Source organism: Nicotiana sylvestris, chromosome 2 (assembly GCF_000393655.2).
Source record: "Nicotiana sylvestris chromosome 2, ASM39365v2, whole genome shotgun sequence".
Taxonomy (NCBI): domain Eukaryota; kingdom Viridiplantae; phylum Streptophyta; class Magnoliopsida; order Solanales; family Solanaceae; genus Nicotiana; species Nicotiana sylvestris.
This window is the reverse complement of record NC_091058.1, coordinates 6,699,177-6,771,265: the sequence shown is the minus strand read 5'-3', so window position 1 is coordinate 6,771,265 and position 72,089 is coordinate 6,699,177. Positions and strand designations below refer to the sequence as shown.

The 72,089-nt window shown below is 38.8% G+C and overlaps 2 protein-coding genes across 13 annotated transcripts; one reads left to right on the top strand and one right to left on the bottom strand.

Annotated features, from left to right (window-relative positions):
* The first annotated feature begins 43,878 nt into the window (after positions 1–43,878).
* Positions 43,879–49,807, top strand: LOC104217674 (sister chromatid cohesion 1 protein 3-like). 12 transcript variants are annotated; one of them, XR_011404947.1, is made up of 8 exons: positions 46,244–46,520; positions 46,606–46,712; positions 46,804–46,940; positions 47,028–47,395; positions 47,753–47,792; positions 47,967–48,051; positions 48,897–49,021; positions 49,609–49,807. XR_011404947.1 is itself a non-coding variant. In XM_070167363.1 (7 exons), the coding sequence occupies exons 2-7, from the start codon at positions 46,672–46,674 to the stop codon at positions 48,143–48,145; spliced, it is 690 nt and encodes a 229-aa protein (XP_070023464.1). In that variant the 5' UTR covers positions 46,244–46,520; positions 46,598–46,671; the 3' UTR covers positions 48,146–48,982. The 12 variants fall into 12 exon arrangements, 3 of the variants coding, with proteins under 3 accessions (XP_070023464.1, XP_070023465.1, XP_009766284.1); XR_011404948.1 differs by having other exon boundaries at positions 46,598–46,712; positions 47,976–48,051; XR_011404946.1 differs by having other exon boundaries at positions 46,598–46,712.
* Positions 49,808–60,176: 10,369 nt separating this feature from the next.
* LOC104233506 (cyclin-dependent protein kinase inhibitor SMR6-like) lies at positions 60,177–60,876 on the bottom strand. Its single transcript, XM_009786910.2, has one exon. The coding sequence runs from the start codon at positions 60,714–60,716 to the stop codon at positions 60,396–60,398; it is 321 nt and encodes a 106-aa protein (XP_009785212.1). The 5' UTR covers positions 60,717–60,876; the 3' UTR covers positions 60,177–60,395.
* Positions 60,877–72,089: the final 11,213 nt, after the last annotated feature.

Below are 72,089 nucleotides of genomic sequence, written 5' to 3'. Positions count from 1 at the left end.
TTGTTTTAGTCCACCCATAGGAGATGCATTTCCTCCTAAGTTTGTTTTAGTCCACCCATAGGAGATGCATTTCCTCCTAAGTTTGTTTTAGTTTCACCCATAGGAGATGCATTTCCTCCTAAGTTTGTTTTAGTCCACCCATAGGAGATGCATTTCCTCCTAAGTTTGTTTTAGTTTCACCCATAGGAGATGCATTTCCTCCTAAGTTTGTTTTAGTCCACCCATAGGAGATGCATTTCCTCCTAAGTTTGTTTTAGTTCCACCCATAGGAGATGCATTTCCTCCTAAGTTTGTTTTGGTCCACCCATAGGAGATGCATTTCCTCCTAAGTTTGTTTTAGTTTCACCCTTAGGAGATGCATTTCCTCCTAAGTTTGTTTTTTACCCATAGGAGATGTATTTCCTCCTAAAGTTTATTTTTACCAATAGGAGACGCACATCCTAAGTTAAGTTTCACCAATAGGAGACGCACATCCTAAGATAAGTTTCACCATTAGGAGACGCACTTCCTAAGTCAATTTCACCAATAGGAGACGCACATCCTAAGTAAGTTCCACCAAGAGGAGACGCACATCCTAAGTTAGTTTCACCAAGAGGAGACGCACTTCCTAAGAAAAATTTCACCAATAGGAGACGCACGTCCTAAGGAGACGCACTTCCTAAAAATAGTTTCACCAAGAGGAGACGCACATCCTAAGTTAGTTTCACCAACAGGAGACGCACATCCTAAGTTAGTTTCACCAACAGGAGACGCACATCCTAAGTTAAGTTTCACCAAGAGGAGACGCACTTCCTAAGTAAGTTTCACCAAGAGGAGACGCACATCCTAAGTCAGTTTCACCAATAGGAGACGCACATCCTAAGAATAGTTTCATCAATAGGAGACGCACTTCCTAAGAATAGTTTCACCAATAGGAGACGCACTTCCTAAGCTAAGTTTCACCAATAGGAGACGCACTTCCTAAGCTAAGTTTCACCAATAGGAGACGCACATCCTAAGGAGACGCACTTCCTAAGAATAGTTTCACCAAGAGGAGACGCACTTCCTAAGAATAGTTTCACCAAGAGGAGACGCACATCCTAAGTTAGTCCTAAGATAAGTTTCACCAAGAGGAGACGCACTTCCTAAGAATAGTTTCACCTATAGGAGACGCACTTCCTAAGAATAGTTTCACCAGTAGGAGACGCACTTCCTAAGCCAAGTTTTACCAATAGGAGACGCACTTCCTAAGAATAGTTTCACCAATAGGAGACGCACATCCTAAGTTATTTCACCCAATAGGAGACGCACTTCCTAAATTAGTTTTACCCAATAGGAGACGCACTTCCTAAGAAAAGTTTCACCAATAGGAGACGCACTTCCTAAGTTTATTTCACCAATAGGAGACGCACTTCCTAAGTTTATTTCACTAACAGGAGACGCACTTCCTAAGTATAGTTGTACCCATAGGAGATGCACTTCCTAAGTAAGTTTTACCAATAGGAGATGCACTTCCTAAGTTTAGTTTTTCCCAATAGGAGACGCACTTCCTAAGTTTATTGTACCCAATAGGAGACGCACTTCCTAAGTTCAGTTTTACCATAGGAGACGCACTTCCTAAAGTTCAGTTTTACCATAGGAGACGCACTTCCTAAGTTCAGTTTTACCATAGGAGACGCACTTCCTAAGTTCAGTTCTACCAATAGGAGACGCACTTCCTAAGTTCAGTTTTACCATAGGAGACGCACTTCCCAAGTTCAGTTCTACCAATAGGAGACGCACTTCCTAAGTTTATTGTACCCACAGGAGACGCACTTCCTAAGTTTATTGTACCCAATAGGAGACGCACTTCCTTAAAGTTTAGTTTTGCCCATAGGAGACGCACTTCCTAAGTTTACTTTTATCCCATAGGAGACGCACTTCCTAAATTAAGATTTCACGCATAGGAGACGCATTTCCTAAATTATTTTCATTCATAGGAGACGCACTTCCTAGTTCAAAATCATTAAGGTTTCACCCATAGGAGACGCACTTCCTAAGACTATTTAACCCCTAGGAGACGCACTTCCTAAGTTTAATTTCGTGCATAGGAAACGCACTTCCTGAATTAAGTTTACTTTAGGAGACGCACTTCCTAGTTTGGCTTTTTCAGGTTATACTTTTACTTTAGGAGATGCACTTCCTAGTTTGGCTTTTTCAGGTTATACTTTATTTCAGGAGACGCACTTCCGGAATTGAGATTTCACCCTTAGGAGATGCACTTCGTAGTTTGATTCATTTTGAGTTCGACCATAGGAAACACAATTCCTAGTCTAGTTCTTTGAAGTTTTCACCCTTAGGAGACGCACTTCCTAGTTTAGCTCATTCCGATTCAACCATAGAAGAAGCACTTTCTAGTTTGAGTCATTGAGGTTTTTTTAGCAGACACATTTGCTAGCAAGAGTTTTGGTTTTACTCGTAGGAGATGCACATCCTAGCCTAGTCTTTAGTTTACTCTCATCATTGCATCAGTAGTATAAATAGGTTACAATTTTGCTAACGACTCACAAATCTTCCCAGTGCAAACTGGGTTAGGAAATTCTCGTTTGTTTTGTTTGTTTTGGTTGTAGGATCCCACCTGGAGAATAGAGGTTGTTAAATTCAAGATGATGAAGCCAGGCGCCTGCCCATAATAACAGAAGAATACATTCCAGTCTTTACTTTTCAAGTGTTGAAGTTGGGAGCCCGCCCAGATAACAGAGGCATACATTTCAGTCTTTAATTTTCAAGTAGTGAAGTTGGGAGTCCGCCCAGATAACAGAGGCATACATTCCAGTCTTTACTTTTCAAGTGTTGAAGTTGGGAGCCCGCCCAGATAACAGAGGCATACATTCCAGTCTTTACTTTTCAAGTGTTGAAGTTGGGAGCCCGCCCATAATAACAGAGGCATACATTTCAAGATCAAGTCAGAAGACAATAAAACAGAGGGTTACAACAAGAATCTCCAACAGGAAACAATAAAATCTCAGCACCGGAAACAGAAGGTTGCAACAAGAGGTCCCAGCACAAATTCAGGCGCATGACTCAAAAGGAAGAAAAGACGCGTCTTGAAAGAAGCAGCTGGTGAACATTAAATCATGCCCAGCATAACAAGTCTGATGAAGAAAGCCGTACCCACCAGAGGAACCGCCAAAAGCTTAATGAAGAAAGCCATGTCCCCAGCGGACCGAACAAAATGATGAAAACTGGTATTCAGAAAAGCAAAGGGCCAGTGTCATCCCCAAATTCACGGAAGAAAAGCACCGGAGGAAACACAAGCCGACAAGAAAGGAAGGCAACAAGAACAAGTTGCAGTCTAGCCTAGCTTCTTGTTTTCTTTTAAGCACGGTGTAACAAAGAGATCGGTAAGCAGTGGTAATAGCATGCAACAACAGTAACATTGCAGTCCCACGGTAGTCCCAGCTACCAAAACTTCCCGAACTACATTGACCTGATTCCTGTTTAGCCCAGGATATGTAGGAAACCTTTGAAGCAAAGGTTCGGTCAAATCTTTTTCAAAATAAAAAAATAAAAAAAAATGCTTCACACGGAGTACTCGGATGGGCAAAAATCGCTCGCTTTATCTTTGCACGAAAACCATTCGTGTCTTCGGGCAAAGAGGGGCAGCTGTAAGCACGTGATTTTTGCCCTATATGAGAATTACTCCCAAAAAATTCAAAAATAAAATAATTTTTCTTGGTGTGCAATTTTTGTGATATTTTGTGTAACTATTTGTATGTTTGTCTATGCATGTTTATTTGTTAAATTAATAAAAAATACAAAAATAGGCATCTTTTGCATTTTTAGCATTTAATGTCCAAATGAACAATTTTATGCTTAATTATTACTTAATTGTGCGTTAATTGTTATTGGAAGTTAATTTGCGCTTTTATAACTTAATTTAGTTCTTAATAATAATTTAAGTACTTTTATAATTTAGTTTTAGAAAAATAAAAGAAGAAAAGAGAACAAAAATACAAAGAAAAATCGGATTGGGCCACTTCTTCAATTTCAAACCACAGGCCCAAATAATTGCCCAACTTTCCCCATGACCCGGTCCGTTTCAAACCGGGTCGATCCGGTCCGCTCCATTAACCCAACACCCCTTCTTCATTTTTGTCCAACACAAAACAAAACCAAAAAAATAAAAAATAAAAAGTGAATTATCACTATTAATAGTTTTATTTTTTGTTTTTTTATATATAAAAAAAATCCGAAAATATTTTATTTTATTTATTATTTTTATTTTAAAAAATATATATATATAGTAATTTCGGAAATGATTTTAAAAAAATAAAAAATAAAAAAATAAAAAAAAGTAAAAGAATGTAGAAAATTTAAAAAAAGTAAAAAGTTTTAAAAAATTTAAAAGTAAAATAAGGTTGGAATTAAAAAATAAATATAAAGGTATCTGAAAATTTAAAAAATTTAAAGTAATTGAAAGTAGCATTTTTAAAAGAAAAAGAAAAGATAGTGGTTTGTTTTTTAAAGAAAAGTTAAATAAAGTGAGATTCTCTTTTAAAAAAATAAAAAGTGGGATTTTAAATAAGATAAAGTAATTAAAGTTGGAATTTTAAAAATAAAAGTAAATAAAGGTGGGATTTCTTTTTCTAAAAAAATAAAAGCAATTTGTAAGTGGGATTTCTTTTAATTAAAAAAATAATAAAATAATAAAAAAACAAATCTGAAAATTTCGAAAATTTTGCTATAAATAGAAGAGAAAATTTAGGAAGAAGGGGTGGAAAAAAAGAGGAATAACTAGATAGAGAGAAGAAAAAGAGAGGGGGCGGAGTGAGAAGTATACACCCGATATACATTCTGGATACACTGAATATACATGGGCAGAATTCATTTTGGAGAGTTTTGAAGTTGAAAAAGAATAGTTACTGCTTCATTGCCTCGCTTAAGATCTGAAATAGTCAGAACCTTCCTGCCTTTTACTTCTTCTCTATACTTGGAGTCGTTTATAGTCTCCTGGGTTTTCTGCTATTCCTACTGTACTGGTTTGCGGTGTTGCTGAATCTGTTGTTGCTGTGTTATTACTGCTGCTGACTTCTCCTTCTTTTGTTCTTGTACTGCTGTTTCCAGGTACACATTTGTACAATCTCGGCTTGAAGCAAAAAATGAAATATTAATCAGGCTTTGTTCCTGTTGAATTCCTCCTGTTTAGATTTGTGGTTGAATATAATTTTTCTTTCTTTGTATAAAAATGTAGTTGATTGATTAAATTAGTAACGATGTCACATATGTATAACTTCTTCATCTAATAATGTTAGTTTAAATTAATCAAAGAATAGTTAATCTGTTTTGATATTATGGTGTGTCAATCTCACGTTTTAGTATTATTGAATAATAGAATATAGAATGAAAGCAGTTTTTCTTTGTACAAACTCGGTCGCAATTTTCCATTCGCATTAGCCGTAAACTAATAATTAATAAGTTACGTTTTTAGCATGTAATTAATTAAGAGATTTTCTTTTATTTTAGAGACGAACTTAATAGGAAAATATAGTCACTGTAGGTTTATCCTTTTAAATAAAAATGAGACGAGCCTCGACAAACAAAAATGCACAAGCTGCGGGGCCCTCTAAATGTATATATTAAAATACTTAGAATTCGGGACAGGCCGTTTAGCGAATTTTACGGCCTTCCCAAAATAACAATACGCTAGTTGCTTTAGGCGCACCTTTAATAATTTAACCTTCTTAAACACGGGTGCACATTGATGTGACCCAAATCCAAATCTCAATAGAGTCAAAATGTGTCGACGACCACGGGTACATTGATTGTAACGCGGTTCGGGATATATTTTCACAACGTTGCAATTCCTTGTAGAAAATAATAATAACAATTATGAAAGCGGTAAAAAGTTAAAATTTGCACATAAGTTCATATTTGTATAAAATCAGATAATCAAGCCGAATATAACAGTTGAGCGACCGTGCTAGAACCACGGAACTCGGGAATGCCTAACACCTTCTCCCGGGTTAACAGAATTCCTTATCCGGATTTCTGGTACACAGACTGTAATATGGAGTCATTCTTTTCCTCGATTCGGGATTAAAATTGGTGACTTGGGACACCCTAAAACTCCCAAGTGGCGACTCTGAAATAAACAAACCAATCCCGTTTCGATTGTCCTTTAATTGGAAAAAACTCCCTTGTACCATCTCGGGTATGTAAAAAGGAGGTGTGACAGGAGGTTATTATATCGCTTATGTTCCCTTGCCGGGATTTCTTGTAATTGTGTGATCAAATGGGAGCGGTGGTGCGCCTACCACAAGATTATTATGAAATGGGAGCGGGTGGTACGCCTACCACGAGAAATAATGAAATGGGAGCGGGTGGTACGCCTACCACGAGAAATAATGAAATGGGAGCGGGTGGTACGCCTACCACGAGATATGAGAAATGGGAACGGGTTGCACGCCTGCAACAAGATGAAATTAAAAGTGAAAGTTGCATTTATTTTCTTCATTTGTGATAGAAGTTATATTGTTAGTTTCCTTATTATTCCTTGTTATTTTCTTTTAACTGCTATCCCCGAAACATGTTTCCCTTCTCCAGCTTTAACTGCTTATTACTTGTTTACCTTTTCGCCATATATTGTATAACTGCACAGGTTTATATGTAGTCTAGTCCTAGCCTCGTCACTACCTCGCCGGGGTTAGGCTAGACACTTACCAGCACATGGGTTCGGTTGTGCTGATGCTACACTCTGTGCTCTTTTGCACAGATCCAGGTCTTGGACAGCAGCAGTAGCGCGGGAGCCAGCCTTCAGTCCAGTGAGACACCGAGGTAGCCTTGTAGGCGTCCGCAGGCTCGGCGTCTCCTCTATCTTTTATTTCAGTCTGTTATCTCATGTATTCGAGACAAACAATTTATATTTTCTTTCAAATGGTTGTATTTAGCACTCTTAGAAGTTCGTGAGTAATGTGATACCAGTTCTTGGGTAGAGACATATGTTAATTCTCGCATTATTGTTTCGTCTTCTTTAATTTAAGTCTTTCGGATAATTATTTAATTTTGTTGCTTCATGTTATTACTGATAATTGTTAAAAGAAGTAATTGTTAATGAAGTAAGCAGTTAAGGATTGACTTGCCTAACTCATATTAGTATGCGTCATCACGACTCACGAGGGTGGGAAATCCGGGTCGTGACATATTCCGGCACCGATTGGGAAAATTAAATTACCTGGTAAAGGTGGATTCTTAAGGCAGTTCACAAACAAAACATATATGTTGGAATGCCTTTAGTATAATTGCTTGATGCCACATAGAATTGCTTTATAAAGAATATTGTTTCTCCAACTCAATTGTCTAGGTTGTTGTGCTAATCTTGAGAATGAATAGTACATGAGAAAACATTTTACACAAGTGAAAATCATTACAATGAAATTACATCACCGTCAACTTGATTGAATATTCAAGATGATGTCTATATGTTTCATTTCTGACTGTAAACTTTTTATTTTGACATACTTTCAGAGGCTATAACCTGATTATTAATCGCTCTTTTATTTTGTGGCAGCCAAGAAGCACCCGTAGTCTAGGACGGGAAATTGCAGCATCACTTAGACAACATCATCGTCATTTACTTGGAAAGAATGGCGGTGCTCAATCTCTTAAATCCCTGCAAGTTACTATAGCTCAATGGAGGTAACTTATTGGCACTAGAAGTTTTAACTTGTTTCAATACCTTTCAAAAGCAACTGCATCATCATCAGCTACCGCCTAAATAGCCAAGTCGTGCAACCTCCCTTAAATTTATCACTGTATAGTTAGTCATACTGCTTATCTACAAAAACTATTTAAAATTGATAGCTCTTTCCGGAAAATCCATTAGAAAGTAATTATGGTAACTAATCTGAGTTTAGGCTACAAAAAAGTATCATTCCATGACCTTAAGAAATTGCATTGTAGATTTACTTGGTTCATACTACTCTATGGTATACATTGGTAGAATACTTGATATAGATTTCGGACCTTAAGGTGCAAGTGCATTTACATTAGATAGATAATGGAGTCATTTATTCCCTAATTGCTTCCCAGTTCTTTATGTGTTTGTCTTCTTGATGAAGTTCATTTGCTTGTTGATGTTGATGTTGATGTTGATGTGATTAAAAAGCTTGGTGCTTGCTGAAAATTCTCTTTGTCAAGTCGATTCTTGCTTAACCTCATATCTCCAAATTTTTTTTATGTAAAATACAATTCATGGCACGACGAAAATCTAATTGTTTTGGCTGATAAAATATAGGTATGACGTATTCTTGTTGCTTATCAAGAACTTCACTTTTGTTCTACCGTTTGGCATATACTTTTTTTTTTATTTACTAAAGTTTCTTTGCAGTGCTAAGGATAGTAAACAACCTTCTTATTATGAAAATCTTCTCAAATAAGTTTAACTTGTTATAGTTCTATCTAGAATTTTGTGAGAAAACTAAGATGTATGAATGACAAAAGAATGTAGATTTTTCCTTTTGCATATGATGTTAGAGACAGAAAAATAGTAAAGTTCACCAAATTTTTTTATAGTGTTTATGTTATATTTGACAAATAAAATGGGATGAGTACTTTGTGCAGCTTTTTACTTTTTTTTTTTATGCCGGTTGGAGCTTCTGCAAAGGCTTTTAATTATGATTTGGTTATTATTCAAGCTGGTGTAATTCCAATTAACTTTCACTTTTTCTTTCTCTTTTATTTATCTATCTATTTATTTATTTTTCGGAAGAATTTATCATGCATGTTTGTCCAAGACAAAAGCACAGTTTTGTTTATGTATATATAACATATTTTAAGTTGAAAGCAAAAGGTTCAATTGAACTTACACTATTCCCCTCAACTTGCAGATCGATAAAATAATAAATTCAATAACCGACTCTATTAAAACTAAATCCAAACATTCATCAAAAGAAAAAAAGAAAAGAAAATTATAAATTTTTTGACTTGTATAATTTGAACTGTGTTGATAGAGAAACAAGGAGAAGTTAGACAGAGAAAGGATGGTGATGTATTCAGTGGGAGATCAGCATTGACGCAGTCCTGAGGTAAAACTCATACATATATATATATATATATATATATATATATATATATATATATATATTTGCATATTCATCTTTGCTGCAATTAATGCAAAACCTGTGAGTGAATCTACAATTTCTCAAAAGGCTTCCAAAAAAGAGTCTGCTAAGGTACATGCAAATTCAAATAAGAGGAAGAAAAAAGATACATCATCTGACTCTGAAGATGAATAGGCAAATAGTGATGAGAATAATCTAGTGAGCGAGCTAGGTCTTCCGGCAGAGGTCAAGGAAAGGATGTTGCCAAAGCTACAGCAAAAGTAAAAAGGACAATGACCGTGGAAGAAGTCGACCTCCATCGGCAAATTAAAGCTCCTAGTCTAAAGGAAAAGTAACGACAGGTAAAAGAGGAAGGCCCGAGAAATCGTAAGAGTACAACTTTTCTGGTCAAGTTAAAAGCTCTCTATAACGACCCGACCGGTCGTTTTGAGATCTAGTGCATCGTTCAGCAGCTTGAGGCCACGAGTAGCTTCACTTCAGGTATTATGACTTGTGCGCACGGTCGGAATTGAATTCCGGGAAGTTCGGAGTTGATTTGGAAAGAGAATTCTCATTTCGGAAGCTTAAGTTGAAAGAATTGACTAAGGTTGGATTTTTGAGTAAACGACCTCGGAATCAGGATTTAAAGGTTCCATCAGGTTCGTATGATGATTTCGGACTTGGGCGTATGTCCGGGCTGGTTTTGGAAGACCCGGGAATGTTTCGGCGCCTATTGTGGAAGATAGCATTTTTGGAAGAATCTCATAAGTTTGGATTGAAGTGCATTTCAGGGTTATCAATGTCCGTTTGAGATTTTGAGTCTGGGAATAGCTCCGTATGATGATTCTGTTATTGGGAGCGCGATCGGAAGTGAATTCGGAGTTCCGTAGGTCATTTTGGAGTCATTTGGCTAAAGATAGAAATTTGAAGGTTTTTGAGAAGTTTGACCGGAAGTGGACTTTTTGATATTGAGATCGAAATCCAATTTCGGAAGTTGGAGTATGTCCGTAATATCAAATATGACTTGTGTACAAAATTTGAGGTCAATCGGACGTGATTTGACGAGTTTAAACATCGAAAGTAGAAGTTGAAATCTTAAAGTTCATTAAGCTTGAATTGGAGTGCGATTCATGGTTTTAGCGTTGTTTGATGTGATTTGAGGCTTCGAGAAAGTCCGTGTTATGTTATTAGACTTGTGCGGGTGTTTGGTTTGGAGCACCGGGGGCTCGGGTGTGATCCGGGATAGCTTCGGAGTGATTTGCTAAGAAATAGGATTACTGGCACTAGTATGATCGCAATTGCGATGTATTGGTCGCAAATGCGACCTCGCATTTGCGAGTTCCTGTTCGCATTTGCGAGCCTGGGCTTCTAGGGGAAAGTTTGCATTTGCGAACGAGGATCGATTTTGCGAGGCTGTCACCTTCGCATTTGCGAAGAATCTTATCACCAATGCGACCAGGGCAGGGTGGGCTAGACTTTGCATTTGCGATGCAATTGTCGCAAATGGGACATCGCATTTGCGAGCCAGATGTCGCAAATGCGACATCTGCGACTGGAACTCAGGACTTTTTATCCCGAGACTTAGCCCATTTCCTTCATTTCTCACTTGGCCTCAGGCGATTTTTGAGAGCATTTGAGGAGGGATTCCATCATCATCAAAGAGGTAAGTAATTTCTACATATCATAAGTTAAATACGTAGATTATGGGTAGGTTAACATGTGAAAATTAGGAAAAATCGAGGGTTTTAGATGAAAAATCTAGAATTTGGTAAAAACAAGATTTAACCATGAAATTTGTTAGGGAATGGAGTAAAAATCATATATTCTTGATCCTTAGGTTATGGGTAACAATTTTCTTCAAAAATTTCCGGAATCCGAGCACGTGGGCCCGGTGATGAATTTTAGGAACCTTGCATTTAGGGTTGGTAAATTAGTTTAATAATTAAAATATGAACTTTTGGGCATGTATTGACTAGTTCATACCCTATTTGAATAGTTTTGGATCGTTCGGCTCCGAATTGGAGGTTTGAGCGCGTTCTTGAATCGGAATATAGGCTTCGGAGCGAGGTGAGTGTCCTTTCTAACCTTGTAAGAGGGAATTGTCCCAATAGGTGAGTTAATTGGTTATGTGCTCCTATTTGTGGGGGCTACGTATGCACGAGGTGACGAGAGTCCGTGCGTAGCTACTATTGTGCTATTGTCCGGGTAGTCTAGGACCCAAAAGCAGGATGTACTTGGAAATATTTGTAATCCTATTGACGATTTGAATTGCTTAAATTCTATCGAATTGGTAAATGAATTTCTGAAAGAATTAAACTTCATTTTTCTTAATAGTTAAAAAAGGAGAATTTGGATTTTCCTTGGATAGTTGTTCCCTATCTAAGTCTTGATTAACTGTTTGAATATGTGATTCTATGTGTACCTGCGTCGCATGTATGATTCGCGAGCAGGGTGTTTGTTTATTTTATGTTGACCGCGTCGCATGGATGATTCGCGAGCGGGATAATAGATGCATCTATTGGTTCGCGCCGTTCGACCCTCCGCAGTGCACATTTTACATTTATGTTGGATCGGGCCATACGACCTCGACATGATATGCGTATGCTTGTATTGTTGCTTGAGATTTATAAATGTTGACATTTGCCTTTCCTCGCCGGATTGATAAAGATAATGAAAAGTAAATCTTTGGAAATCCATTATTATTTGGGAAGTTGTTTACCTGCTATCTGGCTTTATGAATTATAATTGTTGTTTTATTAAATTCCCCGATCTCCTCACATTTTTACTATATTATCATTGGACCACTAGTAAGTGTCGAAGTCGACCTCTCGTCTCTACTTCTTCGAGATTAGACCGGATACTCATTGGGTACACGTTGTTTTCGTACTCATACTACACTTGCTGTGCATTTTTGTTGCACAAGTTCATATGTGGCTAGTGGCTTAGTGGTATAGCGACATGGTTGATACGGAGACTTAGGTGAGCTGCATTTATCGGGACGACCCGCAGCCAACAGAGTCCCCTTCAGAGTATTTTATGGTATTTTCATTACTGTCCACATTGTATTACGGACAATTACTGTATTTTATTTCATTCCCTAGTAAATGCTCATGCACTTGCAATACCGGGTTATGTGATGATTATGGGATATCTTGTATTAACATCTTAACATTCGTATTTGATTTGAAATAATTATCTTTTACTAGTGAAATTGAAGGAAAATCATAGTTTTCAAAATTATTAAAACGAAAATTTAATTAAGTATTTTGGTTGGCTTGCCTAGCAGCGGTGTCCGGCGCCATCATGATCCTTAGTGGAATTTGGGTCGTGGCAACATGGTATCAGAGCACTAGGTTCGCTTAGGTCTCACGAGTCATGAGCGAGTCTAGTAGAGTCTTGCGGATCAGTACGGAGACGCCTGTACTTATCTTCGAGAGGCTACAGGGTTGTTAGGAGCACTTCCCTTCTTGATTCTTCATCATGCGGTTTGATTCCTTTGAGGCTTATGCCTTTGTTTCTTTCATACTCAATCTTATGCGACGTGAGGCGCTGATTATAAATCGGGAATTGAGAAAATGTAATGGTAATATAGATGTGGTGCGGGATGTTCCTCCCTGCGTATTTGATCGGGCTATTATCGTCGTCTTGCGGAAGGTCGTTCTGTCGTTTCAACTACGTTTCAGTATTACCTAAGGTTTTGAGATTTGGCACTAATTGTTATGACGATTCGTGCGTTGTTATCGCACAATATTGGTGTAATGGTAGAGTGTTTGTCTATGCGTTGAAGCAGTGAATGACTTGGAAGGATGTTTACTCAATGCAAGATTCAGAGATTTAGAATTTTATTTCCCGACGGAAGAGAGGCAATCGGGCTATAAATGTTCAAGTGTGGTTTGATGGAGTAACGAGACTTGGTATTTTCGAGTGTGGTGGAATTTTCATCTGTGACGTGGTATCGTCGTCCTCGATTGAATATGTTGAGTTCGCTGGTGTTATGGTTTTCTTCAATTCGCCTTTGGGCAGGATATTGTGAAATAATAATGGAAAGGCGACTGTCAGAGATTGCGATGTGCGGTGGTTCAGGATTGAATCGGTATATCTAATGTCGATGGCCCAAGAAAGATGACCTCGGGGAGATTTAAAGTTAGTAGCAATTTGTGGGCTCAAGTGTTAGAAAGATAGATTTTTATTTAAGGCAACAACTGAGCGGTAAAGGATGAGGAAGAACATGTGGGGAGTGTCAGACGGTGGTTAAAATTTCTAGAAGGCCAAGTATAAGAAGCAAAGGTCGAGTAGTCGATCAAAGGGGCGAGTTCCGCCAAAGTGGGAGAGTGGCGGAGTTGCATATGGGCTTGGTGGTAGGATGACCATGCACCTTGAGGAGAGTTTGGAATGATTTGGGAATTTCAGAGATTGGTGATTGGGGCCTACAGATTTAATTTGGAGCATGGGCTATTATGCGGCAGGAGATTTGATATAACAGAAAGGAGCTGCTTGAAATGAAGAAGGATACAACATAACTTTGAATTGGAAGGATGTTGCCGCACATCTAATTGATGTCCACGATGGGTGAATGGACTTGTGCAGCTAGAGAGTGAGCTCGGAATCAGGATGTGTTATTGATATCGTAGTGATTATACCCCGTGCAGCAGCGTTGGAAGATGTCGGAAAGTGATTTCCACAAGTGGGTTATTCCTTGTGAGCAGGTTAGCGGTCGCGTGGTTGGCGATGCTTCTGCGGAGGATTTTACTGGTCATTCCGGTAAGAGGTCGAATATGTGAATGTTGATAGAAATTCAGGGTGTTCATGAAGTGCTAATGAAGGATTTCAAGGAATTTGGCAGTTTAATTGCACGAGGTCATGTCAATAAGAGATAAAGAATCTTGGTGAATTCCAGAGGTGTGTAATAGTGGCTTCAAGCTAAGTGGGAGAGTCCTACCGCCTATGATTGGGTTGTAGGGCTAACTACTTGCGAGGTTTCTGGTTATTAGCATATTGATGGGTTATTTCGACTACGGGAAAAGAACATAAGTGGTAATTTGAGCAAAGGGATTGTTAAAGGTGTGTTATGGTTGGCCTTATTGGCTCATGTTCAGACTTGGGGAAAGATTCAGAATTTATGCCTTGTATAGATGCGAGTTTCAAGGGAAGTAATTATGTCTGGTGCTTCGTCGAGGGGGTGTTCATCTGCTAGAAGATATATGAAGTTGATTATATTCGGGGCCAAGTTAGAGCGGGTGACTCTCCAAACGGTCCTAGTGGATTCAAATGGGTAAAGTGTGGTGCCTAATGATTTCGAGCCTATAGGTACGGTTAAGAATCAAGCTTTGTAGCAGCTTATGAGAAGAGGCCTAGAATGTTCTATGATGTTTTGAATCGCAGTGTAGCATTTGGGAGGAAAATGAGAAAAGACTTCGGATTCGTAGAGGAATTATCAGAATGGGCATACTGGATGAGGATGCGAATGTGCGCACAAGGGAGGTATGAAATGGTTCGTGGGATTGGAGACAGTGTGGTCTCGTGATTCCAGGTCACTCGGGATGAGTGTAGATGGGGTGTGTTTTGTAATGAATGGAGTTATTATTATTTCTAAGGCAATCAGGATAAATTGGAAGAAGATAGATTAACTAGCCATAGTTGAATTTGTATATTGGTGGTAGTGAACAGTTCCTGCAGCGGGACCAAGTTATGCAAGTGATTCGTGACGGTACGTGTGAGGTCGGCCGGCCGCCGTAGTTGATGTTATTCAGAAGTATTCTACTGTTATGGCCTGTTATGTGTAGGCGGATCCCGGAAGGGCTATGGTGGCTTAGACCACTACTTAGAAATTTGGCATATTCTGCGGTTATGAGAATTCACTTGTGTGTTGATATGGTTCTCCTGAAATGAGCTAAGTGAAACGTTCCTATATGATGAAGTATTAATCTATTAGTGATTCCGGAGTTATGATGAAGATCGTGTCCTATCATATATTGGCATGTTGGGTGCAGGGAATGGTATGGAATTTGAAGCGAGGATCAGGGTTGCAATTCGGTGTTGACAAGGATGTCACGAGCTTGGATGAGTAGGAAAAGAGTTTCGATGTTTAAAGTAAGTTGGTATTGTCTTCGGCGTCACCTGAGAACGGTGTTTTATGAAAAGGACTTTGTATCCTGATTAAGGATTCTTAATCAATTTTCAGTGTTAGTGCGGCCGGTGGTTTGGATGTATAGACCTGTCATCTGTTACGGATGGTTGTGGGAGTGTGCCCCACGGGAAAGTTGTATAAGTGTGGCATGTAGTCACTTGATTGATTGAAGAGTTAAACCAAGTATGAAGATTGTGGTAATGTTGTTAAATTGAGAATTGATGCCTGGAGGACACTTAGTTTATTGGGTTGTTGACTGTGGAGGATTACTCCGGTTATGATGGTTGTTCTTGTGTGTTATGAGAAATGGGAGTTATTATGGACCCATGAAAGGTTAATGGCCTAGTTCGGTGTGATCAAAATCAGCTTGAGGTTTGTGGATGGATTTACATGTGAATATGGGCTCTATATCAAGCCAGATGTGCTCATTTCAGCAATGCGCTCCTTATGCAAGGGTAGTCGGGGTGTTAATTTGTCGTCAGCTATTTCATGTAATGATGTATTGCGCCGTATGAGTTGTGAGACGGCTTGGTGAATTTCTTATGTGTTGAGGTTCCGCGTAGAGATGATGTTATATGAGCAGGATGGCTCTTGGGATTCAGATCATATACCGCACCTCAGTCGTGCTTGAGTTTTGTAGCTTATGACGCTATATGTCTCCCCCGAGATGGTATTATGCACTTAGCGTGCTTGTGATCGATATTCGGTATTTTGTTGTGATGAGCGATTTAGCTCGATGTATATCTCCTTATGTGAATTCTATGTGTGGATCAGGTCGCACGCCGCCATGGGTATGTTATTTGGATCGGGTTGCACACCGCAACAGTGTGATGTTGAGTACAGTTCCCTATATATGTTTTTATGTCTTTTGTTTCCTATTTTTCTGAGTAAAACTCATTGATGACGTCCAAATTCACTAGTAAAAAGTAAATGAACACGGTCGCATGCAATATAATTTACCCAACTATGAGTCGGGGTCGAATCACACAGAGAACAATATGTAGGCAATTAGGAATGTAAGAGAATTATCACTTATCGCGCAATGCCAAACACTAAGAATTGATTTAAGAAAATATTTTATACCTAAATGTGGAAATGTAAACTAACCTAGAAAGCAAGTAAAATGATCAATGGCTACAAGTATGGATGCATTGAGAATTACACTCAAGTAACGATCCAATGTATTTCACGATTTTACAAATATGAGCGAGTTTATGTTAATTAGCCACGGATAATAATTCTTAATTAGCTTCTTCCGAAAACTAACAAGACTTCCTAAATGAATTATCCCTAAAACAATTAAGAGATTAAGCACACCCAGAATGGCTATAAGTAGTTCAATCCTATCCCTAGGTAGAATCTATAAAATGAGGGTTAAAGTTTCAAGTTCTTGTTAATTAATCTTTCTCAACCCCAAATTATCTTTTCCAAAATCAATTCGGAGTTAATGGGCGAGTCCTAGGGTTAGCTAATCCCTTAAACATTAAAGAACAAGAATAATAAAAGTAACAATAACTCACTTCATAAAAAGGTAAAAATCATTTAATACATAAGCACAACAAGGTATTTAATCCACACTTTAAACATGAATATTTCCATAAACAAGATTCAAGTATTGAATAAAATACTACACATTTAGATATAGAATACAAAGCAAGGAAATGAAGAAATAAACATAAATGGGTAAGAAACCCTTAACTACAAGCTTCAAATCTTCAAGACTAAAGTGTGTGTGCAAACCCTAGCTTCCAAAACTTGTTCTCTCTAGCCCTAAGAACTGAAAATAAGCCAAATATCTCCAAAAGATCTGCTAGGTCATGTATAAAAATGGTTTGGGGATTACAAACGTGAAATTCCATTTTTGCCCAGAACTGCCCAGAAAATACACTATGCGTTCGCATATGTACAATTGCGTTCGCGGTGAATGATTTCTCCAAGCTATGCGATCGCATATAGTGACCTGCGTTCGCATAGCTTAGTTGACCAGCCACTGACCAGGCTTCCTTATATGCATTTGCACTTATCTACCCGCGTTCGCAATGCTTTGCTATTGCTGACTTATGCGATCGCATAGGGTTCCTTGCCATCGCATAGTGTAATCACTGGCAGTTGTCAATTTTTTCCCCTTTAGCTCCTTTTTGACTTGTTTTCATTTGGTTTCTTCACCATTACTTCTAAATCACATACAACCTGTAAAATAGAAGTAAATGACATCAAATACACGATTTTATCACTCAAACATAGCAAAAGTATAGGTTTAAAGACAAGATAAGTTGGTAAAATACCAACTTATCACTCATATTAGTTGTGTGCCCGCGTCGCATGTATGATTCGCGAGTGGGGTATCTGTTCAATTATGTTGACCGCGTCGCATGTATGATTCGCGAGCGGGGTAATTGGATTTCCTTTCCAGAGCTCGTTTCCTTTATGTATCATGTTCGAATTGGTCGCCTATTGGCATATTGTGATGGCATATGAGACTTTTTGATCATGTCCGGGGTGGCTAATTGCCTGAGCAGTTCGTACGGGGTGAGACGAGATCATTGGATTTAGGATCATTGCAATCTGATTATATAAAGTATATTAAGGAGCAAAGACTATTATTTGGTTTAGAATAAGGTGATGATTCCTGATAGGAGTATAGACCCAATGAATTGTTGATTCGGTAGTTAGTTATGAATTTCTACACATCTCTTCCATCGTGGCGGTATTGTAAGCGTTAGAGCAAGACCTATGTATGTCGTGAGGTGCAATGGGAGCATCAGATTCATGGAGTTCGACTAAATTGATCAGAGAATGTTATTATGGTCCTGTGAGTAAAGTGGTGCAAGGCGTGAATTCAGCTAAGTTATGCAGTCATGTTTTGGTGTTGCGTGTAGTTATTGATTCGGTGAGCGTATGTAGGAACAGGTCTGGCAGAGAATTCCGGGCGTTGGAATGTGGCTCTAAGGCTTATTTGCTTAAATAAAAGGGAATATCTCTAGAATTGATCGAGCTAACGTGCTCAACTGAGTTGTGGTAGCACGGGTAGGTGCACAAGATGTTAAACAGTGATTTTAGACTACTTCAGTGTAGTTCTTAGCACGTTCAAGGACGAACGTATGTTTAAGTGGGAGAGAATATAACGACCCGACCAGTCGTTTTCAGCTCTAGCGCGTCGTTCAGCAGCTTGAGGCCACGAACAGCTTCACTTTAGGTATTATGACTTGTGCACACGGTCGGAATTGAATTCCGGGAAGTTCGGAGTTGATTTGGAAAGAGAATTCTCATTTCGGAAGCTTTAAGTTGAAAGAATTGACTAAGGTTGGATTTTTGAGTAAACGATCTCGGAATCGGGATTCGAAGGTTCCAGCAGGTTCGTATGATGATTTCAAACTTGGGTGTATGTCCGAGCTTGGTTTTGGAAGATCCGAGAACGTTTCGGCGCCTATTGTGGAAGTTAGCATTTTTTGGAAGAATCTCATAAGTTTAGATTGAAGTGCATTTTAGGGTTATCAAAGTCCGTTTGAGATTCTGAGTCTGGGAATAGCTCCGTATGGTGATTCTGGTATTGGGAGCGCGATCGGAAGTGAATTCGGAGGTCTGTAGGTCATTTTGGAGTCATTTGGTTAAAAATAGAAATTTGAAGGTTTTTGAGAAGTTTGACCGGAAGTGGACTTTTTGATATCGGGGTCGAAATCAGATTCTGGAAGTTGGAGTAGGTCCATAATGTCAAATATGACTTGTGTGCAAAATTTGAGGTCAATCAGACGTGATTTGACGAGTTTAAACATCGAAAGTAGAAGTTGAAATCTTAAAGTTCATCAAGCTTGAATTGGAGTGCGATTCATGGTTTTAGCATTGTTTGATGTGATTTGAAGCTTCGAGCAAGTCCGTGTTATGTTTGTAGACTTGTGCGGGTGTTTGGTTTGGATCCCCGGGGGCTCGGGTGTGATCCGGGATAGCTTCGGAGTGATTTTCTAAGAAATAGGATTGCTGGTACTGGTATGATTGCAATTGCGATGCATTGGTAGCAAATGCGACCTCGCATTTGCGAGTTCCTGTTTGCATTTGCGAGCCTGGACTTCTAGAAGAAAGTTCGCATTTGCGAACAAAGATCGATTTTGCGAGGCTGTCACCTTCGCATTTGCGAAGAATCTTGTCACAAATGCGACCAGGGCAGGGTGGGCTAGGCTTTTCATTTGCGATGCCATTATCGCAAATGCGATATCGCATTTCCGAGCCGGATGTCGCAAATGCGACATCTGCGACTGGAACTCAGGGCTTTTTATCCCGAGACTTAGCCCATTTCCTTCATTTCCCACTTGGCCTTAGGTGATTTTTGAGAGCATTTGAGGAGAGATTCCATCATCATCAAAGAGGTAAGTAATTTCTACACATTATAAGTTAAACATAGATTATGGGTAGATTAACATGTGAAAATTAGGGAAAATCGAGGGTTTTAGATGAAAAACCCAGAATTTGGTAAAAACAAGATTTAACCATGAAATTTATTAGGGAATGGAGTAAAAATCATATATTCTTGATCCTTAGGTTATTGGTAACAATTTTTTTCAAAAATATCCGGAATTCGGGCACGTGAGCTTGGGGATGAATTTTAGGAACCTTGCATTTAGGGTTGGTAAATTGGTTTAATAATTAAAATATGAACTTTTGGGCATGTATTGACTAGTTCATACCCTATTTGAATAGTTTTGGATCGTTCGGCTACGAATTGGAGGTTTGAGCGCGTTCTTGAATCGGAATATAGGCTTCGGAGCGAGGTGAGTGTCCTTTCTAAACTTGTAAGAGGGAATTGTCCCAATAGGTGAGTTAATTGGTTATGTGCTCCTATTTGTGGGGGCTACGTACGCACGAGGTGACGAGAGTCCGTGCGTAGCTACTATTGTGATATTGTCCGGGTAGTCTAGGACCCAAAAGCAGGATGTACTTGGAAATATTTGTAATCTTATTGATGGTTTGAATTGCTTAAATTCTATCGAATTGGTAAATGAATTTCTGAAAGAATTAAACTTCATTTTTCTTAATCGTTAAAAAGAGAATTTGGATTTTCCTTGGATAGTTGTTCCCTAACTAAGTCTTGATTAACTGTTTGAATATGTGATTTTATGTGTACCTACGTCGCATGTATGATTCGCGAGCAGGGTGTTTGTTTATTTTATGTTGACCGCGTCGCATGGATGATTCGCGAGCGGGATAATAGATGCATCTATGGTTCGCGTCGTTCGACCCTCGGCAGTGCACATTTTGCATTTATGTTGGATCGGGCCGTATGACCTCAGCATGATATGCGCATGCTTGTATTGTTGCTTGAGATTTATAAATGTTGACATTTGCCTTTCCTAGCCAGATTGATAAAGATAATGAAAAGTAAATCTTTGGAAATCCATTATTATTTGGGAACTTGTTTACCTGCTATCTGGCTTTATGAATTATAATTGTTGTTTTATTAAATTTCCTGATCTCCTCACATTTTTACTATATTATCATTGGACCACTAGTAAGTGTCGAAGTCGACCTCTCGTCTCTACTTCTTCGAGATTAGACGGGATACTCATTGGGTACACGTTGTTTTCGTACTCATACTACACTTGCTGTGCATTTTTGTTGCACATGTTCATATGTGGCTAGTGGCTTAATGGCATAGCGGCATGGTTGATACAGAGACTTAGGTGAGCTGCATTTATCGAGACGACCCGCAGCAGCAGAGTTCCCTTCAGAGTATTTTACGGTGTTTTCATTACTGTTCACCTTGTATTCCGGACAGTTACTGTATTTTATTTCATTCACTAGTAAATGCTCATGCACTTGTGACACTGGGTTCTGGGATGATTATGGGATATCTTGTATTAACTTCTTAACATTCATATTTGATTTGAAATGATTATCTTTTACTAGTGAAATTGAAGGAAAATCATAATTTTTAAAATTATTAAAACGAGAATTTAATTAAGTATTTTAGTTAGCATACCTTGCAGCGGTGTCCGGCGCCATCACGATCTTTTGTAAAATTTGGGTCGTGACACTCAATATCATCAAATGTATCTTATTCTCCGGTGCCTCCTTAGTTACACTTTAAAAAGTGAATCATTTTCATCATTATTTCCATACTACGTTCTGAAATTTAGCAAGTGTAAAACATTTGTGCTTTAAATTTGTAATTTGTATTGACATAGTTACACTTTAAAAAGTGAATCATTTTCATCATTATTTCCGTTCTACATTCTGAAATTTAGCAAGTGTAGAACATTTGTGCTTTAAATTTGTAATTTGTATTGACACAGAGCATTAACCGCCAAGATGGAAGTGTTTGTTTGAGTTTATTAACAGATTACAAAGATAATTCCTTGGACACCAAAGTTGATGTTCCTTTTAGACACCAAGGTTGATTGTGTAACTATAATGTTTAACCATCGCAATTTGCGTGAGGTTTAATATATCATGTCAGAGCTGTTACGAAGTGTTGGAAATTGATAATATATAAACAAACCTTCATGGAATGAACAAAGTATCACAAAAAATGAGATCTCATAAATACCGAACCAGGAAAGGAACATGGCGTTTTCCTTGGACAATTTAGAGTATTATTGTAAACAATTGTAAAAAAAATTACGTTAAAGAATAATTGGGCCCGTGCTTAGCACGGGCAACACCCCACTATATGTATAATAAACATGAGATTATGATTTAGAGCGAAAAATTGAAAACTTTGATAAACTAAACATCAAAAATGCAAAATAAATATTAGAGCTAAAAATTAATTTTTACTATTTTTATGAACATTTATTTTATGTTTTTAATTTTTATTTTATAACTCAAGTACATTACGATTACTTCTGTTATTTTAAAAAAATTATATTTATAATATAGGGTACACGCACAACGCACGTACCTAAGACTAGTATATATAAAATTGTAAGAACCGTATATATCACCATGGAGTAACTAATATAGATTTAAGATAACTCATAGATAACTATATTATGTAACAATTAATGAGTTGATTAATTTGTAAAAGATTCACAAGCAAACGAATCAAAAAGACACACTTCAATTCATTGAAATTTGAAGGTTAAACGTGTTGATGCCACAAAGATCATAATCAGAATTTACCGATATTTACATGACTAAAACCGCAAATTCCTTTTGAAAAAAAGAAATTGTTTCTAGTTAATTGGATTTTGTTAAAATTCTACCGTATCATTTCCCCTCTCTGGTTTGGGTTGTTATACAATCGGAGAGCTTATCCAAAAGTCCGTCCATGAAAAACCTTGCAAATTAACGTAATTAAAAGTCACGCGGATCAACAAAAATTACCGAAGAAGAAGAAAGTGGAGACGCCCTGCCCTGCCCTAACCCATTAATTTTTCCAAAAATAATATTTTGCCCTGCCCTGCCCTGCCCCGTCCCGACCTATTTAAATTTTTCCATGAAAATAGCACGGGCTAATCAGTTTTCTTACTGGTAATTGAAAAATAACCAACGTGTTACAAGGTCATTGAGAAATAGCTACTATTTTGCTGCAATACGGAAAGTTCCAACATAATATACTGGAGATTGATGCACCTGTGTATGAAATTCCAGCATATTATGTTGGAACTCCAACACACGAAAAGTTCAAGCATAATATACTGGAGATTGGAGCACTTGTGTATGAACTTCCAGCATATTATAGTAGAACTCCGGTATATTATGCTGGAATATTTTTTGGATTTTGAACAGTGTTTTCGTTCAAATTTGTCTTTACATGAAAAGTGACTAAATTTTGATTACTTTTGAAACGATCGCTATTTTTCAACTACCACTTGTAAATCTGGCTATTTTTTAATTTCACCTGATTTTTCCCTGCGTGCCCCTTTAAGAATTGGAAAAATTTCACATTAGAACAACCATGCTCCGTACTTTTTAATTGTATAGCTCATATTTCAATTTACAACCAACTAGCCCAAAAATAATACGCTAAGATTCAACATATCCAACTCCAATAGGTTCTCAAAATTACTATTTGATTTTTAAAAAATATTCCTCAAGCTTTTAATTTAATTTTCGAATCAGTAACTGTGACTCAAATATTAGTTCAACAAACCAAATTCATTTGAGTGGTGAAAATTAGATTTTTAACAAGCTTAGATATGTGGGTTTTGTCACGACCCCAAATACCCGGTCGTGATGATGTCTATCACATTACTAGGCAAGCCAACCCAAACCATTAATCACATCGAATTTCTTTTATAAAACCATTTTCTAACACAGGTTTAAATCTCAATTTTTCATAAGAAATGTATAAAACAACAAAAATGTACGGAAATCAATAAAACATAAAACCAATACAGCCCAAACATCTGGTGTCACGAGTCTAGATCCTCTAAATATACAAGTCTGACTGTCTGATACAAAACAAGTCTAAAATGCGGGAAAAAGGATAGAGGAAGAAAGCAGGGCTGCGGACGCCATGCAGCTACCTTGCAATCTCCAACAAACTCTCACAATGTTGAGGAACCTCACTCTGCCGCTCGGGCACCTGGATCTGCACACACGGTGCAGGGAGTAATGTGAGTACGCCAACTCAATAAGTAACTAAAGTAAATAAGGTTTGAAAACAATGACGAGTAGTTAAATTCATATAAAGGAGTAAACAACATAATCACATATCAAAACTCCATAGTTCAAAACCACTTTCGTCATAAAATCTTCAGTTTCATTTGGAATACTTGAAATCATTTACTTAGCAATTTTCCAACAGAGGCTTATTTAAAAGAAAAGTGAAATAAGTGAAAATATCATAAATGGTTCCCTCGGGCAAGGTATCACTCAGAACATGGTCTCTCGGGCAGCCTCTCAGTCACACGTGGCTCAGCTCTAGTCACGCAGTACTCACACTCAGCACTCAGGCTCATTAATATCTCATAATAGTAATAATTATAGTAATCGTTGCGTCGTGCATCCCGATCCATAATTTATAGTCGACTACGCTTACTGGGGGTGTACACCAGAGAGGCTCCTATGGCCCAAGCATCATATCGTTGTGGCGCGCAGCCCGATCCAATATATATATATATATCACTGTGGCGTGCAGCCCGATCCATAATATATATATATATATATATATATATATATATATATATATATATATATATATATATATATATATATATAATCCTCACTATTAGGTCCTCAACCTCTCTCAGTCATTAACCTCACAGTCACTCAGGCATAACAGTAGAATTCAGGGAAACTCAGTCCAAACAGTTCTCGCATTTAAGAAGTAGAGTGATAAAACCAGTTGTAAACAATAAACAGGTAAAACATGACTGAGGATATGCTTTCAAACAGATAGAGTGAGGAAAACAGTAAAAATGCCCCCCTAAGGGTCTCAACAGGTCGGCACAAGGCCCCAAACATGGCATACAACCCATAATACAGTGTAAATGTCTAAAATACGAAATATTATAAGATTACAAATCAAATACGCAGCTTAATAGTCGCTACGGGATGGACCAAGTCACAATCTGTCACGACCCAAAATCCACTAAGGGTCGTGATGGCGCCTAACACCATTGTCAGGCAAGCCAACAACAAATAACTAGTAACTTCTCATTTTAAATTTTTCTGAAATCACTTCTTTTATACGTTTAAACAATAAGGAATAAATTTCCACTGAGTAAATAATGAAACATTTAACAATTTTTAAATTTCTGAATAAACCCATAGACATCCCAGAACCCAGTGTCACAAGTGCATGAGCATTTACTAGGGAATGAAATAAAATACAATAATTGTCTGGTATACAAAGTGGACAGAAATAAAAATACAGTACAATACTCTTAAGGAGACTCTGCTGGTTGCGGTCGTCTCGATAAGTGCAGCTCACCTAAGTCTCTGTATCAACCATGCCGCTATGCCACTAAGCCACTATTCACACATAAACATGTGTAACAAAAATGCACAACAAGTGTAGTATGAGTACGAAAACAATGTGTACTCAGTACGTATCCCGTCTAATCTTGAAGAAGTAGAGACGAGAGGTCGACTTCGACACTTACTAGTGGTCCAATAATGTTATATCAATAATATATTAAATGGCGGATTTTTATAAACATGATTGTAATTCAATAGAATGAAGCAAGTAAACAATTCTTTCTTTTATAGGAAATTTCCAAATTCCTTTTCGTCATTTATACATTTATTCTCAAGCCGAGAAGGAACAACATCATTTCAATAAATCCCAAGGCAAGCAATACAAGCATGCGCAAATCATGCTGAGGACGTACGACCCGATCCAATAATATTTAAATTGTGCACTGCCAGAGGATCGAATGACGCGAACCATAGATGCATCTATTCAATCTACCGAGGCATTCGGTCTGTTCCGAAATTAAACACACACAACCAGTCAATCAAAAAGTCAACAGGGAACAATTATCCAAAGAAACGCTAATTCTCTTTTAAAGATTTTTGAAAATGAAGTTTAAATCTTTTTAGAAATTCATTTACTAATCCGATATGATTTAAGCAATTCAAAATGTCAACAAGGTTACAAATATTTCAAGTATCGCATATTTTTGGGTCCTGAACTACCCGAACTTACACATTACAGTAGCTACGCACGGACTCTCGTCAGCTCGTGCGTACGTAGCCCCCATAAATAGGAGCACATAACCAATTATTTCACCTATGGGGACAATTCCATCTTACAAGGTTAGAAAGGAGACTCACCTCGCTCCGAAGCCTACATTCCGATTCAAGAACGCGTTCAAACCTCCAATTTGGAGTCGAACGATCCAAAATTATTCAAATAGGATAAGAACTAGTCAATACATGCTCAAAAGTTCATATTCTATTTATTAAACCAATTTCTCAACCCTAAATGCAAGGTTCCTAAAATTCATCCTCGGGCCCACGTGCCCGGATTCTGAAATTGTTTGAAGAAAGTTGTTACCCATAACCTAAGGATCAAGAATATATGATTTTTACTCCATTCCCTAACAAATTTCGTGGTTAAATCTTGTTTTTACCAAATTCTAGGTTCTTCATCTACAACCCTTGATTTTCCCTAATGTTCACTTGTTAATCTACCCATAATCTATGTATTTAACTTATGATGTGTTGAAATTACTTACCTCAATGTGCTAGGTGAAAACCCTCTTCCAAAAGCTCCAAAAATCGCCTAAGAGGATGAAGAAAATGAGCTAAATGGTCTAAGTCTCGAAATTAATAGCTGGACACAGCCTTCTGATGTCGCATTTGCGACAGGGGGACCGCAAATGCGACTTCGCAAATGCGAAGATTTCATCGCAAATGCGACCCCTGACTGAACTAGCCTACTTTGCAAATGCGAAAAGGGTTCCGCAAATGTGAACCCTTCAGGCCCCGCAAAAGCGACCCAATTATCGCAAATGCGAGCCATCCCCCCAGCCACCCAGGTTCGCAAATGTGAACAGAAACTCACAAATGCGAGGTCGCATTTGCGACCAATGCATCGCAATTGCGATCATACCAGTACCAGCAGTCCTATTTCTTAGCAAATCACTCCGAAGCTATCCCGAATCTCACCCGAGCCCCCGGGACTTCAAACCAAACACCCGCACAAGTCTTAAAACATAACACGGACTTGATCGAAGCTTCAAATCACATCAAACAATGCTAAAAACCATGAATCGCACTCCAATCCAAGCTTAATGAACTTTAGAATTTCAAACTTCTACATTTGATGCCGAAACTTATCAAATCACGTCCGATTGACCTCAAATTTTGCACACAAGTCATATTTGCCATTACGAACCTACTCCAACTTCCGGAATCAAAATTCGTCCCCGATATCAAAAAGTCAAACCTCGATCAAACTTTCCAAAAACCTTAAAATTTCTATCTTTAGCCAAATGACTCCAAAATGACCTACGGACCTCCGAATTCACTTCCGATCACGCTCCCAATACCAGAATCACCATACGGAGCTATTCCCAGACTCGAAACCCCAAACGGACATTGATAACTCTGAAATGCACTTCAACCCAAACTTATGAGATTCTTCCAAAATGCTAACTTCCACAATAGGCGCCGAAACGTTCCTGGGTCATCCAAAACCCGATCCGGGCATACGCCCAAGTCCGAAATTATCATACAACCTACTGGAACCTTCAGATCCAAATTTCGAGGTCGTTTACTCTAAAATCCAATCTTAGTCAATTCTTTCAACTTAAAGCTTCCGAAATGAGAATTCCTTTCCAAATCAACTCCGAATTCCCCGGAATTCAATTCCGACCATGCGTACAAGTCATAATACCTAAAGTGAAACTGCTCATGGACCTAAACTGTTGAACGACGTCGGGTCGTTACATTCTCTCCTACTTAAACATACGTTCATCCTCGAACGTGCTAAGAACTATGTTAGAGTTGTCCGAAATCATTGTTCAACACCTAGAGCACCTACCCGTGCTACCACAACTCAGCTGAGCACCCTAGCTCAATCGATCTGAAGATATCCTTTTTCACTTAAGCAAACAAGCCTTCAAGCCCAATTCCAATATCCGGAATTCTCTATCAGGCATGTTCCAACATACGCTCACCGTATCAATAGCTACACGCAGCACCAAAACATGACTGCATACCTTAGCTGAATTCACACCTTGCACCACTTTACTCACAGGACCACAATGACATTCTCTGATCTATTTAGTCGAAATTCCATGAATCTGATGCTCCAATTGCACCTCATGACATGCATAGGTCTTGCTATAACTCTTACAATACCGCCATGACGGAAGAGATGTGTAGAAGTTCATAACCAACTGCCAAATCAACAATTCATTGGGTCTCTACTCCTGACAAGAGCCACACCTCATTCTGAACCAAATAATGGTCTTGCCGTTTAATATACTTCATATAATCCGACTGCACTGATCCTAGATCCAATAACCTCATCTCACCTAGTACGAACTGCTCAGGCAATAAGCCACCCCTAACATGATCAAAAGCCTCATATCATGCCACAGTATGCCAATAGGCTACCAATTCGAACATGATACAAAAGAAAAACAAACTCTGGAAGGAACTACTCAACTCATGCACTAATATGGACTTTCCTTAGAAAATAGGAAATCAGGCATACAAAAATAGCATATAGAAAATTGTAATCAACATCACATTGTTGCGGCGTGCAACCCGATCTAAATAACATACCCATGGTGGCGTTCCACCCAATCCACACATAGAATTCACATAAGGAGATATATATCAAGCTAAATTGCTCATTATAACAAGATACCGAATATCGGTCACAATCACGCTAGGTGCATAATACCATTCCCAAGGGAGACATATAACTTTATAAGCTACAAACTCAAGCACAATTGAGGTGCGATATACGATCTGAATCTCAAGAGTCATCCTGCTCATATACCATCATCTCTACGCGGAACCTCAACACATAAGAAATTCACCAAGCCGTCTCACAACTCACACGGTGCGATATATCATTACATAATATAGCCGACGACGAAATAACACCCCGACTACTCTTCCATAAGGAGCGCATTGCTGAAATGAACACGTCTGGCCTGATATAGAGCCTATATTCACATCTAAATCCATCCACCGACCTCAAGCTGATTCTGATGACACTGAACCAGGCTAACAACCTTTCAAAGGTCCATAATCACCCCCATTTTTCTCATAACACACAACAACTACCATCATAACCGGGGAAATTCTCTACGGTCCACAACCCAATAAGTCGAGTGCCCTCCAAGCATAAATTCTCAAATTAATGATATCACCACCATCTTCATACTTGGTTTAAATCTTCAATCAATCAAGTGACTACATGCCACACTTATACAATCTTCCTGTGGGGCACGCTCACACGACCTTTCGTAACAGACAACAAGTATATATCCATACCACCGGCTGCACTAATGCTAAGAAAGCGTTTACGAATCCATTACCAGGATGCAAGGACCTTTTCACAAAACACCGATCTTAGGTGACGCTGAAGACGATACCACTTACTTTAAACATCGAAACTCCTTTACTGCTCATCTGAGCTCGTGACATCCTTGTTAACACTGAACTACAACCTTGATCCTCACTTAAAATTCCATACCACTCACTGCACCCAATATGCCAATATACGATAGAACACGATTTTCATTATAACTCCGTAACCATTAATAGATTAACACTTCATCATATAAAAATTTTCAATTAACTCACTTCAGGAGAACCATAGCAACACACAGGTAAATTCTCAAAACCATAGAATATGCAAATCTCTAAGTAATGGTCTAAGCCATCATAGCCCTTCCGGGATCTGCCTACACATGACAGGCCATAACAGTGGAACACTTCTGAATAACATCAATTACGGCGGCCGACAAGCCTCACACGTACTATCACAAATCACTTGTATAACTTGATCACGTTGAAGGAACTGATCACTACCACCAATACGCCAATTCAACTATGGCTAACCAATCCGCCTTCTTCCAATTTATCCTTGATTTCCTTAGAAATAATAATAATAATTCCATTCAACACATAATACACCCCATCCACACTCATCGTGAGTGACTTTTAATCACGAGACCATGCTGTCTCAAATCCCACGAACCATTTCATACCTCCTTTGTGCGTACATTCACATCCTCAACTGGTACGCCCTACGAATCCGAAGTCTTTTCTCATTTTCCTCCCAAATGCTACACTGTAAGTCAAAACATCATAGAACATTATGGCCTCTTCTCATAAGCTGCTACAAGAGCTTGATTCTTATCCATACCTATAGGCTCGAAATCATTAGGCACCACAATTTACCCCTTTGAATCCATTAGGACCTTTTGTTGAGAGTTGCCCGCTCTGACTTGGCCCCGAATATAATCAACTCCATGAATCTTCTAGCACATGAATACCCTCTCGACGAAGCACCCGACAGAATCACTTCCCTTGAAACCCGCATCTATACAAGGCATAATTCCTGAATCCTTCCCTAATTCTGAACATGAGCCAATAAGGCCAACCATAGCACACCTTTAACAATCCTTTTGCTCAAATTACTACTTATGTTCCTTTCCCGTAGATGAAATAACCTATCAATATGCTACTAACCAGAAACCTTGCAAGTAGTTAACCATGCAACCCCATCATAGGTGGTGGGACTCTCCCACTTAGCTTGAAGCCACCATTACAAGACTCTGGAATTCACCAGGATTCTTTATCTCTTATTGACATAACCTTGCGCAATCAATCGCCAAAATTCTTAGAATCTTTCTGTTAAACCCCCTTTTTATACTCTGAATCATCAACCACATTCGCACGACCGATCTCTTTGTTGTATAACCAATAGAATTCTTCGCAGAAGCTTCACCAACTATGCGACTGCCATCTGCTCACTGGAGATAACCCACCTGTGGAATTTATGTGCTGACATCTTCCAATGCTGCTGCACGAGGTACAATCACTACGACATTAATAACCCATCCTAAGTCCGAGCTCACTCTCTAGTTGCACAAGTCCATCCACCCCCTCGTGGACATCAATTAAATGTGCAGCAACATCCTTCCAATTCAAAATTATGTTGTATCCTTCTTCATTTCAAGCAGCTCCTTCCCGTTATATCAAATCTCCTACCGCATAATAGCCTATACTTCAAATTAAATCCGTAGACCCCAATCACCAATCACTAAAATTCACAAATCATTCCAAACTCTCCTTAAGGTGCGTAGCCATCCTACCACAAAGCCCATATGCAACTCCGCCATTCTCCCACATTGGCGGAACTCACCCCTTTAATCGACTACTCGACCTTTGCTTCTCATACCTGACCTTCTAGAAATTTTAACCACCGCTTGACACTCCCCATATATCCTTCCTCATCCTTTACTGCTCAATTGTTGCCTCAAATAAAATCCATATTCGTAGCACTTGAACCCATAAATTGCTACTAACTTTAAACCTTTCCGAAGATCATCTTTCTTGAGCCGCCAACATTAGGAACACCGATTCAATCCTGAACCACCGCACCCCACAATATCTAACAATCATTTCTTCAATATTATTTCACAATATCTTACCCCCAAAGGCAAATTGCAGAAGACCATAACACCAGACCATAACACCGGCGAACTTAACACATACAATCGAGGACGGCGATACTATATCACAAATGAAAATTCCACCACACTCGAAAATACCAAGTCTCGTTAGACCATTACCCCAAATCTGGACATCCATAGGCCAATCGTTTTTCCTCCACCGAAAATGAAATATCAGATCTCTGAATCGTGCACTGAGTAGACTTCCTTACAAATCATTCACCGCCCCAACACATAGGCAAGTATCCTACCATCAAGTCAATACTGTGCGATAACCACTCGTGAGCACCATAGCAACCTGTGCATAGCCTCCAAGCTCTTAGAAGCACAACTACCGAGCCGAAACGATAGAAAAATCCTTCCGCAAGGCGACGACAAAAGCCCAACCAACTATACCGGGAGAAACATCTCGCACCACATCTGTAGTACCATTACAATTCTTCAATTCTCGATTTATAACAAGCGGTTCGCATCACATAAGATTGAGTAGGAAGGAAACAAGGGCATAAGCCTCAAGGAATCAAACTGCACGATGAGGAATCAAGAAGGGAAGTGCTCCTAACAGCCCTATATCCACTCGAAGATAAGTACAGACGTCTCCGTACCGATCCACAAGACTCTACTAGACTAGCTCATGACTCGTGATACCTAAGGGAACCTAGTGCTCTGATACCATGTTGTCACGACCCAAAATCCACTAAGGGTCGTGATGGCGCCGGACACCATTGTTAGGCAAGCCAACAACAAATAAATAGTAACTTCTCATTTTAAATATTTCTGAAATCACTTCTTTTATACGTTTAAACAATAAGGAATAAATTTTCACTGAGTAAATAATGAAATTTTAAATTTCTGAATAAACCCATAGACATCCCAGAACCCGGTGCCACAAGTGCATGAGCATTTGCTAGGGAATGAAACAAAATACACTAACTGTCCAGTATACAAAGTGGACAGAAATGAAAATACAGTACAATACTCTGAAGGTGACTCTGCTAGCTGCGGGTCGTCTCGATAAGTGTAGCTCACCTAAGTCTCTGTACCAACCATGCCGCTATGCCGCTATGCCACTAGTCACACATAAACTTGTGCAACCAAAATGCACAGCAAGTGTAGTATGAGTACGAAAATAACATGTACTTAGTAAGTATCCCGTCTAATCTCGAAGAAGTAGAGACAAGAGGTCGACTACGACACTTACTAGTTATCTAATAATGTTATATCAATAATATATTAAATCGTGGATTTTTATAAACATGATTGTAATTCAATAGAATGAAGCAAGTAAACAATTCTTTCTTTTATAAGAAATTTCCAAATTCCTTTTCGTCATTTATACATTTATTCTCAAGCCGGGAAGGAACAACGTCACTTCAATAAATTCCAAGGCAAGCAATACAAGCATGCGCAAATCATGCCGAGGACATACGGTCCGATCCAACAATATTTAAACTGTGCACTGCAAGAGGGTCGAATAGCGTGAACCGTAGATGGCGTTCGACCCGTTTCGAAATTAAACACACACAGACAGTCAATCAAGAAGTCAACAGGGAACAATTATCCAAAGAAATGCCAATTCTCTTTTAAAGATTTTTGAAAATGAAGTTTAAATCTCTTTAGAAATTCATTTATTAATCCGATATGATTTAAGCAATTCAAACTGTCAACAAGGTTACAAATATTCCAAGTATAGCATGCTTTTGGGTCCTAGACTACCCGGACTTACACATAATAGTAGCTAAACACGGACTCTCGCCACCTCGTGCGTCCGTAGCCCCCACAAATAGGAGCACATAACCAATTATTTTACCTATGGGGATAATTCCCTCTTACAAGGTTAGAAAGGAGACTCGCCTTGCTCCGAAGCCTATATTCCGATTCAAGAACGCGCTCAAACCTCCAATTTGGAGTCGAACGATCCAAAACTATTCAAATAGGGTAAGCAATAGTCAATACATGCTCAAAAGTTCATATTCTAATTATTAAACCAATTTCCCAACCCTAAATGCAAGGTTCCTAAAATTCATCCCCGAACCCACGTGCCCGGATTCCGAAATTTTTTGAAGAAAATTGTTACCCATAATCTAAGGATCAAGAATATATGATTTTTACTCCATTCCCTAACAAATTTCGTGGTTAAATCTTGTTTTTACCAAATTTTAGGTTTTTCATCTACAGCCCTTGATTTTCCCTAATTTTCACATATTAATCTACCTATAATCCATGTATTTTACTTATGATGTGTAGAAATTACTTACCTCAAGCTAGGTGAAAACCCTCTTCTAAAAGCTCCAAAAATTACCTAAGATGATGAAAAAGATCAGCTAAGTGGTCTAAGTCTCGAAATTAATAGCTGGACACAGCCCTCTGATGTCGCATTTGCGACAGGGGGACCGCAAATGCGAAGATTTCATTGCAAACGCGACCCTCGACTGAACTGGCCTGCTTCACAAATGCGAACCCTTCAGGCCTCGCAAAAGTGATCCAAATATCTCAAATGTGAGCCATCCCCCCAACCGCCCAGGTTCACAAATGCGAGGTCGCATTTGCGACCAATGCATCGCAATTGCGATCATACCACTACCAACAGTCCCATTTCTTAGCAAATCACTCCGAAGCTATCCCGAATCTCACCCGAGCCCCCGAGGCTCTAAGCCAAACACCCACACAAGTCTTAAAATATAACATGGACTTTCTCGAAGCCTCAAATCACATCAAACAATGCTAAAAACCATGAATCGCACTCCAATCTAAGCTTAATGAACTTTAGAATTTCAAACTTTTAAATTCGATGTCGAAACCTATCAAATCACGTCCGATTGACCTCAAATTTTGCACACAAGTCATATTTGTCATTACGGACCTACTCCAACTTCCAAAATCGGAATCCGACCCTGATATCAAAAAGTCAACTCTCGGTCAAACTTCCCAAAAACCTTAAAATTTCTATCTTTAGCCAAATGACTCCAAAATAACATACGGACCTCTGAATTCACTTCCGATCGCTCTAGTAATACCAGAATCACCTTACGGAGCTATTCCCAGGCTCGAAATCCCAAACGGACACTGATAACCCTGAAATGCACTTCAACCCAAACTTATGAGATTTTTCCAAAATGCTAACTTCCACAATAGACGCCGAAACATTACCGGGTCATCCAAAACCAGATCTGGGCATACGCCCAAGTCCGAAATTATCATACGAACCTACTGGAACCTTCAAATCCAAATTCCAAGATTATTTACTCTAAAATCCAATCTTAGTCAATTCTTTCAATTTAAAGCTTCCGAAATGAGAATTCCTTTTCCAAATCAACTCTGAATTCCCCGAAATTCAATTCCGACCATGCGTACAAGTCATAATACCTGAAGTGAAGCTGCGCATGACCCTAACTATTGAACAATGCGCTAGGGCTCAAAACTATCGGTCGTATTGTTACACAATCCCTATCGGTGCACGCACACACGCTCGTCACCTAGCATGTGTGTCACCGCATTTATCAAAACAATTTGAATACCAGGGTTTTGTACCCTCAGTTCCAGATTTACAATGGTTACTTACCTCAAACCGAATGAAAATACTACTCCGCGATGCCTTTGCCTCTCGCCTCGGCCTCAACTCGCGCCGAATCTTCCAAAAATCAGAATCATAACATTAGAATAAGCTAAAGGGACGAAGCCCATGCAAAATAAATCAAATTAGACCAAGAATTCTGAAATTGGCCAAACCCGACCGTCGGGCCCACGTCTCGAAACTTGATAAAAATCACAACAACGAAATCCTTATCCTCCCACGAGTTCATACATACCAAGAACATTGAAATCAGAGTCTAAATGACCCCTCAAATTTCCATTTTAAGGTCTCTTAATCCCAAGCCCTAATTCCCAATTTTTCTTCCTTAATCTCCACTAATACCATGATTAAACAATGGAAAAATGATCATAAACCCAAATAATGAAGCTTAGGAAACTTACCCAACTGATTCCCTTCGATTTTCCCTTGAAATCACTGCCCTAGCTCGTTTCCCGTCTTCAAAAATGGAGAACTTAGCAAAATTTTGCGAAGGAAACAATATATACCTTCTGGCCCAGGGATTCCGCACCTGCGGCCCAGATACCGCTTCTGCGGTACCTCATTTGCGGTCAATGAGCCATTTCTACGACTTTCACTTAAAAGTCCAAAATCACACCTGCGACCAAGTAGTCGCACCTGCGCTCAACCCACCGCATTTGTGGCTCCTGCCCTTCACCTCCTTGACCGCTTCTGCGGTCCTTTCCTTGCATCTGCGGCATCGCACCTGCAGTCCCCAATCCACAGGTGCGAAAACAACAGAAGCAGAAAATTCTGCAGCTTCACCAAAAATTCCAACTCTCCGCCAACCATCCGAAAACACCCCGAGGCCCCCGGGACTTCAACAAAAAGCACAAACATATCCCATAACCTTATTCAAACTTATACCAATCTTCAAAACACCTCAAACAACATCGAATCAACCAAAACACATCGGATTCAAGCCTAAGTTTCCAAAACTTCTAAATTACGCTTTTGATAAAAAAAAAATACCCAACCAAAACACGTCCGAATGACCTGAAATTTTGCACACACATCCCAAATGATCCAACAGAACTACTGCAACTCTCGGAATTCCATTCTGACCCCTATATCAAAATCTCACCTATCAACCGAAAACGCCAAAAATCCAATTTCGCCAATTAAAGCCTAAATCTACTCTGGACCTCCAAAACACATTCTGATCACGCTCCCAAGTCCCAAATCACCTCCCGAAGCTATCCAAACTATCGGAACTCACATCTGAGCCCTATAACTCATAAGTCAAAATTCGGTTGACTTTTCCAACTTAAGCTTCCTCAAAAGAGACTAAGTGTCTCAAACATTGCCAAAACCTCTCTGAACCCAAACGATCAACCCGATGACATGAAATACAACTGAACAAAGTAATAAGAAACAGAAATGGGGAAAATAGAGCGGTAACTCATTAGACGACTGACCGGGTCGTCATAGGTTTAAATTTTGAATTTGATTTTGTGAGAAATTTAGAGTGGGTGTTATTTAGACTTATTAGAAATAGTATAAGGAGGTTGTACATAAAATTTGAAGTTATTTAATGAAGATTTGGACTGGTTTTGAACAAGAATTGCAACTAAAAACCGTGGAAGAAGTTCATCTGCAGACGCTTGTATAAAGGTGTATAAAAGTGTATAATAGTGTATAAGGTGTGTTTCTACACTCATATACACTATTTTACAAGAATGTACATAATATACAAAAAATTGACTTCGTTTTCTTCCTTGCATTTTTTCTGAAATTTAACTCAAATCTACTCCAAATCACTTCAAATTTAAATTTTGAACTCCTTTTGATATTTTCAATCAATTGGAACAACACCCAATCCAAACAACTAACAAACTCAAAAAACCCCATTTTCGAAAGCAAAGCTTTGAATGGTCTTCAATGGTAGACTTCTACTCTTCAATTTTTTTACATTGCAACCAGGTGACACAAGAGGAGAAGCAGAAAATACACGGCCTCTTGAAGCATATGTAGAAGATGCGAGAAGAAAAGAGAGTGAAAGCAATGGTTGTGAGAACACATATTTAACTCCATAGCTTTTAGAAGCAATGGTTGTAATGTCACTACCCTAAACCCGGATTCGGTCGTGATGACGCCTCTCGTGAAGACAAGGCCAGCCGACACTTCCCATTTTTTTCCAATTATTAACAATTTAGCATGTAGAAACAGTCTAAACATGAATAGATAATCCAAAGTAGCAGATAATATCATAAATATGCGGAAGAACAACCCAACACAGCCCTAACCAGGGTGTCACTAGTCATGAGCATCTATAAAACCTAATACAAGTCTGAAAGGTCTACAACTAGTACAAAAGTCTGATATAAGATAGAAATGATAAAGAGGGAGAAACACAGGTCTACGGACGTCAAAAAGCTACCTCGTGAACTCCAAATATCCGCCGGGAGCTCTCAACTCGAACTGGCAGGATCAACAACGCTTGAATCTGCACACAGGAATGCATGGAGTAAAGTGAGTACTCCAACTCAGTGAGTAACAAATGTAAATAAAGTCTGAAATCAAGAAATCACGTAAAGCCCAAAGCATTCTATAATGAAGCAGTAAAACCATTTAAAAATCAGTGATCCAGTGAAAGATAGGCAAAATCCTTTGCATTAAATTTTACTTCCTGAAAAGCCTTTTTCAACAATTAAGCAGGTAATTGACAAGCACTTATGAAAAATAAACACATAAAGGTTTGCCCCTCGGGCATAGTATCAACAAATCCGCCCCTCGGGCAATCACATAGAACAATACCAGCCCCTCGAGCTTAATCTCACATCATAATGGGTACTCGCGCTCACTAGGGTGTGCAGACTCCTGGAGGGGACCTTTACGGCCCAAGCGCAATAACAAGCCATCTCGTGGCATCAAATCCAGGCCCTCAGCTCATATCAATCAAGCTACCTCGTGACGTACATATCTCAGGCCCTCAGCATCAAAATAGTATCAGTGTTTCCTCACAACCTAGGGCCTCGACCTTACTCAGTCAAAATCATCACAAGTCTCTTGGGCAATAGTAAAACAATATTTTTCAGCCCAAACATCATTTAAAATATCATTTAAGTCTTAAAATTGAATAAACATGGCTGAATAGTAAAACAGTGGAAAATAGCATGACTGAGTTCAAGTAATATATCAAAACAGTAAGGAAATATCAATAAATGTCCCGAAGGGTTCAAATAGTTGGCACTAGGCCCAAATATGACATTCAACCCAAATAATGATGATAGCAAGTAGTTTCCAATCAAATACGCATAAAATCATCAACCGGGACGGACCAAGTCACAATCCCCAATAGTGCACGACCCCACGCTCGTTATCAAGTATGTGTCTCACCTCAATATAGTACTACGATGTGCAATCTGGGGTTTCAAACCCTCAGAACATCATTTACTATCATTAATCACCTCGAACCGGTCAAATCTCTAACTCGTGACGCCTTTGACCCTCAAATCGGCCTCCACTCGCGTCGAATCTATCCAAAATCAGAACGAGGACATCAAAATATGCTAAGGGAACTAAGCCCAAGCGAAAATAATCAAAATATGACACAACTCCCGAAATTACCAAAACCCGACCCCTAGGCCCACGTCTCGAAATTCAATAATTTTTACCTCAATAGATTCCTTATCTCCCCACGAGTTCATACATATCAAAAGTTCTCAAATACGACCCCAAATGGTCCTTCAAATCCATAATTAAAGGCCTAAGTTTCCAAGCCCTAGTTTCCCCAATTTTAGCCTTTGATTTCCATACCTCAATGAAGTTCTCTTGAAATCTCTCAAATCGCCCAAAAAGCTCTCAAGCCTAGGTAAAAAATGGTGAAATAGCTCAAATTCGCGAAATGAAATAACCTATATGTTCTGCCCAGACCTTTTCGCATTTGCGGCACAATACCCGCTTCTGCGGTACCGCATTTGCGGTTAAATCCTCCGCTTCTGCGAAAATCACTTATCCAGCCTAAATCGTATCTGCGACCACACTTCCGCATCTGCGACATCGCAGATGCAGTCACCTTACCGCTTCTGCGGTCTCTGCTCACCTGACCCTTTTTCGCTTCTGCGACCTGCAGTCCCTAATCCGCAGGTGCAAAAATACCAGAAGCAGCAATTCAGCAGCTGCAACACAATCCAAACTTCCCGTCAACCATCCGAAATCACCCCGAGGCCCCCGGGACCTCAACCAAAAGCACAAACATATCCTAATACCTTATTCGAACTTGTTCCAATCATCAAAACACCTCAAACAATATCAAATCGCCCAAAACACATCGGATTTAAACCAAACTTTCTAAAATCTTCCAAATTTCGCTTTTGATCAAAAACCCAACCAAACCACATCCGAATGACCTGAAATTTTGCACACATATCCTAAATGACACAACGGAACTATTGCAACCAAAATATCTCCTACCAACCGGAAATCGCCAAAATATCAACTTCGCCAATTCAAGCCTAAATCTACTCCGGACCTCCAAAACTCATTCCGATTGCACTCCAAAGTCTCAAATCACCTCCCGAAGCTAACCAAACCACTAGAACTCACATCCGATCCCTCTAACACAGAAGTCAACGTCCGGTTGACTTTTCCAACTCAAGTTTCCTCAAAAGAGACTAAGTGCCTCAAACCTTACCAAAATCATTACGGATTCGATCCGACCAACCCGATACCACATAACACGGATAACAAAGCATAAAAGAAGCAGAAATGGAAAAAAACGGAGAGGTAACTCATGAGACGACTGGCCGGGTCGTCACATGTAAGAACACAAATTTTGAATTTGCTAGTGCTTTCAAAATCTGAACAATATGGGCTAGGTCGGGTAAAACTTAAAAACATGAGCTATTTTTGGAGTCCATTACTCAAATGGTTACTCAACTATCCTGAATTATCACTTAAAGTCACTTTTCTTTCGTTTGTAACAACAAAGTCACTGAACTATGTATATTGCACTTAGAAGGTCACCGAACTAGATTTTCCAAATTTTGGATTGCCAAATACCTATTTTACCCTCTAAATTATAAATATTTATCTTCTTTTTATTTTTTTAAAACTTTTTAATATTATGAATTTTGCCTTTTTAATTTACATTATGGACTTACTTATTGAATAAATAAATATTATTTATAAATTAAAAAAATAAAAAGTATTTAAGCATATATAATGCTGGAATAACAAAATAATGAGCATAGTAAAAAATTAATTAGAATAATTTGTTAGTAATAACAATTTTAGTATTAACCACAAAAAGAAATTTTTGTTACACAATTTGGAATGAAAGAAAATGAGGTAGGGGTAATGTCTGCATACATACTACCCTCCCTAAACCCCATTTATTTGTTGTTGTTGTTATTGTAGAATGAAAGAAAATAAAGATTGTAAAATATATATTCCATGCACGTAATATAAAAGTAATTATTTAAATAAAGGTATTTTTATAATATACATTATATATTCTTGAAAATTATGCTCAAATATATTATATATATTCCATGCATGATTTAACATAGTATATTTTACCCTATACAAATAGTCCCTCTGCTTTCCGGCGACATAACTTTGTGTCGTCGGAAAGTTAGCAGAAACATAATAATACAATTGAGCATAATTTTCATGAATATATAATGTATATTATAAAAATACCTTTATTTAAATAATTATTTTTATATTACGTGTATGAAATATATATTTTACAACCTTTATTTTCTTTCATTCTGAATTGTGTAAATAAATTTTTGAATTTTTGTTGTTAACACTAAAAAGTTTTTAAAAAAATAAAAAAAGATAAATGTTTATAATTTAGAGGGTAAAATAGATATTTACAATCCAACATTTGGAAAATCTAGTTGAGTGACCTTCTGAGTGCAATATGGATAGTTCAGTGATTTTGTTGTTACAAACAAAAGAAAATTGACTTTAAGAGATAATTTGGGATATTTGAGTGACCATTTAAGTAATTGACTCCTATTTTTTGTTATGGTATGAAGTCATGTGTATTTTCTTGTAATTTTTTCTTAAGAATTTGCCCTGCTCGTCCCAATTGCCATCTCTAGTACTTAAGTGTATATTGTTTTAAAAGCTTTTCTAAAACAAATTTAGAAAAGAAAGACCAAGTGTCATGTAAATGAAAGGAATGAAATACTAATACTTCTACTTCTACTTTGTTCTTTCTGGGCAAGTCTTGCGCTATTCTCAGGTCCTCACTGCGAGCTCACAATTTATAACGGTAAATACTTATCTGAATCGGGTGTTTATTATACTAGAATTTTTGAAACTCAAAAATCAAAATGCGTGAAACTTAAATAAGAGTTCTACAAATTCCTAATGCTTTATAACATTCAACAAACCACTTATTTTTAACATATCTTACAAATCGTCACTTCAATTCGTACGATATTAATTGAGATGTTGTAGCTTTATCTTTTTCAATACGGTCACACATCTTTTTGGGGGGAGGGGGGAGGGGGAGGGGAGGGTACACTTTTAGAAAATAATATATTGTGGGATGCTTGAAATTCACATATGGGAATTAAGATTCAGAGGGTTAAAAAAACTAGTGGTATCTCAAAAGAGAATGTCCATTATTGATTTGGAAAAGTTTTTTCTTTTTCATTTTTTTTAAATATTATATTTTGCATTCACTTATTATCTAGTAAATTATAAAGTCTTACATTTAGAAGAGTTAAACTAGTCTTTATTTAATTGTTGGAGCAACATTTTATATATACGTGGCACTCTGGTAAATAATACAATATAGTACTATAGTATTTTCGGTTCCCTTTCTGTCCTTCCTATCTGTTCTAATAAGTTGGGCTATACTTTCTATAATATTGTTGTTTCTGCTTTTAATTTATAACTGTAAAAATTTGTTAAACTCTAATCAAGAGCGGCTCGAGGGTAAGGCAAGTGAAGTTCTTGCCTTAATTCCTCAAATATTTAAGTCCCAAAAAATATAAAGTACTACTATATCATTATATAATATATATGTAATTTATATTTATACAATTATTGATAAAATATTTTAAATTCTAATATTTTCTTAAATTTGTTAAAGGTAGGATTGAATGAGTTAATAGGATAATACTTTTTTTCACTAAATTAAATAATGTATTTATCTTCTCATCAATTCTCTTTTTCTTTCTTTCTTTTTTCACATTTTTTTACTATTTTACTTTCTAATTTCAATTCTCAACTCAGGTTCTCTAAATTAGCTATTCCTTTTTGTCACATCTGATTTATCCACACATCACAAAGCAAGTTCTTTTGTATCTCATTTTTTTTTTAACTAAGAAATCCCTAGGACAAATGTTGTAAGGTTCAAGACATGATGGATAATAAGCTCAACACTTTTACCATTTTCAATTAATACTATATTTTTGTATAGGGGAGAGTTCAATACCATATGACGTGCACCTAATTCACACATTATACGTTGCTTTCTCACCACTAGATCAAAACCAAGTAGCCTTTTTTTTTGTCTTAATATTAAATGGATTTTATGAAAAAAAATTCAGGGTCTTTTAATATATTTTAATTTTAAGCCACCAGTTCCGTTGAGCCTCCCAAATTAATGATTAACAATTATTTATAGATCATTGTCTCGTGAATGTGTTGTTCAACCAGCTTCATTTACATTTGGTAATTAAATAACGCATTCACTGATTGTTATGTTATCTTAATTGAGACTCTATAAAATTTGATTGAGAATGTTAGGGGTGTACATGTGGCTCAAGTAGTTAAAGCTTTGATTTATGTCTCCAAAAATTTTTAATAATGAATTTTATGATTTTATTTCAAGTTAGACAATATTAAAGTTTGTAAAAAAAAAAAGTACAAAAAATCTTGGACAAAAGAAAGAAAGAAAGAATGTCTACTCTTTAACAGTAAAAATATTTTAGAATTTTGAATTAAATTGCTTAATTGTTTATATTAGTAAATATAGTTTTTTACAACAATATCAAAGGTAACATATTAAAAATACATATCTAACATCTTATTTATCTAAGTTATCTCTTACTAATATGAATAATACTACTAGTATGTGAAGCTAAAGGCTATATCATTTAAGAATGTTATTTTATAAATAATAAACATGAAAAAATGGCAACACTAACTTTTTTCTGCATATGAGTATGTATGTGTACTAATAAAAAATGTATAAGGTCTCTTATTAAAATTTGACTTTATGCCACTAATACGCTTAATAAATATCATATTATGTGCGAAGATATGTTCTAATAATATGAGGACCTTCCCAAAATTCTATAGAGTTTTGATGAGTTTTAATAAGATAATAGTTTTTTCCAAATAACAAGGCAGAGATTTTCCTTAATTTAATAGATAATAGAAATGTACAAGATAATACATGATTATGTTATTCCGTCGATTTAGCTTATCCTATTTGGTATATATCATGCACTTTTGATCCCACAGTTATTGATAAATTTTAATTTATTCCTTAGCTATTGATAAATTCTAATTTTAGTTTTTACAATGTTCACTAAACATATTTAATCTTGAATTTATGCAAAAGCACATTTTTGATCCTTCACATATAGAAAAAGCTATATTTATATCATCTTGAAAACTATATTACCATCAAATACGGAGTATCAATACAAATTTAACATAATCCATAGGTAATTTAGTACGAATCATAAAATAATCTTCAAAGTAGGAATAGTGTGAAAGTTGGTTGCGCTCAATTTCATTTATTATCTCTTAACATAAGAGTTAAAAAAATAAAATGAGAAATTTTGAAACGTTTATATTCTTATTTAACATTTTAAAAACAAATTTCTGAAAATTAAATGAACTAAATCAAAGCGGAAAAATTAATAAAATTTAATGTTAATTATACACAATAAAATAAGTGGAAAGTTAATACTACATTTTTTTTTTTTTTGGGAATAACTGGTTGATCGATGCATTAACACCCTTATAATCACAATAATGAGATCAATATTTGCCCTACTACTACGATGTCGTTAATCGTAGCTACTAAAACAGCTGTGGCAGTTGCGTAAATAATCGAAGCGTCACTCATACCTATTGGCGCCACATTCAATCTCCCGCGTTCCCTATAAACTTCTCGAAACCTTAAAACCCTATTAACCAAATATAATAATACTAGAATTCCCCTACAAACCGTAAACCTGAACTGAAAAGTCGCCGCCGATCGCCGGAGAATGTTCTATTCGCTTACGCTTTTGGGGCGGAAAGGTCCATTATCGACCGTATGGCAGGCAGCGACTATTCAAAGCAGGTTGAAGAAGTCTCATTATGCTTCCACTAATATACCCTCTACTGTTGGTTTGTTCTCTCGCTCACTCTTTTTTCTATTTAATTTTTCATGCTTATAATTTTGTGTTTTCTAATGTGTTTTATTTTCCTTGCAAATTTGCCCCTTCTTATTTGCTAACTGCTAAGTGTATATATAACCTTTATTCTTTCTTATGGGAATTTTTATCTATTTTTTGCTTCTAAATTCATGTGGTTATCTGATTCTTGTTTTGCTGGTATCAGTTTGGGACTTTTTGTGAGATAAAGGTTTGTTCTTTTACATTAAAGATTCTCCTTTTTCTTGAGGTTGGAGTATTCTTAAGCGTAAAATAAAAGTATGAAACTTTAACATAGACACACTAGAAAAGATTTGGTTAAGTCTTCAACTAATGAAAAGACCTTCTTTTTCTTTTTCTTTTTTCTTGCCTTAAGTTTGAAATCAAGAACATGACTTTAATTGAACAAGAAGGAGGTCGATTATCGACCATAGGTTGATGTCCCTGCTATTTAGACACATATAATTTTTTTCGCCAAGGAGGTTAATAATCGACCAAGAACGAGGTTGATTAGCGACCATGGACTGACAAATGACCAAGAAGAAGGTTGATTATCAACAATTGGTTGATGAAAGGTTGGTTGTCAACAATAGGTTGATGATTGACCAAGAAAGAGGTTGATTATCAACAATAGGTTGATGATCGACAAAGAACAACAGGTTGATGATCGACCACGAAGGAGGTCTATTTATTTACTGTAGTTTAATAATTGAAGACGAAGGTGGTTGAGAGACTAATCATGCACATATGTATGCTTAAACTTTTAATAGTTCAAATGTTTCTTTAGTTTCTCTGGTATATGGGCTATATGCCAAGTGCACTTGGTTTTCATTCATTAGTTCTTGATGTTTTCTTAATGGCTTGATTGCTATGCATTCATGGACTCATCGTAATAGGTTATTATGTTCTTTATCGTTTACTAGAGTTGATATTCTCCGAATGTGTCATCACTTTCCGTTGCTGATATCTTATAGAAAGCTTTTATTCCACTCATAGTTTGCTGTTTGTGAATCTTGTGATTAAAGCATGATTTCAAAAAAAAGCAAGAAAGAATGTATAACAATTTGACTTAAGTTGCTCTACATAACTATATAACAGTAGCTTTGATATGCTTATTATAGTTTTTTGTAAGAGTTTGCTCAGTTATACTGATGCTACTTGTTTAAATTTATTTCTAAAGTTCATCATGTTTCCGGATGTACCCCTTGCACTACGATGGTCTGCCCAGCTTCTACTTGGAGTTGTTCGGATATACTCAAAGCAAGTTGAATACTTTCTCCAAGACTGCAGAACGTTAGAAACGGGTATAAGAAAGGCCTTTTTGTCTATAAATCTCAATCTACCAGAAGATGCTATGCATGCACCATACCACTCCATCACTTTGCCAGAAACATTTGAACTTGATGGTGTCGTTTTTGATGATGATCTTGACCTGAATAGGTAACCTTGCATATCAATTACTTTTTTAGTTTTAGTAGTCTAGTGTCTGTAGGAAGTCACACATGCATTTTGATTTCCAGGTTTGGAGATACTCATCTTAAAAGTTACGAAGAGACAACTTTGGAAGGTATGTATTTTGTTGTTTAATTTATTTCCTGTTTTAATAACACCTTTTTCTGTTTCATTTTCATTAGTGTTGATATTCTTAATAATGAAATTTTTTGTCACGTAGATCAAGTTCTAATGTGTGAAGATCAGTGCGTAGCTATTTTCATTGATGAGGTAGGTTTATCTTTTGCTTCTTGTTTGCAGGGAATTTTAGATTTATTCACTTACAGTGACAACATAATTTTGATTAAGAGCTCGTTTTTACAGGACATAGGGAATAGTTTGTCAAAATCGGGTGAAGTTTCTGGATTAGGTGCCATGCCTATTGAGACAGAGTAAGGATCTAATTGACTGACTATAAATGTAGATTGTTTCCATTTATTGCCAAGTTTTGAATAAATGTTTTCTTTGATGCTGCAGTTCTGATCCATCAAACCTAGGTGGAACTCCTGCTCAATCCCAAAATTCTCCCCCCTAAGAATCTGGCAGCACTAAATGGAGGAACTGTTGACGATGACATTCCTCAAGATATTCCAGAAGTTGAAATCATGCGTGATGCTGTCTATGATCATGGTTCTGAGGATGTTCCCTTATGGTCAGATCAATGGAATGATGTAATGGAACCAGATAAAGTTCTGGAGGAACAGATCATGAAAGACAAGGAAAGTGCAAGCCTAGTCGTGGAAGAGATGGTCGAACGAGACTAACCACCTTCTGCTACTTCAGCAGAGGTTCAAGAATTCACTAATCCACAGATATCTTTTGGTGGGTGAAAGAGTCTTATTTCTTAAAACTCAAATTATATATGTCATGCATAACTCTCCGTTTTCATGGATATTCAGGGCATCAGTCACCTGATTTAGTACTTCAATCAACACCACCTCCTGAGGAGCCAAAAGCAAGGAGAAGAAAGCGAATGCTACTCATTGATGAGGATGATATAGTATTGTCGAATGAGTATGTTAATGTATTATCATCTGATTAATAAATAGATTTCTCTTCAAACCATTAGTCTTTCTGACAATGTGTATCATGTTCAACACTACAGTAAAATTGGAAGGCTACTAAATGATACCAGTGCATTGAAACGCCGGAGAAAGAATGCTCCGTTGTCTTCTTTGGACATATGGAAACTAAACAAGAGACATACAAAAGATGGAATGTTATTTGAGCCTTTAATAACCGGTGGGTGTATATATCATAAAGCTTTTTATCTTATATGTTCATGTCTGAATTATCTTCACCGGAAACTCAGCTTTTGTAATTTTGTAGGAGTACATAATGATATCTGCAACATCTACAAGGAAGACTTCATTTCAGCAAAAATCAAGACCGCTTCCTCATTAGAGGATCATGTAGAACCCAGTGGCAACCATTCCCCTCTACCTGGGAATGATCTTGGGATTGAAACAGAAAGACTACGTGATAATCAAGAATTTGCATGCACCAATTTGTTGTCTGAAATTTTTCCTTCACCGAATAAATTCATTTCCTCTCCACAAATGCCCACGCCGGACCCAGCAGCATCTACTGGGTGTGTTTGTTCTGATATGGAGACCCCATCAACATGGTACGGAGACGGACTAGATGTGGAGAATACCATTCTGTCTGATATTCCTGAGTTTGATAATTCTGCTGGGGTATGTTCGATCATGCTTGCTTCCCCGTTAAATAGTGAAGTACGAATCTACATTTCTACATATCTAGATAACAGTTTCAGCAGATTAATATCATCTACAGTAATCTCATTAGCTCCAGATTTTCATTGTTTATTTATTGTTGAAGACTTATATTGCTCTATTTTAGGCTAGTATTTAGTTCTACTTTCGACGTGAGTGAAAATTTATGGTTCATATTTGAATGTTCTTGTAGTCATTCTCATTTAAGGCTTGACTACTACATGCATCTCTATGGTCAAATTTTGTTAAGCCAAAATGACTATTAAACTTAGTTCAGAACCTGTTTTCCACCTGATAAATTGATAAATGCTGATGTAGGATTTGAGTTTTCTGGACCAAGATGACAGGACTCCCGTTGGTGAGCTAAGAACCTCTATTTTTCTTTTTTCTTTTTAAGCTTAAGGATTGGTTGTAATTTGGATAATGTTGGTTCAAGTTTATGTGCTATGCCTGTGGCATCATAAATATCTCGGTTTTGTTGATGTAACATGTGCCTGAAGCTTGTATATATACCTATATATACTAAAATCAGGATTTCCAGGAACTCCTGAAGTTGGTTATTTATTAAGTAATGAAGGGGGAACACCAGAGTTTGACACATTATCTGCTAGAACAAGGTAACACATGGTAAAAATTCTTTTTCATAATATTGGTTAACGTTGCGGGATATTCTTTTAATAGTATGTTTGTAGAGCTGTGGCTCAATTTTAGAAGGCATATACAATTCTAGAAGGCAAAAACAGGAAAATATGTGCCCGAATGTTCTTTGAGACTGTTGTAAGTCTTAATTGCTCTTACACTACTAATATCATTTTTAACTGTGTGTTTGATTGAGTCAAGAAAAAGGTGTATATATATGCTTTGTTGCCTTTTAGTTGCATATATGATATGCATCATTTGCTTAGCCAATGATCATATTTAGCATAATTTCTATCAATTGTTTGAGGGACTATTTCAAAAGATATTTTACTTATTGCCTTGCTACTTCAGCTTACCGAGGACATGACCCTCGATAGGAGTATGTCGAGGTCGAGGATTAGTGTTGTGGGTTGACAGGCAGTCTAGAGTTTCATCTAAGCATCCCAGTAGTATTAGTCCTAGTCTTGTATTTTTCTATGCCTAGCCCCTTGCTATTTCATATTGTGTTATTATTTCCAGCAAGATTGAATCTATTGTTATAGTGTCATATTCTTAGATAGCTGTTGTTGCACGTATCTTCATTTGTGCTCATGTCTACTTACGTGGTTGTTGTTACTGTTTGTTTATTGTTTCATTTTCACTTCTTTTGGGCCGAGGGTCTTTCGGAAACAACCTCTACCTTCATTAGGTAGGGATAATGTACACTTCACCCTCCCTAGACCTCACTTGTGGGATTTCACTGGATTTTTTGTTGTTGTTGTTGTTGTTGTTGTTGTTGTTGTATTATTTTACTTATTGCCTTCCTTCTGGAAATTGATTCTAGGTGTTGGAGAATTGTGGACTTGTCGATGCAAATCAAAATGAACCTTATGGTGATATAACTTTGAAAGTTACTTTCAAACTGAAGGAACAATTTTCAAGCTGAGTTTATTGTGTCTATATATAGAGGTAAGATTTTAGTCCTATTTTTTACTGCAGTATTTCTACTGTTTAAAGAAATCAAAGATGCAGTCTTCTTAATAGCTTATTCTTTAACCTGTCAATGAAGAGGATAATAGGCCTTATTGTGCCTCTAAATCGAGCACGCACACACACACACGCGCGTATATGTATGCATGCAGGGGCTGACCTACATTGAATACGGGTTCCCGGGAACCCAATAACTCTTGCATAGACCTTGTATTTATATTAAGAAATTCACTAAATATTTGTAAAATATCTAACTGTGAACCTAGTTATTATTGCATATTAACTTGAAATTACGGTAGAAACCCATAAGTCTCAAATCCTGGATCCGCCTCTATATGCATGTATATATTGCTTTTCTGACATATCTGAATGTGGTTTTCCTTCTGTAAACTGTAGTAGTTAAATTTACTGTGCACTTTGCATCATTGCAGGAGTCAACTTTTTTGATTATTTTTTTAATAAGCTCCTACTCTTTTGACTATTTGTGGCCTTTAGCCTAGACTGACTTTTCTTTGATTATTTTTCTAACAAATCTAAATGCAGTCTTGTTCCTTTTCATTGTACAGACATACAACATTCAGTAACTATATGAAGATGGATAACCGTGGCAGCCATTTTGTCAAAATTATTTGGAGTATCAATGGCTGATTTTAAATTATTATTTTCACAGTTTCTATATTAGATTCCATTGTATATTATCTGCTAGTAACAGGTTAGACTTAGCCCATATAAATGTCTTTTTGAAATTATGTGGAATATTTTAACACACAAATGTAAATAGTTATGGTAATAAGTTTCAGGTTTAATCAATTAGAGTTTCTCCAATTTCGTTAACTGGGGTATTATCACTTTTAGCCCGTGCCAGAAACTATTTATATTTGGTAGCCGAAAAAAGTGCATAAAATTTGTATGATTTTTGTATATAACATACAGAATGTATATATATACAAAAAGTATACAAATTTTATATATTTTTCGCCTATTATTTTTATAGTGATTATATAATGTCATTTTTCTAAGCTGCATTGTATGTAACTGAGCAGGGAAAAGAAGAGAAACATATACTTAAGACGTAATCTGATTTATCTCAATTTGACTAGTCCACCAAATTAAAGTATTTGCTGCAAAAAAAATCCATATAATGTTCCTTTCCTCGAGGACATTAAGGATAATTTCACTGTTCAGGTCTTGTACATCATATATAGACTTTTACAAATCAGAACGAAAAGCTAATGGTAAAAATTTATCTGCATTTAATGTTTATTTTGGATGTTGACACGTGTTTGCAAATAAAGTTGTTTTGTTTAAATCATGATTAATTAATATGTATTTTATATCACTAATTCACTTAATCGTGCTTTATTGATGTGGTTTGGTGTAAAGACCTGGTAAATATAAATTTAAGATGCATGCTAGGGAGATTAAGTCAAATTTCAATCGTCATTAGTGCATATACAAAAAGCAGTCAACTTTCTGTCATAGCTAGGCATGTACAGAGGCGGATTTAGGATTTTAAGAGAATGGGTAAACTATTGTGAAGAGGTGCATCTAGAATTTATATTTGACCCCATTATACTTTTGAAATTATAAGTTTAAAATTATGATTTTTTTGTTTAAATTTTAGTAATTTTCACACACACATATAAGTTTACTACGTGTCGAAAACAAGACCGTTCTAAGTGGGTTTTCAACCGCCAATTTTACTTGTAAAAGTACACTAAATAATAATTGTATCATAGGAGGCTCTGAGCATGGGACATGGGTACTGTTACGCGACGCCTTTATGAGATTCCTTGGAAGGGCGACGTAAGGCGAAGTAACTGATGTCAGTACAGTTGTTGTCCACCAACTAAGGTCCCCTCCGTACGCTAGACTAGATTGTCAGTGCCGTACGGGAAAACCAATGCCAAGAGCAATTGAGAGAACAGGAATGAGAATTGAGAATGAAAGAAAGCTTGATTGCATTAATGAAAGCTATTACAGAAAGGCAACGCGGTGTCGAGGGGGAGAGACACCAGTACAGAGAATTGTTTGCTTGCTAGAAAGTTTGATTGCTTGATCCTCCCTAATAATACTTAAAAAAAATAAACCAAAGCTACATGACTAGATTTGATTAAGCTAGAGAAACATAATAGAAGTACGTGGAATAATATATTTACAATGAAAAAGACTTAGTTTGCTATAAGGCAGAAAACATGGCCGTTGTCGGCAGCATAGTCTTTGGCATCAGGATCTGCGCGCGCGGCATTGTCTGCGCGCGCGGCGCTGTTGGCATCTGCCTGCGGTTGGGCGCTGGCGAGGGATATCGGTGGGGCGACAGAGGCACATGCGCGCTTGTCACTTGGCGCGACCAAGACCACGGGGCCGTCCGTGGCGCTAGGCATTGGAAGGCTTGCTAGGACGCCACGGGGCGCGCCCAAGGGGTCATGGGGCACGGCTGGAAAGCCGCCCATGACATTCTCCCCCACCTGAGTTGGCGACGTCCTCGGCGCCTTACTTGCAAGATAATCTTCAATTAGGCTCTTGTAGGCTTTGAGGTTTGTTCCCCTCTCCCAAGTGTTCTCCTCTGCATCACAGCCCTGCCATTTCACCAAGAACTCTTGGTGATCTTTCCTTGAGGCATGAATCACTCTATCATCAAGGATAGCTTTCACACGCCTTTTTCTGGTTGAATTGGGCCCTCGAATTCTGGGTATTGTGAGCTGGCTCCTTGAAGGATCCTCCGTGTCTTCCCGAAAAGGTTTCAGGAGGCTGACATGGAAGACAGGATGAATTTTCCACCAAGCTGGGGTATCCACCCGGTATGCAACTTTCCCAATGCGCCTTTCAATGGACAAGGGTCCAATGTATTTTTGCAATAGGCGAGGGTCATGGACCCCCGCAAATAAGTAACGCTTTGGAATTTTGACCATCACTTTGTCTCCTACTTGGTATTCAACAAAGCGACGATTCTGATCAGCATGCCTCTTCATCTGCTTTTGATCTTTGACAAGATAGCTCCGCACTATCTCCAAATTTCGCTTCCACTCTTTAGAGAAGCTAGCAGCTCGAGGAGATTTAGACATATTTGGTGCATTGACTGTGTGTGGGAGTAGCGGTTGCTGTCCGGTAACAATTTCAAAAGCGCTTTTGTTTGTACTAGAGCTCTTTTGTGAATTGAAACACAGTTGAGCAGCATCCAGAAGCTTCACCCAATTCTTCTGCGATTCGGTTACAAAATGACGGAGATATTCCTCCAACATACCATTAAACCGCTCCGTCTGGCCATCAGATTGCAGATGAAAACTTGAGTTGTGACTCAGCTTCGACCCAAGGCACTTAAAGAGTTGGGTCCAAAAGTTACTAGTGAAGCGTGAGTCACGATCACTAACAATGTCTTTGGGCAGGCCCCAATATTTGACGACATGAGAGAAGAAGAGTCGAGTTGTGTCTTCTGCTGATATATATTGTGGGGCAACAATAAAGGTAGCATACTTGGAAAACCGATCTACCACAACCAAGATAGTTGTTAGATCTACGACCTTGGGTAATCCGGTGATGAAATCCAGGGAAACACTTTCCCAAGGTCTCTTTGGGATAGCTAGTGGTTCCAAAAGTCCCGCCTGTGTTAAGCGGTCTGACTTGTCCTTCTGGCATACTAGACAAGTCTTCACATACTGAGCAACGTCATCGGCCATTTGAGGCCAATAATATGCACGGCGAAGTAACGCCATGGTGCGTTCTTCACCGGGATGGCCGGCCCACAGAGTATCATGACATTCCGCTAGAAGAGTCCTTCGTAGATCTCCTCCTTTAGGAACATAAAGTCGGTTCCCTTTCACTTTCAGAAAACCATCTTCCATGTAGAACTGGCGAGTCTTGCCTTGTCCTACCAAATCAACCAAATACTGTGAAGCAGGATCTCTGATGAGTAGATCTTGTATCTGGTCCTTGATGGAGGTGGCTACCTCGCTCCCCCTTAGGGTGGCGAGTAAGCACACTGATGCTAGATCAGCTCTCCGACTGAGCGCATCAGCAACATGATTGGTCTTCCCACTTCGGTATTCCAGGTTGAAGTGGAATTCAGCTAGGAGTTCCTGCCACCTGGCCTGTCGACCATTCAACTTCGGCTGGGTCATGAAATGGCTAACAGCTGTGTTGTCTGTCTTGACCACGAACGGGGTTCCCAGCAGATAGTGCCTCCAGAGGCGCAAGCAGTGGACGACAGCCAATAATTCTTTCTCATGGGCGGCATAGCGCCGCTCTGCATCTTTTAGCTTCCGGCTCTCGTACGCCACAGGATGCCCTTCTTGTAGCAAGACGCCACCGAGGGCATAGTCAGATGCATCTGTTTGTACTTCGAATGGCTTGGCCAGATCAGGAAGGGCCAAGACGGGGCTACTAGACATAGCCGCTTTCAATGCGTTAAAGGCCTCCGCTCGCTTGGGTCCCCATTCCCAAGGCGTGATCTTCTTGAGGAGTTCTGTCAATGGTACTGCAATGAGGGAGTAGTTTTTCACGAATCGCCGATAGAAATTGCATAGACCAAGGAACGCCCTCAAGGCGTGGATATCCTTAGGTGGCGGCCAATCTGTGATTGCCTGAATCTTCTGCTGGTCCATCTTGATCCGCCCTTCCCCAATGACATGTCCGAGGAAGTCAATTTGCTTTTGAGCAAAGGAGCACTTAGATAGCTTCGCATATAGTTCATGCTCCCGCAATCGAGCTAGGACCTTCCGCAAGTGCATCAGGTGTTCCTCCAATGTTTGGCTATATACCACAATGTCATCCAAGTAGACCACCACGAATTCATCAATGTACTCTCGGAAGACTTGGTTCATAAAAGTGCAAAACGTAGCTGGGGCGTTAGTCAAGCCGAATGGCATAACCAGGAAATCGTACGACCCATATCTTATCACACAGGTCGTCTTGTGCTCATCACCCTCTGTAATCCGAACTTGCCAATAACCTATCTTCAGGTCTATTTTGGTGAACACCGTCGCACCACCCAGTCTATCGAACAAGTCTGCCATTAGCGGAATAGGGTACTTGTTCTTCACAGTAATTTTGTTTAGAGCCCGATAGTCCACACAGAGTCGTAGACTACCATCATGTTTCTTTTGGAATAGCACAGGGGACCCGTATGGGGATTTGGAGGGCACGATAATCCCTGTGTCTAGCATTTCCGTCAATTGTCTCCGAAGCTCGGTGAGTTCGGGTTGTGACATTCTGTAAGGCGCCCGGGCAGGTGGCTTCGCGCCCGGCACCAGCTCAATTTCATGATCCACAGTGCGCCTAGGCGGTAGTCGCTTTGGCATGTCTTGTGGCATGACATCTTCAAACTCTAGTAGTAGCTCCTTCACGGGTTCAGGAATGGGACCCGAGGAGCATTCTACATCTTCGATGCAGAGGGTTGCCAGGAACGTAGGTTCGTTTCTTTTGACCCCCTTCTTCAACTGCAAGACCGAGATGTTTTCAACGGCCATCTTCATGGGCATGCACGGGATAATGCAGAGCTTGGTCCCGTTTGCTCCCATCATCAGTAACATGTCAGCATACGGTACAGGCATGGTGTTGGTTTGCTTCAGGAATTCCAATCCAACTATCAACTCGAAGTCATCTATGATCACCACGCGCAGGTTGAATTTTCCTTCATAAGGGCCAAGCTTCACCGGTACTTCTTTGGCTATTCCACCCACTGGCTGGGGAGGTGAGTTGATAGCCTTGACATGGCCTCTACCTTTCCCTACAACTAGACCAAGGCGCTCCACCTGAGTCGAGGCTAAGTAGTTGTGGGTAGCACCCGTGTCTACCATGGCCCGAATGGGCTTGCCATTCACCTTCATCTCAACAAACATTAAGGTCCTCTCGTGCTTAAGAGGAGTCTCATCATCCGCCTTCTTTTTCCCTTTCTTGGTGACTAGACATGGGTCTTTCTTCTTACGGATACCAGCACTAGTCTCTGCTAATGCCTCATAAATGGAGCCAACAATTGCATTGAAGGCACCTACTGGTTCAGTCTGATCCGCATCGTCTGAGTCGTCATCAGTCCCATCATCAAAAGTCTGATGGGCGTTCATCTGTGCATGTGGGCACTCATTGTTCCAATGTGGTCTGCCGCAATGACGTCATCTTGAGGGAGGCTTCCTCCCCCGATCATTGTTGTTAGACGCAACACTGTTGCTGCCTGTGGAGGGAGCCTTAGGTTTGGTTGAGCCCCGATCTCCCCCACTTCTGCTAGGGCAACTATTGCTAGACTGGCCCCCTTTGAATCCCGCTCGGGCAGGCGGCTGAGGCCTATCCTTCCGAGCTTCCATTTGATAGTCCCCAAGGCATTCAGCTGCTTGGATCACCTTGGGCAGGGTATCTACCCGTTGTCTTTGTAGCTCCATACGGGCATAAGGTTTCAGCCCTTCTAGGAAAGTGAAGAGTTTGTCTTTGTCCCCCATGTCGCGTATGCTTAGCATGAGCGCGGAGAATTCTCGCACATAGTCCCGTACAGATTTGGTCTGGCGGAGCTCCCGTAGCTTTCTCCTTGAATTGTATTCAACATTTTCGGGGAAGAACTGTAGGCGTATGACTGCTTTCAGTTCTGCCCATATTTCGAGAGCATCTTCACCGGCCTTGATGGCTTCGTATTTCACCCGCCGCCAGAGTTTAGCATCACCCTGAAGATACATGGCAGCATTTGCTACCTTCTTAGTTTCTTCTAGGCCCCCAACAACATCGAAATATTGTTCGACATCAAAGATGAAGTTCTCCACTTCCTTGGCATTCCTAGCTCCACTGTATGGTTTTGGCTCAGGAATTTTCAGTTTTTGTGTCGCGGAAGTGGGGTTTGCAGCGCCCCCGATCTGGTTTCCACCGCCTCGTAGCAGGCCCTGTAAAGCAGCATTGACGACATTGAGCTTGTTTGTCAAGTCGTCAATAGTTTGTTGCATGGCAGTCATCCTGTTTGCCTCTTGTGCCCTGTAAGCTAAATCCTCGGCACGCTCCTGTTGGAGTCCCTCGAATTTGCCAAAAATTTCGGCTGCCTCTGTGGCTGCCGTTTGCCGGTCTCCCTTGGAGTCACGACTGATGATTTCTATGTCAACTTCGGCCTGGAGCACCCTGCGGTCCAAGTCATCCAACCTTTGCCCTAGGCTGGTTCTTAGTTCAGGCACCGTATCCATGATGGGCAGTAATCCGTCGACCGTCTGTTCAAGGGCCGCAATGCGGTCCCCATGATTCACCATGGTCAGAAATGGTGGTAATGGCAATCGTTCCCTCGTCCGATGTCGAGCCTAGGCTCTGATACCAACTGTTACGCGACGCCTTCCTGAGATTCCTTGGAAGGGCGACGTAAGGCTAAGCAATTGATGTCAGTGCAGTTGCTGTCCGCCAACTGAGGTCCCCTCCGTACGCTAGACTAGATTGTCAGTGTCGTACGGGAAAACCAATGTCAAGAGCAATTGAGAGAACATGAATGAGAATTGAGAATGAAAGAATGCTTGATTGCATTAATGAAAGCTATTACAGAAAGGCAACGCGGTGTCGAGGGGGAGAGACACCAGTACAGAGAATTGTTTGCTTGCTAGAAAGTTTGATTGCTTGATCCCCCCTAATAATACTTAAAAAAATAAACCAAAGCTATAAGACTAGACTTGATTAATCTAGAGAAACATAATGGAAGTACATGGAATAAAACTACTCTATATTTACAATGAAAAAGACTTAATTTTCTATAAGGCAGAAACAGGTCCGTTGTCAGCAGCATAGTCTTTGGCATCAGGGTCTGCGCGCACGGCGCTGTTGGCATCTGCCTGCGGTTGGGCGCTGCGAGGGATATCGGTGGGGCGACAGAGGCACATGCGCGCTTGTCACTTGGCGTGGCCAAGACTACGGGGCCGTCCGTAGCGCTAGACATTGGAAGGCTTGCTAGGACGCCACGGGGCGCGCCCAAGGGGTCATGGGGCACGGCTGAAAAGCCGCCCATGACATTACACACGCACGTATATTTAAGTAATGTTGAGTAATATTTTAAAACGCGTTAAAGTAGAGTGAAAGTGTAAATTTAGTATTATACAATCGGCTGCATATGTGCTTCCAGAAGGTAACAATGTTGAAAAGATTGACACTTATCCAAAAGGTCATTTTTAAAGAATCCAATGAAACATTAATCATTGTCACAAGTACTGAATTCAACTCTGTTTATTAATTAATGGAACTTTATATTAGGTCAATCCAAACACTAATTAAACAAGGATATCTGACAAAGGTGACGTTCCAACTTTTGTTACTGTTGCAAATTGCTATATTGCTTATTTTTGTTAAACTGTGCTGATCCCTATAAAGCTTTTTTTAAAAAAAATTTATTTCAACTTGGTGGGCTTTTTGAATTAAATTACTTTACTACAAAGCTTATCCTAAAAAAGCACTTTAAATAATTAGTATACTATATTTTAGAGGTACAACATCATTTGGATCTAGATGTCGAAGATTAAAGTTGAAGATTAGTAGATAATAGAGTTTGAGACATCGTGTTTGTTCGATTTCTATTACTATCGCATGTTGTTACCCTTGCTTCGATTGTCTTATTGCTTTGCTATTTACTGTTATTACTGTTCTTGTTTTTATTAATCTTAACATGACTTTTTCACTATTGCTTCTCTTTTTCAAAACTATTGAGAAATACTTTTCTTGTTTTTATTAGTCTTAAATAATTTTTCTATCTTTACAAGATCGGGATAAAATTTACATACATACTACCCTCCCCACAAATCACAGGAATACCTACGTTTGTTGTTGTAGAGGTGTAACACCACCAAATAATGAAACCAAAGGCAAGCTTTCTTTGCGGGGGCGGAGCTAGCCTTTCGGTTGTGGGTTCGGCCGAATCCAATAATTTGGTTTAAATTTTTGTATTTGTCTTAAAAATCCATTGAATTGTACACAAATTATTAATGTAGAACTCAGTAGCTTAAAATATTAGAATTCTTAGTTTGGTATGGCATTAGAGAAAACTTATTATAGTTATAGCGGCTATACAGAAAAGATGGGTGGGGCTTCAGGCGGCTTTTTTATGAATAGCTTGAATCAAAATTCCATCGATGGTAACTAGTAATTGCCCTGGTCGGTGTGTGATCACCAAAGGTGAAGTAACCCTTCATATGCTCTCTCCGTCCATGCTGAATACCCCCGGCCGGTTCCGCCAGGTAAGGCTAGGAGCTGATTTGGGGAATTACGGAATCTTACTTATTTAGGAGGATCTGATTCTGAAATGGAATGATTGATAGAATCAATATTTCATAAAAAAAATAACCCATAAATTTTATATTGTGGCTCCGCCTTTAATTTTTTTGTCAATCCAGTGGTATGAAAAGCAATGAATTCGAATAGGTACCAAATAATTTAAACCCCACATAGGATTCTCACATAACGGTACTATTTTGTCTTTTAATTACCAGTGAAGCATTACGAGGAAGAATTGCGTTTGCAAAATATAGGTTTCAGGTGCAGTGGGGACACGTGAATCTGGACATTGAAAGTCTAAGAGCCCGTTTCGACATAAGATTTTTTTTTTTTTTAAAATAAATTTATTTTTTTTCGAAATTATTATTTGTTCATAAATTTTTTAATTTCCCTTAAAGATGCAGTTTGGAATTTTTCAAAAATTTGAAAAACTCTAAAAATTCGTTTTTCAAAATTTTCACTCAGATCACTCACAAAACTTCAAAAACAACCCAAAATTATATTCATGTCCAAACACAACTCTAAATTTCAAATACCATTTTTATTTTAAAAAAAATATTCACCTTTTTTTTGAATTTTACAATTCTTATGTCCAAATGCCCACCATGTAGGGCATTTTTCAAAGGAGAAAATTTGAAAGAAGTAAGAACAGAAGAGTACTGTCATACAAATTGCTAAAAAATAAGAAAATTAAAATTGCTAAAAAATTGTGTCATATAAAATTGGAACTGAAAGAGTACTGTATTATTTTCTCCTTTCTTTCACTTTTTTCAAATATAATATAAAGATTAATTTGCAGAATAGTACAAGTGAACCAGTATAGGGAACTTTTTTATCCATTCAGTGACGTGAGTCGGTCAAATTTGGTAAAGCATCCGTGCACCATCTCTCAGCCATGATTTTTGTTTTTGCCTTTAAAATTTAACTTTTTTTGATTTTTTTTTTACTTTTTGCGGAAATTAGTATTTTCACTCGAAAATGAATTTCGAAATTTTTTAAAATTTGAAAAACTCTAAAAGGCTGTTTCAAGATTTTTCATTTTTGAGCACTCACAAAAATTCAAAAACTGACCAAAATTGTATTCATGTCCAAACACAATTCTAATTTTAAATATCATTTTTACTTAAAAAATAATTTCCTTTTTTTGGAATTTTATGTTTCTTATGTCCAAATGCCCACTAAGTGTATTGTTTTCCTTTGATCAAAATTAAGTGCGCATTGGACATAAGAATTGTAAAATTTCAAAAAAAGTAAAAAAGAAATTCAAGTGAAAATGATATTTGAAAATTAAAGCTGTATTTGAATATAAATATAATTTTGGGTTATTTTTTGAAGTTTTATGAGTGATTTGAATGAAATTTTTTGAAAAACAGCTTTTTGAAGTTTTTCAAATTTTTAAAAAATTCTAAAATTTATATTCAAGTGAAAATTCAGAATTTTATAGCTAAACACTAGTTTCAAAAAAAGGTGAAACAATTCTTATGTCCAAACGAGCTCTAAAAGAGAATGGCTCAAATTTGTCTGTCTACTATTAAAATACATTCATTTTTACTCTCTGTAATACTATAGTGAAAAAGAAAAAAAAGCAAAACATTTGAAAAATGCAAAACACAAACTTAAACTACACTCTAAAACATGGAGAGAAAAGAAAACAGAGAACAAAAGCTCTGATATTATACAAAAGTTTTTCTTACTTTAGTCTTCATTGAACAAAAGAACTGCCCTACAACAACAACCAGATCCCACGAGTGATGTTTAAGGAGACTAATATGTACACAAACCTTACCCCTACCTTGGAAGGCAGAGAGACTGTTTTCAAAAGACTGAGCAAAAGAACTGCACTACATTAAGCTAAATTGCTAACACCAAGAGTACTAGCAGCTGAAAAGAAAAACTAAATAATAGCAAAACAAAAGGCAAAAGGTTATAATACTGAAAATTTCCTTACTTTTATTGATAGAAAGAAGTAAGAACTGAATACTAGTTAAATTGCTAACACCATACCTATTATTTACATCATAATCCTTATTTCAATCTCAAAAACCTAACCTACTAAAAAATACTACAACAAACTTACAGGAAAAAGAAAATAGACCCAAAACAAAGAGCAAAAGTGCATCTTTCTGGTTCGTTGTACTGGTATTTAATTTGCTCTCTCCACGTGGCGAATAATAAATACAGACTCAAGATCTGGTGGATTAAAATACTCCCTAGCACCATTATAATTACACACTGACGCCGGCCGGCGTTTCACCGGAGCCGGTGGACATGGAAGTTTTTCCGGTATCCTTGAATCTCTTGCCGTTGGAGTTGTTGAACACTCTTCTTCATCTTCACACTCTTCTCTATTGGGCTTTTTTGTGGCTATTGATTTCAATTTTGGCCGAAAAGCTATTCCTGCAATTACCCACATTTTTTTCTCTTCTTTGCTTCCATCTACTTGGTGTTTTTTTGAAGATCCCATTTCTAATAACAAAAACCACAAAAAAACTCCGATTTCCCGAAAAAATTACAAACTTTGGCTAAAAGGAAGAAGAAGAATGAACTAAAAGGGTCTTTTTTGCAAAAACTTTGAATGAAAGAAAAAGAAGAGAAGGCGGCAAAATGGAGGGAAAAGTTTATAGAGAAAACAGATTGCAAAAATCTAATTTGCTTAATATTATGTAAATGTATAATGATAAGGTTTATATAGCGAATAAGAATAAGAATATTGTGTGAAATTATTTTGGGATACCCGTAAAATTTCGGGCAATGGGCAGCTAAAATCCAGAGGGAAACTTAGATTTTGGCGCCAGAATTTGGTGTCTGCAGGGCAACGGCTCTCTTTCCCGCCTACACTTTTTGTTTTTCCAGTTTTACCCCTATTTCACAATCATTTTTTCTGTTGAATGCCACTTAGGCCCAAACTTGCTCCTGCAAAAGCTCGGGGCATTTGCATCTATACCCACTTTTTTGTGTCACGTTTTAACTTATGCCCGTTTTGTAAAAAAAATTGCAAGTGTACCCGCTTTTTCGCATAACTTCAGTATACGTGGCTGAAGTAGCAAAGACAACCACGCAAAACTTTAGCATTCTAGTAGTCGGGCCTGAAGTTCAGCTCTAGAGCTGAAGTTTTTGTTTGTAAGCTTCAGCTCTAGAGCTGAAGTTTTTGTTTGTAAGCTTCAGCTCTAGAGCTGAAGTTTTTGTTTTGTAACTGTCAAACTTCAGCTCTAGAGCTGAAGTTTTTGTTTGTAACTGCCTTTTTGTCTGTAAGCTTCAGCTCTAGAGCTGAAGTTTTTGTTTTGTAACTGTCAAACTTCAGCTCTAGAGCTGAAGTTTTTGTTTGTAACTGGCTTTTTGTTTGTATGCTTCAGCTCTAGAGTTGAAGTTTTTGTTTTGTAACTGTCGAACTTCAGCTCTAAAGCTGAAGTTTTTGTTTGTACTAATATTTTACTTGGCTATCCTCTTCTGGAGTCGGAATTTTTTTAATCACTTGACTGCTTTTCCTGTACTTAGCAAAGACAGCTATAATCACTGGTGATTTCATATGGAAAACTCTTTGTACTTTTTGTAGCCAAGATGAGAGTAGTTAATCTGTCATTTATCCTTAATTATGGTGGTTCTTTGTTTAGGCGAAAAGTTGCTACAAATTACTTGGCCTGCTTGTCATAGTTGTGTTTGTGTACGTATATCTTCCCTTCAAATATGTTCCATTCTACTTCATCACAGGTTGCCGTTTTTGAGCTCAATAGATGACTCGTTCCACTTCATGAAAAATCTGAACAAACAGTTAAGTTAAATCCATAACTATGCTTACGTAAAAGAATATCAATTGAGACTAAACGAAGAAGAAATAATCTGCACCAACAGCAGCAAAAGAAAGAAGAAGAAAACGAAGGAAGAGAAGGAAGAGGGGAAATGAGGCTGAAGTTATTTAAAAAGTGGGTACAAGTTAAAAGTTTTAAAAAAAATAAGTATATGTAAAATGGGGGACGACCAAATAAGGCGCCCCGTGCAATTTTTACCAAAAGCTCTTTAATCTTAGCCCAATAAGAGGGCCTCATACAATTTTGTACACACACATGAAGTATTAACCTAAATAGTCGATTAGCCGCTCACTCGTCCATTTAAACTAAAATAGCTAGTTGATGTAATACATACATACATACATATATATATATATATATATATATATATATATATATATATATATAATAATGTGTATAACTGTGTATAATCTATGTATACCGACTAGAAAAAATAAATAGTGAATTTGACCGGCAATTCGTATAAAAATCCCTAAAAAATTAGGATGATCTATATATATATATAATGTGTATAACTGTGTATAATCTATGTATACCGACTAGAAAAAATAAATAGTGAATTTGACCGGCAATTCGTATAAAAATCCCTAAAAAATTAGGATGATCTTTAATTTCTGATCTCCGCTTGCTTTATGGCTGAATTTCAAGGTCAAAAAGATCAAAGTGTTGCCGACGGTGCAAGCGAGAGCAATACTTGTTAAACTTGAAATACTACCCATGAGGCAAGCTGGGATAAAAATTCAAGACCGTCCACCTTGAGGGCCATTTGTGTACATGAATATCCAAATTTTAAACTCAATATGGTACATGGTGATGTTTTCGATGAACATGGAGCTTTATGTTGTATTTATTTTGGTGCATACCACGATAATTCTTAGAACTTTAGATTTAAAACATGTTATGGCATTTCCATCGTTATAAAGGTACTTTATTGAGAATAAAATAAAAAATTTAAAGTCAAAATTTTATATATAAATGTGTATTTCTAGTAACAAACTAGAAAAGGTGACGTATAAAATTGAACGAGACTGCAATAGCAATTTGTTTTCAACCTAAACACATGCTACACGCCAATACTGCAATAGCAATTTGTTAATAGAAATGTAAAAAGAATGTTATGATGCTTCTAAACCTTGTGTGTTTTGTTTCACTATTACCAAAAGAGACGTCTTTAATATTAAAATCTCATCAATTTAGTTTACAACACATAATAAAACGAAGCTATTATTTTATAAACATAAAATTCGTCATAACTTTTTGTTAGTCTGGAGGGCATTCTGTGCCTTCTTATGTGATATTAAATTCCGACGTGGGTAAAAAAAATGGTAGAGTTGTATTGGTCAAAATCTGATCGTCGCGGCCAAGCTGATCGACGCCCCGCCTATGTAACCGGACAACGAAAGTTAATATAGCCCACTCTATATCTCCTCCCTCACATCCGACAAGTCGGTAAGAGCGGCGTCTAAAAGCACGACTAAGACACATTGGAGGCAAGAGGACGTCGAGCCGAGCAAAGGGCAAGGGTGCCACGACTATATATAGTCAGAGAAAGCTTTCAACAAAGGAGGTTGCTTCTCCTATCTCCTTCTTAAGCTAAAAAGCTCTCTTCTAGTTTTCTTGATTGAAAAGGGTAAATCTCTAGGAAAACCTATAAAGCGGTCTCCTCATCGATTGATGGGAGATACAATGTTGAATCTCAATAAGATCATTTACATTTCCTTTATCCTAAGTATGATCCATACTGCTAGCTCTTTGATCTTGAATTTATTATGTCTGACTAAGACTTACCCCTTCATCTTTGATTGATTTGTTCAAAAAAGTTTCAATATCTTTTGAGTCAAACAATTTGGCGCCGTCTGTTGGGATTTCATAGTGAAATTTCCTAGTCTCTCCCAGATCAAAGACAAGAAATACAATCACTCACCAAAAGGAGCGCGAAGGGAAAATCCAACCCACACGAGACAAAGGAGCATCACAACAGGGGAAGGAAAGACGAGCGAAATTATCAAGCTTAGAAACCTCGGCCCCATCTACCATCGATACACCAAACATGGCGAACGACTTTACCAATCAGTTCTCTCCCATCGGACCATCGGACGGGGGCAAGAAAAATTCCATTCTAACTCGCCTCCTAATCTCTGCTAAAGTAAGGACACAACGGTCGCGCAGGCGAACGAATAAAGAAACACCTCAATTAAAGAACGAAAAACCATTGCGAAACAACTGTGATACCTCCCACCAGCGATACCTCAAAGCTGGAAGACAGGAGCTAGACAAGGGAACTACAATCCGTGCGCAGAGCGAACCTAAGTGAAACAACAACGTTCCACATTCTCCAACGTTGCACCCTCCATTGCGAGCACTGCCAAATGGACTGGGACTCTCCCGGAAGATATCTGGCTCTCCAAAAACTAGGACTAACGATGGGCTACTATATCAATAAGTTCGAAATAACACCCTTTAAGGTTCGCTAAAAAGAAGAGTTCAACCTCGATCGAATGACAACGAGTTACTATTTCGATAAGTTCGAAATAACAACCTTTAAGGCCAGGGGCCTTCGCTAAAAAGAAGAGTTTGACCTCGATCGAATGACGATAGGTTACTATTTCGATAAGTTCGAAATAACACCCATTAAGGCCAGGGGCCTTCGCCAAAAAAAAGAGTTTGACCTCAATCGAACAACGACGGGTTATTATTTCAATAAGTTCGAAATAACACCCTTTAAGGCTAGGGGCCTTCGCCAAAAGGAAGAGTTCGACCTCGATTGAACGATGACGGGTTACTATTCCGATAAGTTCGAAATAACACCCTTTAAGGCCTGGGGCCTTCGCCAAAAAGAGAAAAGTTTGACCTCGATCTAATGACGACGGGTTACTAATTCGATAAGTTCAAAATAACACCATTTAAGTCCAGAGGCCTTCGCCAAGAGAATAGTTCGACCTTGATCGAACAACGACGGGTTACTATTTGAATAAGTTTGAAATAAAACCTTTTAGGGCCAGGGGCCTTCGCAAAAAAGAAGAGTTCGACCTCGATCGAACGATGATGAGTTACTATTTCGATAAGTTCGAAATAACACACTTTAAGGCCAGGGGCCTTCGCCAAAAGAAGAGTTCGACCTCGATCGAACGACGACGGGTTACTATTTCGATAAGTTCGAAATAACACCCTTTAAGGCCAGGGGCCTTCGCTAAAAAAAGAGTTCGACCTTGATCAAACGACGACGAGTTACTATTTCGATAAGTTCGAAATAACACTCTTTAAGTCCAGGGGTCTTCGCCAAAAAGAAGAGTTCGACCCCGATCGAACGATGACGGGTTACTATTTCGATAAGTTTGAAATAACACCCTTTAGGGCCAGGGGCCTTTGCCAAAAATAGAAAAGTTCAACCTCGATCGAACGACGACGAGTTACTATTTCGATAAGTTCGAAATAACACCCTTTAAGGCCAAGGGCCTTCGCCAAGAGAAGAGCTCGACCTCGATCGAACGACGATGGGTTACTATTTCGATAAGTTCAAAATAACACACTTTAAGGCCAAGGGCCTTCGCCAAAAGGAGAAAAGTTCGACCTCGATCGAACAACGACGGGTTACTATTTCGATAAGTTCGAAATAACACCCTTTAAGGACAAGGGTCTTCGCCAAGAGAAGAGTTCAACCTCGATCGAACAACGACGAGTTACTATTTCGGTAAGTTCGAAATAATACCCTTTAAGGCAGGGGCCTTCGCCAAAAAGAAGAGTTCGACCTCGATCAAACGACGATGGGCTACTATTTCGATAAGTTCGAAATAACACCCTTTAATGCCAGGGGCCTTCGCCAAAAAGAAGAGTTCGACCTCGATCGAACGACAACGGGTTACTATTTCGATAAGTTTGAAATAACACCCTTTTAAGGCCATGGGTCTTCGTCAAAAAGAGAAAAGTTTAACCTCGATCTAATGACAACGGGTTACTATTTCGGTAAGTTCGAAATAACACCCTTTAAGGCTTAGGGCCTTCGCCAAGAGAACAGTTCGACCTCGATCGAACGACGACGGGTCACTATTTCGATAAGTTCCAAATAACACCCTTTAAAGCTAGGGGCCTTCGCCAAAAAGAGAAAAGTTCGACCTCGATCAAACGACGACGGGTTACTATTTTGATAAGTACGAAATAACTCCCTTTCAGGCCGAAGGCTTTCGCCAAGTGAAGAGTTCGACCTCGATCGAACGATGACAGGTTACTATTTCGATAAGTTCGAAATAACAACACCCTTTAAGGCCAGGGGCCTTCGCCAAAAAGAAAAGTTTGACCTCGATTGAATGACGACGGGTTACTATTTCGATAAGTTCGAAATAACACCCTTTAAGGCTAGGGGCCTTCGCCAAAAAGAAGAGTTCGACCTCGATCGAACAACGATGAATTACTATTTCGATAAGTTCAAAATAACACCCTTTAAGGCCAGGGGCCTTCGCCAAAAAGAAGAGTTCGACATCAATCGAGCATTGATTTGTTACTATTTCGATAAGTTCGAAATAACACCCTTTAAAGCTACGGGCCTTTGCCAAAAAGAGAAAAGTTCAACCTCGATCGAACGATAACGGGTTACTATTTTGATAAGTTCGAAATAACACCCTTTAAGGCCAAGGGCCTTCGCCAAGAGAAGAGTTCGACCTCGATCGAATGACGATGGATTACTATTTCAATAAGTTTGAAATAACGCCCTTTAAGGCCAGGGGCCTTCGCCAAAAAGAGAAAAGTTTGACCTCGATCGAACGACGACGGGTTACTATTTCGATAAGTTCGAAATAACACCCTTTAAGGCCAAGGGCGTTCGCCAAGAGAATAGTTCGTTTCGTTCGCACGACGACGGGTTACTATTTTGATAAGTTCGAAGTAACACCCTTTAAGGCCAAGGGCCTTCGCTAAGAGAAGAGTTCGACCTTGATCGAACGACGACGAGTTACTATTTCGATAAGTTTGAAATAACACACTTTCCAGGGGCCTTCGCCAAAGAGAAGAATTCGACCTCGATCGAACAACGACGGGTTACTATTTCGACAAGTTTGAAATAATACCCTTTAAGGCCAAGGGCCTTCGTCAAGAGAAGAGTTCGACCTCGATCGAGCGATGATGAGTTACTATTTCGATAAGTTCGAAATAACACCTTTTAAGGCCAGGGGGCTTCGCCAAAAAGAGAAAAGTTTGACCTCGATCGAACGACGATGGGTTACTATTTCGATAAGTTCGAAATAACACCCTTTAAGGCCAAGGGCCTTCGCCAAGAGAATAGTTCGTCTTCGATCGCACGATGACAGGTTACTATTTTATAAGTTCGAAATAACACCCTTTAAGGCCAAGGGCCTTCTCCAAGAGAAGAGTCCGACCTCGATTGAATGACGACGGGTTACTATTTCGATAAGTTCAAAATAACACCCTTTATGGACAGGGGCCTTCACCGAAAAGAGAATAGTTCGACCTCGATCGAACGACGACGAGTTACTATTTCGATAAGTTTGAAATAACATCCTTTAAGGCCAGGGGCCTTCGCCAAAAAGAAGAGTTCCCTTGATCGAATGACGACAGGTTACTATTTCGATAAGTTCGAAATAACACCCTTTAAGGCCAAGGGCCTCCGCCAAAAAGAAAAGATTTCGACCTCGATCGAATAATGATGAGACACTCTCTTGATTAGGTCATAACACTTCTGAGGCCAAAAGCCATCAGAAAGAAAAACCGGGACTCGCCATACATGCGTCTATCTCACACCAAAAAGCCAAAAATAGTTGAAATAAAGGTTAAGTACAAGGCAGATAATGAAGAAAAGACTCCTTTATACAAAGTCATTGTGCGGACTATCGCCTCTTATACATGGCCCAAGACAACAATAAAAAAAGGGGGGGAGGGGGGAGAAGGAAGAAGACTATAAAGAAAGGGGGACGAAGTGACATCAACAGACGACGGACAAATATAAAAAAAACAAGCAAATGAAAATAAGAACAGACAAAGCCAATATTCTTCATTCGGCGTCATCACCGCCATCACCATCACTATCACCGTCTCCAAGAAGCCCTCCATTACTATCATCCGCACCCCCATTAGCTTCAGGCGTCGCCGCATCATACCCACAATTGATGCAATCCTCCCGCGCTTTCACTCGTGCTTCCTCATAGGCGGCCTCAGTCACAGTACCCGCCTCCCATAAACTCTTATATATATCACGCTGGGCTTCAGCATAAACCCAAAGCTTGTGCATATGGCAGGGAACGACGGTGGAGGAAGACTCAACCTGAGCTAACAGTCGCCCATTTTCTGCCTCCAGTGCTGTGACTCGATCTCCCAGAACCGATGCCTCTTGGTAAATCTCGCTGATGCGCTCCTCGAGCCTTGCCTCCATGAGGGTAAATCTCGCTCTCTCTGACTCTTGTTCAGATTGAAGGACGCGAATGGTGTTCTCCAGGGCCGCCGCCCTCGCCGAAGCCTCGGACCAAGCACTCTCGATGCTCTCCAACCCAGCAACCTTGCTCTCCAACGCGGTCAATTTTCCCATCCATTCCATGCTCATCCCCTCGACCTTGATCAAGTTCTGATCCATCTCCGACTGCATCGACCTCAATATCTCTTGCAGATGCTCACATTTTGTAGCGACTCCCTTGCCCAACTTGAGCTCCTCATCCTTAATTCAAAGTTGCTCCTCGAGCACACTCTTGCTGCGGATGGCTTGTATCAACTCCTGGTCCCATTTCTCCAACTCCTCGCCAAGAGCCCGATTACCAGAGTTTGTCTTCAGCCGCTCATGCATCTCGCAACCCCTATTGCGGTAGAGATGATACTTCTCCAACATCTTTAAGAAAATCCTGGCCCGAGTGTTGGCCCTACGGATGATTTACACTTCCACCATTTATGTCTGGAAAATGCAAAGACGGGATTAGACAAATATTTTCAAGTATGGCAAAGAAAAACAAAGGTAAAATGCAACGTACCCTTAATCCCATTGTGGCCACCTCATCCATCAAATCAACATCAGGAATGGACCGAAGGGCCGCATTTTCGGCTTCGGAGCATAGCAGGCTGAACTGCGGCACCAGATCCTCCCTATCCCTCAAGAGGTTGACACCGGAAGGGATTTAAAGAATACGGGCCGAGCCCCCCGCACGAACCATTAAGTGGGTAAGGCCCTCTTCAAACATCCTGGCATTATCAGGTTCAAGGTCCGACTCGGATTCGTAATCATCGATTACCATGCCATTCCCTCTTTCGGCAGCCAAAGGGGGAGCACGACCGATTGCAGAAGACGAGGGTACGTCCGAAATCATGACGATGGCCCCGTAAGTCTGATTCTCCGCCATGACATGTTGCTGATCACCGACAATGGCAGGAACTACCGATTGAGCTGGGGCAACTGTCAGTTCTGTCCATACAGGGGGAGCCACTACAACATCTCCTTCAGAGCCCGTCGTGGGAGAGTCGTCTAGATAAATCACTGTTGGGGGCGCAGTCTCAAACTCACTCTTCGTCTCTTCGTGGCCCCTACTCTTCCCAAGTAGATGGTGATTCACCCGTCGCACGAACAACACAGGTCGGGACCTCTTCCTGAGAGGTGGCCCTCACAGGAGTAACCAAGGTCGCAGACTCAACTGAAGCAGCCCTCGATGAAGGTCGGGCAATGGGTACCACGACAGGGTGAGCAGATGAGGTCGGCTGACGAAAAGCTAATAGAAGGGCCCTTACTCTCCGTACTCACATGACATCTACAAACAACACATAAGAAGCCAAGCAAAAAGAGAGGAAGAATAGCAAACAGAAACGTCATCTCACCTGTAAGAGGCCTGCATCCGAACCTGTCATGAAAGATCGACTATGTGCGAATCCCCACTGTATGGGGAAGGAGGGCACCCACCCAGTCATGAATACCTTCGACAGGCAGAGGGGGCAATCTCTCAACTGCAAAGACATGATAAAGTTTAGTACCATAACAGGAAACGGTCGGGTACCTTATCGACTGAAGATACAAAAATTTACGCGCAAAGTTCCACTTCTCAGGGAATCCCATTGGGTCCGCCATAATGTACTTAGTCCGTATGTAAAAATAACTCATAGAAACAACGGTTGGTCCTATCGTCCATCCTCACCACCAGACTCCTCGAACCTCGAGGACGTATGTGAATTATCATACCGCGGATAAGTTGAGGGGCGAAGATGCTGAGCATATGGTCCAAAGTGACCTCACGACCGGCGAGTTCCGCGTACTTAAGCAACATAAGGAATAACTTGTACACATACGACAAAAGTTGGGCGGGGCATACCTCGTAAAAATGGCAAAAATCCACCACCAACAAAGGGATAGGAAGTGTGTACCCTACAATGAAGGGGTAGGTGTAGAACATGCAGTACTCGGGGCAGTCGAAATGAACTATGTCTTCTCCCACTGGCGGCTGCATATCAATGTAATTAGGGATTCCCCACATTTCTTTCAGCTCTACAATGTCCCTTTCTCTCACAATGGAGTGAACAGGTTCCGGTTCGACCCCGACGGGAGTACTGAAGTCAGTTGGCTCTTTACTAGGGCGAGGCAGGATCTCAATCACTGATGGGACCTCCTCATCTTTCACCGCATCTGTCCCTATGGTGGCCTGAGCAACACTTTCCTGTACCGGATTAGCGGCAGGGAGATTGTCGCGAGAAGAATCACCAGCCATTTTTATCAGAAAACACGCCAAAGAAATAACAGAAAGAAGAGATGAAAGTTTTCAGAGAACAAGGGGGCACACAAAAATTCGAGGTATCAGAAAGAAAATATATCTGCAGGAATTTCCCAAGTGAAAGATAAAGAAGTGTGTCAATTGAATGAAAAACTCCCTCTATTTATAAGAGACATAAAACCCCCGAGCACGAAACCCAAAAGTCACCAATCGAATCTGACAGAACACGAAACGTTTCAGTTCCTTAGGAACGTGTGTAATAATGGCAATAACCACGAATCAATGCTTCAATACCAAATGACGTTTTGGTCCCGAAACCGTCTCAATGATCCATGGGAATAGATAGAACGCTGCCACTCTGCCAAAAACCCATAAAATGTAACTAAGGAATGAAGAGTCGTAAGTCAGATTTCTCTCGAATTCGTAACAATCATGATCCGTCTGCCGAGCCTGACAGAGGACGACCCCGACAGACAGAGGGACTAACTGTATTGGTCAAAATCTGACTGTCGCGACCAAGCTGACCGACGTCCCGCCTAAGTAACCGAGCAGCGAAAGTTAATATAGCCCACTCTATATCTCCTCCCTGACATCCGACGAGTCGGTAAGAACGGTGTTTAAAAGCACGACTAAGACACATTGGAGGCAAGAGGACGTCGAGCCGAGCAAAGGGAAAGGGTGCCACGACTATATATAGCCAGGGAAAGCTTTCAACAAAGGGGGATGCTTCTCCTATCTCCTTCTTAAACTAAAAAGCTCTCTTCTAGTTTTCTTGATTGAAAAGGGAGAATCTCTAGGAAAATCTGTAAAGCGGTTTCCTCATCGATTGATGGGAGATACAATGTTGAATCTCAATAAAATCCTTTACATTTCCTTCATCCTAAGTATGATCCATACTGCTAGCTCTTGGATCTGAAATTTATTATGTCTGACTAAGATTTACCCCTTCATCTTTGATTGATTTGTTCAAAAAGGTTACAATATCTTTTGAGTCAAACAAGAGTTTCATTAATCGAAGAGCTTAAAACTATGAACAAATTAAGGTATAGTTGGGTTTTCATCATTTGAATATTATGAGTCGGAATGACAAAAACGTCCCAATATAAGTTTGAAAAAAGGCAATTCGGTATACAAAGTATTATGTATTCATGCAACGTCTAGGGAAATGTTACATCCCAAGGTGTGTGATGTATACAGTCTACCATAATGGAATCATTAATGGCTACTTTCACGGCTCAAACCCTTGACCTACGGAGATAACTTATCGTTGCTCAAAAGCTTAAAAGGCAACCTGATGCACAAAACATCCCCCGCTCACGCAAAATTCGGGAAAGAGCCTCAACCCCA

Coding starts and splice junctions, on each gene's coding strand:
- LOC104217674 (XM_070167363.1), top strand. CDS start 46,672: ATGCTACTCATTGATGAGGATGATATAGTATTGTCGAATGA. Junction 46,713..46,803: donor GATATAGTATTGTCGAATGA/GTATGTTAATGT, acceptor TCAACACTACAG/TAAAATTGGAAGGCTACTAA. Junction 47,396..47,752: donor AGTTTGATAATTCTGCTGGG/GTATGTTCGATC, acceptor ATGCTGATGTAG/GATTTGAGTTTTCTGGACCA.
- LOC104233506 (XM_009786910.2), bottom strand. CDS start 60,716: ATGGGATCTTCAAAAAAACACCAAGTAGATGGAAGCAAAGAAGAGAAA.